At 41.9% G+C, this 72,089-nt stretch overlaps 1 protein-coding gene across 2 annotated transcripts; it reads left to right on the forward strand.

Moving 5' to 3' along the window:
* The first annotated feature begins 31,753 nt into the window (after window positions 1-31,753).
* Window positions 31,754-36,175, forward strand: sox9a (SRY-box transcription factor 9a). Of its 2 annotated transcripts, XM_044014649.1 has the most exons (4): window positions 31,754-32,556; window positions 32,768-33,018; window positions 33,214-34,098; window positions 36,156-36,175. In XM_044014649.1, exons 1-3 carry the CDS (start codon window positions 32,120-32,122, stop codon window positions 34,062-34,064), a joined length of 1,539 nt encoding a protein of 512 aa, XP_043870584.1. In that variant the 5' UTR covers window positions 31,754-32,119; the 3' UTR covers window positions 34,065-34,098; window positions 36,156-36,175. The 2 variants fall into 2 exon arrangements, with proteins under 2 accessions (XP_043870584.1, XP_043870583.1); XM_044014648.1 differs by lacking the exon at window positions 36,156-36,175 and having other exon boundaries at window positions 33,214-35,312.
* Window positions 36,176-72,089: the final 35,914 nt, after the last annotated feature.

Raw genomic sequence — 72,089 nt, forward strand, 5'->3', positions numbered from 1 at the left:
CAGAAAAGAGGAAACACTTGTACTTGTAACACATTGTACTATAAAATATGCCTAGTTGTTTCAGTGTATTATAAGTAGTTAGCGGTCGGGTGTTATTTTTGTTGTTTGTGCTAACGATACATACAATGAAAACTTCCTGTGTATGTGGGTGTGATGCAGCTTTAAGTGGCGTGCGTGCTTTAATCTGTGCGTATTCATTTATACAACAGTAAATGACACAGTTTTTGTGTGTGTACTTAGCTGGAGGTGACTACACAGCCATTCAACTGCCCCGTTTCCTGCTGTAACTATAGCTCGGGCAACATGAACCTCCACCACCACCCCCCCCCCTTCCCCTCACCCTCCCATTACCATAAAGCAACACAGCGAGCACAATTAAAGATAATTTAAGACTTAAGCAATTAAGGTCACATCTCCTCTGGAAACACGCACCCACGGAGGTCCTGGTAACTGTCGAGCGCAGGATGGATTTGGACAGGTTCGGTCGTACGTGATTGCGATTGTGTGCGTGTGTGCGTCGTACGGCTTCGTAATTGCAGACCGAGACGTGGGGTCAAGCAGGGTCTACACGGGGCGGCTGTTTTTTGACTGAATTGCCCGGGAGGAGATTAGGACAAAATGACACACACACACACACACACACACACACACACACTCTGTGCCTACCTGTGCTCCAATTACGACTGAATAAACACACACGCATTGCCGTGTCTGCACAGAGAGGAGTTTTCTTTAAAAGATACATATCAGAAAATGTGGTTTGAATGCACGCCCATGTGACTTTTGACAGTGCTGGTAAACAACTACATGCAAAAGCAGCGCAATATGATTTCAAACACTGTATTATTCGTCATCTTTAACGTGACATGATTCATAATTAGCATGATTGATCATAAAGCGCTAGTTTTTACTGCTATTTTAAATCAAAAAATCTAATATTGATGATGTTTTTGTCACTTTGTTTAGCATGGAGCTAGCTGATAGCAAATCTAGCGCCATTCCAAGTCTTCCTATCTGAATTTCTCCGTTGCCTAACGCTAACCCCCGAGTCGCCTTGTCTGGTTTGAAAATTTAGCACCATTTTAAAGTCCGTTGTTTTGGTCCTACTAACACAATAATATGTTTTTATAACATATGTCATGTCAACCAAACATTGATGACTACATCGATACATGTGTGACTGTATTGATCTGAACATTTTGGTTATTTTCTGATTCCTTTTGCAGCATTTGGAGAGTTAGATCTTCCAGGAGTGGAAAACCAGAGTTGGCTTTGCTCACATGAATTATATCAACCACAATTTATTGAGTGGAAATCACGTGGGATTTTGTGAAAGGATGAGACAGCTCATTGTCCAATAATGTTCTATGTGCTGTTAGAGGTTTAAAAGTCCCACCGAGCGCCGTCTGCTGATGTTAGAGCCATCACTGTAAACCTACACACACACACACACACACACTTAATTATACTCTCCCTGAACCACACACACTGCTGACTCGACATATCCAGCAGCCATGAGGACAGAGTCATCACCACTCTGGTGTTTCCCCCTCTTCTCCTTATCGTACCGGGTTCCATGTGTGGTCCACTCCGCCTGACAGCCACCGTCATGCCAGTGGGTGGGAAGTGTGTGTGTGTGTGTGTGGTTTGTGTGAGTGACAGAAAGTCTGTCATTCACGTGGACACCTGGAGAAAATGGATGAGGTGTCATGTAGCCGCCGTGGGGAATCATGTTTTTTAAGCACATACTTCCTGGGTGTTTTTTTTTTTAATTTTATTTTAAGGTATTTATATCGTATTGCCATGAGGATTTACATAACGTGTAAATAATGTGTGAATTGATGAATGAAGTGGTTTTACAAACAGCTCAGTGGAAGAGCTCCCCTGGTGGATGAGGGGGAAAAAAACTGTTCTCAGGGAAAGATGGACATGTTGTGGATATCTTTAACAATGTGATGCTTTATTGAAGATGCTTAAAGGGTTGGTCACTATAGGAGTCGATAAGCGAGAGCAACACTCTTGACTTTGACCAATCACAGAGCAGCTCAGGGAGATAGAGGGAGCGCCCCCATTGGTTATTCAACTAAAACTACTCTGGCTACAAGTCTCATTGGTGCTCGCCAACAATAATCAGCAATCAACTCTAGGTTCCACATTTCAATTATATCCTTATTTTGTGCAGAGAAAAGTACAAAAGGAGTACAATGTTGCACCTCAGTATTACTCTTTTGAAAGATGTAGCTTTTTTATGAATATATCATCACTGAGCTGAACTGTTACCTGGAAACAAAGCATTTCACGGTTACACAGTTTCCAGTTTCTGAGCAGAGTGTAGTTTCTGGACGAGGAGGGCGACGAGCAGCAGGTCCTGAGCAGCAGGGCAAAGAATTTGAAACACAACACGGCGCAAAAACAACCGGATAAAACCTGTTATCCTGCAGGAATGTGCATTGTCAGAGACAAAGAAATAATTCACAGCCAAAAACAGCAGTGAGACTATTTTGCCTTTTTTCAGGGTCTGGGTGATTTTTGAGATCACTGAACACACACACACACGCACACGCACGCACGTCCATGTCTTCAAACCTCCGGTCAAGACGATTCAAATGTTGATTTTCTCTAAATTGGGACGTGCAGTCAAGACAAACTCAACAGAATCAACCTACACGAACTAAAAAAAACACACATCACCTGTATTTCATATCGCAGCTCCGTGTGTGGAACGTCCGGGAGCCGCGGTGATTTTAAAAACCACAAACGCCACAGCCACCGGCTAAGTATAGCTAGCGGTTAAAAAAAAAAAAATAATAATCTGCCATCCAGCAACACCTCCTCAGTCTGTTTAACTCAAAATATAGTTTTGCTACTGAAAACAAAAGTAGTTTCACCATCTCAGCTGACATGTGAGGCCTCACTGAAGTCCATATGGTGACCCCACAGTGGGTGGCACACCATAATGATGTTGTCAACCTCCGAGATGTGACACGCGGGTCTTCTGTAGGTGTTGCAGAGTCTGTTAAAAAATATCTGCAACGAGACGAGCTGGTGGGCTCGGAGGAAAGCAACGACTGAGCTTTGTACCTGGAGTATATTCACTCACTCAAAACAAGACGTACGTGAACGCAGGTTCGTGTAAATCACACATATCCTCAGATATTCACCTCAAACGTGGGAGAGAACTTCAAGGAGGTGCGTTACAGGGAACAGCTGCATTTCTAAATCTGTTCAAAAATAAGTCAAACAAATGTAAAACTAACAGTATTGTTGACATAAGAAACTAACAAGGTCCAGTCACATTTATAAAAACCCCGAGAAATGCTAATAACCTATAAGTATCGCAATAAAAAATCTCTTAAATATCGCAAAAACTATTCTGCGCTCTTATTGTGTGGTTTTTCAGACGTGTCGATATAAAACTTTATCGCTAAAGTGTAAGGGAAACATTTTTCTCGCACTTACACGTCACCGGACACGACGTAGGTGTGGTCACATGACCAGTTTTGGACTGTGCCGCGTCCGAAACCACGGAAACGCAAAATGCTTTTGGCCGTCTTCCTCAAAGTGGAGACTTTCCCGGCTAACACGCCGAAACACCGTTCAATGGAAACGCCTGCAAGTCGAAATTTTAGAAATATCGCTTTTATTTTGCCAAAAAAACTAATTGAAACACAAGTTTCAACAGGCAGATTTAAAAAAAATTATAAAATAAAATAAATAAGTAAGTCTCAAGTCAAAAATGCTAAAAAAAAATGGTCCAAAGCACTTTTAAGATAAAATCATGAGCAGAAAATAAGACAAGTTATGTAAAAAACAATAAATAAGATAAAATTGAGTGCCATTTATTATCCTACATGGTTATTACTGCATTTACAGACCATCATTTCCATGTTCTACACTCAAAACTAAATCAGTGTTCTGTGACAGAAAAGCTCATGTGCTGTATTAACATGTTACCAACACATTCCTCCTCATGTTCTTTTTCTTACAGTTTTTCTCCCCAAGTGTGAGCCTGCTCGCTGACCCTGAAGGCCCCACAGAATGAAACATCTGACAGGCATGTTGTTCAGCTGAGTGAGACTGGAAACAGCAGGGGGCTCCGCGTAAGCGTAATTTAATATCATCTGTTTTCTAACTTTAGGAATAAACAGCTTTTTCTTATAATCCGAACCTGCACCCATTTCATTCTCAAGAGAGCAGAGGCTGAAAAAAACAAGAGCTGTTGGTTTTGTACAAAGTTCTCTTCTTGTTGAAGCACTTTTAAACACTTCAATGGATGTATATATATCTTATATTTATGTGACAAATACAATTAAATGTGCAGCTGCTAACCTTAGCTTAGCGCAAAAACTGGGAGAAACAATAGTAAGAAACAATGAATTAAATGTGTAAACAAATAGTGTGTCTGACCACATGATGAAGGTTAATCTCCTGGTCTCCACCACCTCCAAAGATAACCATCTGGCAATGCTGCACCACATCAACCATAGTGATTTATTTTCACTGTGTTTGTTTTTATGGTTTGAATGGATTTTTCAATGACAAAAACTTGGTATCTTTTACTAATTAATTAACTGTGATGTGTACTAACCACGAGATAAATGTAAATTCAATATACATCTGTTTGGTCTCCACCACCTTTAAAGAAAACTACATGGCAATTTATGCGCCTAGTTCCAATGATATAGCCTTATTTCATTTATGAATGTTTCAAAACTAATGACAGTATTATACACTATTGTTAAGGTCTGACAAACAAACATGAAACCTGGCTAGTACTAATTAATCAACAACATTTGTAAACAATGGTATTTTTGACCAAATGGTGAATGTAAATCCAATATTCACTGTTGTTTTTGCTCTATGTTTGGTCTCCACCACACTGTTGACATCATTCTTCAATGAATGAATGTTTTTAAGTGAAACTTAAGGGAACAAACAACAGTTGTTTTTTTTTTTGCTGTATGTTTGGTCTCCACCACCTCCTAAGAAAAGTCACAGTCATTCATTTTGTTTGTTTGGTGTCCTGACGGCGGCGTAAAAAGAACACACCGGAGTCAGTTTATACATCATTAATTTCAAATTACTGATTGCAGCTTTAAAATGACAGCGTGTTATGTTAAGGTGATTGCCAGTATATTTAATTCTTAGCAGTAGTCATTACAGGTCAGAAACACTATACTCTGCACATCCTCGGTCCACTGCAATTATTTCCACACAGTCTTTGACACACGCAGACAGAACATCTGTCAGACTCCTGACGGAGTTTTCCAACACCTTCACTCCTCGAGCCTCTTCATCACTTTCCTTACTCTTTCTCTCCACTTAGCTGCTGACTCACGCCGTTCTCCCCCACACCATCCTATCCATCATCCGCGCAGCTCGGGGGTTCTTGCTGAATCATGTCCACATCATTTTTCTTGTACTATTTTTTTCTCCCCTCGCCCGCGGCCCTCTCAAGGTTCCTCACGCAGAACTGCTGACGGGACCTTATCTGGGGGTCTTAAATGTTCAGGAGAGCAAAAACATCCAGGCAGAACCTCAACTCCAGACACAACCGCGAACTTCAGGATCTCATCCAGAGATCAACCCGGGGAGAGAAGCGACATGTCTGAAAGACCTGAAAAAGCTGTGAAACCAGAGCCCAGACACCTGCTTTGGCGCGAGAATCCCACAGAGCAAAAAAGGGAGGAGGTGTAGTAACTTCACTCTTCATTCTCCCATCACGTGGTTTTGCGGAACACACTCCAGATGACGACCCACAGACCAAGTCGAGCCATAACCGAGCACTTTTTGGACCGAAACGCCTCTGGATTTTTCTTCCATCACCTGTTTTTTTTTTTTAAGATGCAGACATCTGGTACTGGAGCCGAAAAAACCCGCTCTGGTTTGTGCTTCCCCTTTCATTTATTGGACGGACACGGAACATGTGCTCGTCACCGCAGGAGAGGAAAAACAAACACTAGGGAACAACGAAATCTAATGTCAGAACACTCTGAATATGAATTTTCCCCAATCAGTAAATTCCTACTGAATCCTGCGGCCTAACGAATGTTAAAAGTTCTTAGGTGGAGTGGCTCAGTGGTTAAGACCGGTACCCTGTTTGCGAAAGACATCATGTCGCAATGGTCCCAAGTTCGACTCCACCCCTTGCTGATTGTATTCAATTCCATTGTAAGTCGCTTTGGATATGTAATGTTTGTGTATAGATATTAATAAACCTACACGTCAATGCGGCGGAGACGATAACGAGAGAAAGAAAAGCAGCCAGTGACAGCAATGACAGTGTCATTTATTGCCCAGTGTGGAAACGATTGGCTCTTGGCATTGTGAAGCAGATCTGCTGAGTCCAGAGTCCAGGATCTCAACTCATACTCATTACCACCAATATTTAAATGAGGAAAAATATGATGGGGGGGAAAAGGAAGAATTCTGTTCTACTATTGGCCTGAACGCCTGCAACGACATTTGCCGCCAACAGTAAATTCATTGTTTTCAACGGAAATATTGATCATTTTTAAGAGTCACCGCGTGATGATTTAGGAATCTTTGGCCATTGTTCAGTGACAGTCAGATTCCTGCCAACAGATCAAGCACAACTACACAACCACCGCTATTTCCTCTCAGGGAATGATTTAGGACTCTTGATTGGCTCAGGTCTCAGTCTGGCCCGGGATGAGAGGAATCTGACTGGCAGGGAAAAGCAAAGGGCCACCACACAGATGGTGGAGACAACTTTTTCTCGTAATATTGCGACTTTTTCTCGTAATATTGCGACTTTTTCTCGTAATATTGCGACTTGCTCTCGTAATATTGCAACTTTTTCTCGTAATATTGCGACTTTTTCTCATAATATTGCAACTTACTCTCGTAATATCTTTTTCTCACTTTTCTCATAATATCGACTTTTCTCATAATATTGCGACTTTTTCTCATAATATTGCAACTTTTTCTCATAATATTGCGACTTTTTCTCATGTTATGACATTTTTCTCCTTATATTACAACATTTTCTCATAGCATTGTGACTTTTTCTCATAATATTACTTAAAACTTCTCAAAAGACAATTTATTTACTTTTCAGTTTAGCCCTAAAACTCCATCGTAGCTATGACTGGATATAGGTCTGATTATAATTTTTTATATGCAAATGCCTTAGTTCTGAATACTGCAAGTATTTTACAACTACATCACAACCACTGCTATTTCCTCTCAGGGAATGATTTAGGACTCTTGATTGGCTCAAGTCTCAGTCTGGCCCGGGATGAGAGGAATCCGATTGGAAGGGAAAAGCAAAGGGCCTCGGTGAGTGCGACTGCTCAGCAGGGGGCAGTGCTGCGCGCACCGACCCCGGAGACGCCCCCCCTCTGCACGTAAACAGACGCACACATTCATTCCCCAATCAGTGCGGCAGGCACACACTGTCCCTTCCAGATTTTGATAAAGTCTCCTGGGTCGGTCGCTTGGGGAGGCACGGCGGCGTTTATTTTGATTTTATTTCACGTTTTCAAAGGGAAAGACTTGGCTCATTTGGATACACAAACACGCAGGGAGAGGCCGTGGCGTGACTCGCACGCAGTTCCTCCCTCCTCTGAAAGGGGAACATCATCCTCCAAAGTAGAATCATCGAAGTGTGCGTTTGCTTAAAGTCGCTGTTATTATTTTTTGATAACAGCTTACTAAGGGGGGGCGGCATCAAGTTTTTGTGAGGGGGCAACAGCTTGGAGTCTTTCAGAACCACTTGACAGTCGGTAACAGTTAACATGTGGATGTATTTTTGGAGACAATAAAATTGGGAGTAATGCAAACCAGTGACAAAAATCACACAGCGGAGCAGAGGAGAGAGAATGCAGGAGTGAGAGGAAAATATAGACCAAATGTTGTGTGTCCTGTAGCTGGTGACAGTGAAAATGGAAAAATGTGTGCGTCTCATGTCTACACGTGATTACACGACGTCTGCGTGTCTTAATATCCCGGCGGTTTTCAGACGTGTGAATTTCTGAAGGGTTTGAGTATCAGTCAGTCCCGGCCGTGTACCTTTGCTTATTTCAATAATGAGAATGTCACATCATCAACGGCACACAACTGATTAGATAAGTGTGCGTCTGTCAGGAGCAAAACGTTGAGATAAGTCGACTGATTATTGACGTGAAAGCACCAAACCAAAGACTTTTTAATTCCTTTTTAAGTCCTAATTATTATTCGAGCAAAATCTCACATGATCTGCTGGCAGAGCATCATTTTGTGGAGTTCTAGTTTTGGTTTGGGCTTCACAAATAAGGAAATACTTAATATTTTGGCTCATCAGCTCCACATTATCATTAACATCAGGACTTGTGCAACTCTGATTCTGTTTGGAAGACAGAATCTCGCAGAGTTGGAGGAAATCTTCTCTTTTGTGGAGGAGGAGACAGCTGCTAGTGATCGACTGTGAGGATAGCACTGGTTTAATAAAAAAATGATTAAAATAATCTCATAATATTGTGACTTTTATCTCACAATATTCTGACTTTTTTACATAATATTCCAACTTTTATTGTAATATGACATCTTTCATAATATTACGATATTAAGACTATTTCTAGTAATATTATGACTTTTTCACATAATGTGACCTTTTCCACTTAATATTCAGACTTTTTATTGTAATATTCCAACTTTTTCTTGTAATATTACAAATATTTTTCTCGGTTATTGCAACATTTCTCATCATATGACTTTGTTCTCGTAATATTGCAACTTTTTCAATAATATGACTTTTTCGCATAATATTGCAACTTTTTCTCATGACTTTTTTCTCATAATATTCCGACTTTTTTCTCATAATATTGCAACTTTTTCTCGTAATAATATGACTTTTTTCTTGTAATATTCCGACAAAGTTCAGTTTGATTATTAAATTTAACTTCATTACCATCATAATCAACAAATAATCATAATTTGATAAAACAGTCAATTTAATTGCAGCGCAACGTATCAATCTCCACCGTTGTTTGGCTGAGGTTATGGGGTTTTTTTTAGAAAAAAAGAAAGTGCAAAAACCGCCTTGAAAAGCAATTAAGTTTCAGCAAAACAAATGTTTTCATGTTCCAAAGAGTCTTACTGTAAGTGGGTGTTATGTTAATGTGACTAAACTTGCAGCCTGCATTCTTGTACGTGTTTATAGGATATTAGGGATTAACTCTAGATGCCAGCTGCATCTAAAACTGTTTTCCAGTAATGTTAGCTGACATTCTAGCTGCTTGTCTAACGCTGAACCCAGACAGTGAACAGTATTTCATTAGACAAGTGAGAGATCCCAGCTCCAGAACCATCGCGCCGCTCTGCAGGGAGAGCGCGGGCAGCGGCGTGAGCAAGAGCGACGGTGACTGCTGATACAGTTTAGACCCTAAATTAATATGCATTCTCGTCAAAAGCAAGTCTGACACAAAATCAAGAGCCAAAACATATACAGGCTCTGAGCAGACGTATGTATGTTGACAACGGTTGTTCCAACTTTGCCCCACAGCAGCTCCAAAATATGCTTCTCTTACTAAAACACATGCAGACTGCTGACTCCTCCAGGTCAGAGGTGTAGCGTTACACGCTGGCTGCCGGACAAAACTGCTCAGACTGAAACAATAACGGCACGACACAGCGTGGGGACGGATGGAGGGACAGACAGACAAAAAGACAGACAGACAGAGCTGAAGGGATTTAAACATGCAGAATGAGAGGAGGACTGACACTGGAGGTGGTCAGAGTCGGGGGAACGTCAGAGTGGGATTGAAGCGAGACAGGTGGACACACACGATGCGAGATAACATTCAGTGCATTTACATACAAGGCTTCCTACCATCTCTGTACTTTAGTGCAAGTGGCAGAGGATAAGCTCTGTCTTCTTGTCAGTTTTCACCATGATTTTGAACCTGTGGTGGTTTTTGGTTGTTGTTTTTTTAATTTCCAGGTCATAGCCCTTCAGAGCATAATGCAAAGCCCCCAGGTCAGCCTACATGCACAAAAAACGTCATTTCAAATGTTTACTAAACTATAAACTGGCTCCTTTATTTCCAGTCAGTTATCATTAGTAGGATCTGTGCCACAGGTGCACCCTTGGTAAATTCCCGTGGGAATAATACACAACTCTGTATATGTCTATATATATCTTCAGGTTTTACAAAATGCGTGTTTATACAGTTGGTGAAAATGTTAAAAATATATCATTTCATGAGATTGCCTAAAGGTTGTGTTGAAAAAAGGGATATAAGACACTCTCTATTGCACATTCTTTTAGACTTGCAGCATAAATATAACAGAAAAAAAGCAACTTAATGCTCTGTGTTCTAAGGGTTAAGGTAATGTTAGTGATTAAAATATTATATATATATACATTATATACAGTAGAACAGTATTTCTAATTTGTCTCCATCTACCAACAGAGAAAACTTGCGTACCAGGGTTTGAGAAGCGTGGATCTAAAACATTTACATTGTCTTCTTTTAATAGTTCCTTTTGTAGTTAGCCTTGAGGGATTCATGATGAATTGGAAAAAGGCGTTCAAATTCAAGCATCGTGAGGGGACAAAGGTGGAGCACTGCCGTGAGCGGCCTCCGCTAAAAACGCTCGGTAACTTCAGCGGACACGGACTGTAGAAACATCTCAGTGTCATTGGCTGACAGTTTACCCGAAATAGTAGTAATTTGACTCCCGAATAACACTGGGTGTTGTAGCTTTGGGAAATTCGATTAGGTACAGTTTTTAGTCAGACTAACATGTTTATATATATATATATATATATATACATATATATATATACATACATACATATATACATATATATACATACATATATACATATATGTATATATATACATACATACATATATATATAAAGATATATATATACATATGTACATATATACATATATATATATTTTTTTAAAAGTCCAAACTTTTTAATGGGATTATTTGTTTTTTCTCATGTCATGTAAACACACCGTCTGTCCTCCCTGCAGTGATTTATGTGCAGAGGAATACACCATAGAGTAGCTCTCACAAGCACTGCAGCTGAATTTGGAAGTCATGTTTTACACCATCGTCCCCGTCTCCCACTTGTTTTCCCACATATGGATGTGATTTCTTCATCATCTTTAAGGATTTGTGAGATGACAGCCAGACAGAGAGAGAGAGTCTGAGGAATTAGGTTCTGCTGCCAAAACATGACACTCGGGGTACGAGACGCTGTGGCTGGCGAATTATGCACTGACAAACAAAGTGACAGCTCAAGCTTCCATGTTGCATGTTGTAAGCCCAGCTTAGGTTCTGTGAAATGTTGCCCTGGGTCAACATTCTGCCCCGCCTTTGTCTGCTTATTATTATTACTCTGTAAAGACCCAATGTCAATCAAGAGACAATAACCTTCAGAGGAGAGCTGGAACTGCCATTTGGGGAAATTTTACGGATTGACGTCGGCTTCGCCAACATGCCATCCAGCCCTGGTGAAGTAGCCCAAAGACAAGAGTGTGAACCTGGGACTAGGATGGAGGACATGCAGGCTGGAAAGGCCCCGTGTACTGATGGTTTAAGGAAAAGAAAGAAGTAAATGTTCCGAAAATAAACCACAGAAATTATTGCAACCCCTGGGAAACATGTTAAAAGCTCATAAAAACTAAAGTCTGCTGTAATACATGAAGCTATAATGGGGATTCATTTCACAGATTTCTCTTTTATTATTATTATTTTTCACTTGCAGAACATTTTTTCTTCACTTTTCAACAGGACCTGGCAAGTTAATGAGAGACTGGCAACCTCAAGTGTTACAATGTAGGAATCCTAAAAAAGACAGATTGTACATTTACAGTCTCAGGTTTGACCCTTTAGTAAAGATCACACTGGCTGCACAGATAGCCTAACTCACAGTCATGCCAGAAATCTCACATACTACAACAACTCCCAGTACATTCAAAGTCAAAAAGTAGAGTATTTTATAAAATACAACTGCCACAGAGTGAAACTGCTACTTAATTGTTGGGAAAGAGCCAGTGTGCAGCAGATGTTGTTGTATATCACAAGAAGTAAGTTCTCAAAATTCTCAGCAATAAACCAAGATTTAGCAAATAGGACTTGGGAATATACATTGTCCAAGTCCTATATTACATGATGGCATTAGTTTCTCTTAAGCTGAGCGTAAGTTCTGACTCATATTGTGCCTTTGTTTAACTTTAGAACATCAATGTGTCAATAAAAGTAGGCAATTTATAGGACAATGAGTTAGCATTAGCAAAAACCTTGTTCTTCATATTCCTGAATTTATTACTCATGTTCTTCAATCTTGTTTTCTACCACAAACATATAGCTTTACTGATTGAGTAAAACTATGTGACTATTGCTTATTATGGTCTGTAATATTACACAGTTAGCATTAGCTTAAATGCTACCAGTTGGCTACAGCAACCACAGTAACTTGACCATATGTTCTTGAGATTCTGTAATATTATAGCTAGCTAGCTAGCTAGTTCGTTAGTGTTTAAATTACACATATTTTGAGATTCTGTAATATTTTATGGTTAGTGTTAGTTATAGTTTGTGTTAGTTTGTGTTTACATAATAGCAATAGGCTACAGTGGCCCAGTAGCTTGACCCTATTTTCATGAAATAATGTAATATTTTATAGTTATAACTAACAGTTATAGTTAGTTAGTGCTAGCAACTGTTTCATAGTTAGAGTTAGCTCAAATACTACCAGTCATCTAATTGGCCCTATTTTCTTGAAATGCTTTAATAATTTATAGTTAGTGTTTGTTATAGTCATAGTTATAGTTATAGTTGGTTAGTGCTTAAATTATACCAGTAGGCAACAGTAGCCTGGTAACTTTAGCCTATTTTCTTGAAATTCTGTTATGTTTTATAGTTAGCATTAGCTAAAATACTAACAATAATCTATGGCAGCCTGGTAGCTTGACTCTATTTTCTTGAGATTCTGTAATATTTTATAGTTGGTGTTTTATAGCAGTTATGGTTAGTTAGTGCTTAAATAATACCAATAGGCTACAGCAGCCATAGTAGCTTAACCCTATTTTCTTGAGTATTTTTAGCGGAAAAACGAGTGGAAAAACATAGCTAACATAGTCGACATCAAAAGCCTTGTAGTGTCCTGTGGCAAGTTGCACATTCTGCTCATTTTAATGTAAAAATACAAAGACTCCCAATTTCTTCTTGACATCCACTGTGTTGACAATCCAGCATAAAAAAAGAATGTACCACAAAAGTGCCTCTGCTGCACTTCTACTTCTACATCTACACAAAAGTAACATATCAGAAAACACCCACACACATGCAACGCTGGGCCATGTCTGGTCAAATTGGAGCTGAGAACGCTCTGAGTCAGAGAGAGAGAGGCAGGGGCACGTTGGCTACCGAGGTCTGCTCTGCGTTCAGCCTAAACGCTTGTGATGGACTTCGCTTGAAAAACGACATGGTGTTGAAGCAGTAGAAATCAAGACCCGCTGGCACGATGTGTTGTTTTAACTGCCGGGCAGGGGGAAGGAGCTCTATAAGAGCAAGAACATTCCTCCTCCACAATGATAGATGGACGGTAACTCTCGCAATTCATCTAGCTCTTGTAAAACACTCGCAGAGACAAATTGGGGAGCGAGCGCTCTCATTTTAGAGCCAACAACAAATCTCTTCCAGTCCTGTCGTCTTCCTCTTTTCCTTCCTTTGGCTTTCATCTTCAATGCTACTCCACACACTTGACCCAAGGAAGGGAATACACGGATGTAGTTTCCTATTTAATTGATTATTAGTAGTTTTAATGCACGACAATGGCAAGTTTTGCACAAAGTGTACATTATATCACTTTAAAAACATATCAAATTCATAACAATAACATGTCAGTGTCACCTTTCACTCTCCGTGCTGGAACCCTTCCCCTCATACATTTTCTATTTCTCTCTGACTCAAAGGTGATGAGAGCCGTGATTGATCAGCTTTTCCAGCAGGAAATGAGAGGGCATCTCTCAGAGGCCTGTTTAAACAGTGGGTTATACGGTTACAGCGTTGTTCCAGGACAGACTTTCACGTGACGGGCCCGGCCCGCGTCGCTCACCCGGCCGACGTGAGTCATACTTCCCTACCAGGTCCTCGTCTCTGAGGTGTTCCTCGCATGCAAAGCGTGTGCAGAGAAACATGAAGGTCTGCTTGCACTGCCGTGTTTGCATGGATGTCCATTTTTAATGGTGCATTATATAGATATAGATATATATAGATAGATAGATATATATGGAAAGTATTCCTCTGCATTTTGACCCATCCTAGAATTAGGATGAGTAGCACCCGGGGAGCATTGGGGGTTGGGATTGGGGGTACCTTGCTCAGGGGTACCCCAGCCCTTTTCTGGCCCGGTGGGGATTTGAACCAGTGACCCTCTGGTTACAAGTCAAGTTCCCTTTCCACTTGCTACACAAGGTATGAACATATACAGCATTTCATACCACATTTTAAGTCGCATGTAAGTTTTGAGGCGCATATTTCAAGCAAATACAAAACTGTCTTGTCACCGTATGAATGCCCATCCAATGTTCAGACCCTTTTTAGCTCTGGTTTGGTCTCCACCAATGATATAATGTGGTATTACTACCATAGATCAACACTTGGTAATATGTTTAAAGCTGCCTGCATAGACCTGTAACCTGCAAACTTTCACATTATTCTCACTAGTTTGGTTATTTCATTGTTTTTTATTTGCTCTTCCTACATAAAATCCGAATGCTGACAGGCTTTCACAACATTGCCCTACACAAAATCTTCCCTAGAGTCCAAAAGTCTGAGAAAAGATGATTTCATCTTTGCTTTTGACTCTACACGGAATATCGTCGCTCAAAGAATGACATAAACAAACCAACAGTGAAACCGCAGCGAGTAGCAACTTTAAACCACGACACAAGACCAAGCTGCTCATTTTAAATCAAGGCCTCTGCATCTTTTACATAATCCACATTGCCTCAATTTCATCCCAAGTGTGAAACAGCATAATCAGCAATTGGATTACTGGACATTAAAACTCTCCACTAAGGGTCATTTTTTATCGACCCCGACTCATTTTACGTTGACGACAGAGGGCGACCAATATCGGTTTTACAATAAAGCAAATGCGGAACAATAACATTAGCGATAATAAGGTATATTTGACTTACTGGAGCAGCTGGTTTTGCTCTACATGATACACGAGTTTGAAATGACACCCGATATTTGCAGCCAGTTGGCTTCTCCGAATAATAAATGATGTGAAATATCCTGGAAAGAAAGCTTTTAAAAATGGTCATTTAACTGTCCAAGTTTGCTAATCTGCCGATTTACTGAAACTTTTCAAGACCAGAAGAGTTTTTCCTTCGTACAAATCTTCATGTAATATGTGGGGAAAATATGCTCTTCCATAGGCTAAGAATGTGGTTTGGTGCTGAGGCAGCATTGTTACTGTCGGCTTTAACTTCCTCATGCGCCCCCGATGACACATGTGCACCACTAATTAAAAGGAATCCACGTACTGTGCAGTCACAGACGCGCATCCAAAAATTTCACCAGAGCAATTAGGGTCTGGATGTTCCCGGCATCCACATTAACGTTAGCCCCCCCCAAAATACACCTCATCTTAACAATTACAAGCCCTGACAAAAAAAAAAAAAAACACTGACAGAAGACAGGAAAAGAGCTGCGGCAGAAAAAAAAAAGAAGCAGTTTCTCTCTTTTAATTCAAACCAGACGTCCGTATCTGCGACTGGCTTCTGCGGCCGCTTCGTCCACCGAGGCAGAACCGGCGCAGCACAGGATAGCGGGGGAAACGAAAGCCACAGTATTAGTCTCCCCAACACTGCATATTAATCAGCATTTAATAAAAGGAAAATAAATGCCCTCCACTCCAAATATTATGAGTGTGACGCTACCTTTATTTTTATTTCGCTGCAGGTTTTTCCTCGAAAAAAAAAAAAGAGAAAAAATTTTAAATAAACAGCCGTGGTGAAAGAAGGAGGGAAGGAGGGATGACTGTGGATTTATGTGTGTAAAAAAAAAAAGAGAGAGAGAGAGAGAGAGAAAAAGAAATTCTGAAATTAAATAAACAGGAGTTGATGAGGAGCGGGGGCTTTGGACACGCTGTGCTTCGCCTCGTTCAGGTTCGGGAGAACGGCGGCGGTTTACGACTCCAGATCCGTGTCGCAGGACACAAAGTTTCCATGTTGGGGCAAGTGGGCAGCGGTCCAAGCCACTCTCCTTTTTTTTTTTTTTCCACATATGTGATTAAAGCAAACATGGAAATCACCCCCGAAAATGGTTACACTGGCTTTTATAACATATGGGAGTGAGAAAAAACCTCAGCGGTTGTTAAGACGTATGGATTGATAAAGTAAAAGCTTTGATTGAGACGTCTGTACAGCTTAATGCACTTGGCGACATCTATTTATTACATATGAGTGGGCACATTAGCATTATTTTGAATAATAAAAGAATATTGACAACATGTACTTGCTTGTCCTGGCAGAGCACGGCTCTGGAGACTAATGTCTTTCTTTCACCTTTACATACTTGACATAGAAATACAGTCGAGGAGCGAAAAACAGGAATTTGCACAGTCTGAAATGATGGATTTCCAATTGAAATGCCAGTCTGTAAATTGAGTAGGTTTAAATCAATAAAGAAAGAGCCGTGTCAGGGAAAAGCGGCCATTTTATCACAGAGTGCCCAGAGTAAAGTGGTCCAAAAGTAATTGGACAGATACTGCGAGGCATTTTTCCTTCAGCACACAAATAACGTTCTGGCCAACGATCGGGCTTGTGCTCCTCGCTCTGCTGGGTTGTTTCCCAATGTTTTTAAGTTTCCCAGGACATTCTGTGATAGATTTCTTGAGCTTTTGTTATTATCTTATCCACTTCTTTTCTCCTCAAAAACTCTTTTTTTTTTTAATGCACAAAGCAGCCAACTGAAAACTAACTTCGCAGTCAAGCACCATTTGAGCCTGAGAGTCATTTCACCGAGTTCTTTAAAAGTGATTATTTTGGTTATTAATCATCGGGAGAAAAATCATCATCGCGAGTGTGTGTGTGTGTGTGTGTGTGTGAGAGAGTGAGAGCCTGAAGATGAGTCCAAACTCATTTTCGCTCCTGGATAGTGAGGACAGAAAGGAAAGAAAAGAAAATTAAGTAATAACGTCCCGTTCTCCAGTTACTGTCAGAAAGATGTTTTGCATGCGAGTGCTGAGACGATCCAGACGGCAGAATCTCTGCACAAGCGTGAATGTGACCACTGGAGCCGGTTTCAATCGCGTCCTGTTGTCACAACATGGATCAATAAAGGTTAAATTAAAACTTTATCTACTGTGTGACAGGTGAGAGCCACCAGCTCTGCTTTTCTGACGAGAAACTGTATAAGCAGTCTTGAAAACGAAGCATAATGCACTGTGCAGATCATTAAAAAAAAGTGTGAGTGCGAACAAGTCCAACACACACACTCGCTCGGATGCCACACTGCTGCACACACGCTGACACACTGCAGCCCTTTTCTACCTGCAGGCTCAGCTCGCCGCTCTCATGTTACGCGCTTTTCCTTCGTGTGAGTGTAAAGTGTGTTCATATGCTCCGGAGAGGGTTGAGATTGGAAGGAGACTGTTTTCACAGTGATAAAAATCACTTGGCACCTCGCGAAGGAGCAGGCCATCGCGGCACGGCACGGCACGGGACAGGACGGGACGGGACAGCGCGGCACAGAATTGGAGGGCGTCGGGGGTTGGAGTGCGCTGGCGTGGCTCTGGCACCGCCTCAGTGAGGTGGACGTCAGACGCTGCTACCGGACCACCACATTAATAAGTTCCATACTTTATTTTCAGAGGGTGGGGGGGGGAGAGAAAGAGTAAACACTGAAAATAAATAGGAAAATACCTTTATTTAATGAAATCTTTACAGTAGCGGCCACTGTAAATGTCGATTTTGTCCTTTATTTGTGCAACTCTATACTTTTTTGTGAGAAAATATGTACATATGAACAGGAAATCTTAGATCAATCAGCGCTTTCTATTCTATGCCACTTATTTAACTAACATTTTAGTTATATAAGGTATTTTAGATACAGAATATAACTTATAATATACGAGTGCATAAATGATCCAACAACATCTATAAAATCTTAAAAGCAAGCCTGTTTTCAACCCACTTTAAAAGGTTACAGGTTTTTAATGCTAATAATGAGTGGTATTACAATCATATAACAACTACAAATGGCCATCAATTATTAATATTTGTCTAATATGGTGACACTAGATTCATAGTGAGCTACACAAATGAGAATTTATTTGCATTTGTAATGTGTAATTTCGTCTTTGTAAAATTTAAAGGTGATATTGAGCATCGCATCTGTGTGAAACTGATCAAAATCACTGGATGAGAGATCAGAAAAAACAATATGATGTGTTTTGAGCAGCTTGATAGTTTAAAATATATAAAATAACTGTATTGGAAGCCACTGTAAAACAAACATAAAGATTTGTAAAAAATAATTTTCTTTTCATATCAAAAATTGGCAAATTTCTTACACCAATATTACATCGACCAGTCGCCCATTTTGGGATTATTTTCTTTCCTCGAGGACTTCAAGAGAGCCCACTCTGTGTGTCGCCCACAAAGGACACTTGTGCTCCAAAAACCCCTGCGCGGACTCCACGTCGTCTTATGGGAAGTGGGCCTAAGCTTCCTATAAGCCCGTATTACCCAGACAGACGTCAAAAGGTCTTAGCTCGTGTTTGTCCTGTGCGTTAACACTATGTACAGAACCAAACGAGTTTATTAAAAAGTGCTAATTCCAAGCAAACACCGGGGATTGCCAAAATAAAGGTCTTTGATATGAAACACTGCTGATATATGTTTGGCCCACGCTTGAGAATACCTAATACGTTGGTGTGCATGTGTAGCGGTGCAGCGGTGCTCCTCCGGTCAGCTGATAGTGGGTGATTTTCTGCACTGTTTGCAGAGGCTTAGACCCAGATTATTAGTCTCTTAAAGTGGACTTGCATTAAAAAATAGAGGAAACAAGGAGCCACACAATGCTAAGGGCTGGCTAAAGGGTGAGGGATTAGCTGCACTCCACAAACACACACATACAGAGACTGTGATGTGTGCTATATATACTAGTTAAGTTGAATACTTAAGCTTGGCACAGGCCGGTCTCCGTATCTTCACTCGCAGCCACCTACATCGTCGCTCGGCCCTGCCAAAACCGCACGACTGAATGAGCTTATGAGATGGACAGAGTGTGTACTGTATGTATGGCCCTCTGCTACTCCACCACTCACTCACCACAGTGGGCTGCTACTCGAGGACAGTGACAGGGGCCCAGTGTTACCTTTAGCCCGGGGGTCATTAATCGTTAAGAAAAAAAAGGTTTTTCACTCACAGTTTAAAAGTTAGGGCTGCTGCAATTAGTCGACATAATCAGAGGTGTCGATTATCAAGGATATCGACGGGGGAATTTCGACGTCAACGCGTGCAGTGCACTACAGGAAGTGCTGGGGGCAGTATCACAGCTGTTGTCTTTCATGACAGAGAAGAAGAAGATGGGAAACTTTAGAAAGTATGGAAGCATTTGACTGGAAATAAACCAATGAAACAAGATGAATGTGCCAAACATTGTTGTTAGCTTAGCCAAAATAAGTCATTCAATAAGTCAAATCTTAATAATTTGGGACAGCCTTAGCTTAATATGAATCTTTTAGTCTTCTTTGTCGCAATGTTTTATTTTCATTCTTCACAAAGTCGATGCCTCTGTCTTTAAGCCTTCGCTCCAAGGGGCAATATTTGAATCCTCGGGTGGCTCTTCAGTATCAATTCCTTCCTGAAACAAACTGACACTTTCTCCACCCCGTCTTGTTCTCTCTCTGTATCTGATGAATAAGACGTCAGCGGACATTCCTGCATTCCTGGGTGTTAGATGCCAGCCCCAGAGAAGGAAACACAATCGCTTGCAGCGAGTTCCTGTCTCTGTTTGACTCAGTCTTCCTCTCTCACTCTTCAGTCTTCGTGTTTTCATGCATCTTCAGTCCCAGTCAAAGCTCCAGTGTTATCTCCTGAGACCAAAAGTCATATGGTCGGCAAGACGGCCTACACACTGGCATCAAAAGGAAAGTCAATCTGGCATCACGTGTGCTCAGTGTTTACCTGGCACGCTCTTCTTCAGCGGTCGCTTACGCCCACCCTCGTCACCCTTGAGTCAACATCCCTATTACTTCCCAACGCCGTCCGGTCTCCATCCAGTGTCTGAGGCCAGGTTCCTCCTGCGGTTCCCCAGAGGCGGCTCACTGGCCTTGGGTACAGTTGAGCCACGAGGCCAGGGTCAGAAGAGGTAAGGAGGAAGTAACTGGAGATTTTTTAATTACGAGCCTCAGTGGTGCGATGAGCAGCGCAGCTCTGAAGAGTGAACAAACCAGGGCTTAATACGGGTTCCTGAGTTTTTTGGTTTTTTTTACACACTGGGCTTTAAAGCAGCACTTGGCAAAAGGTTTGATGTAAAAATACATTAATCTTTTCCAACTAAATCTCAAACTGAGGCAGCACAAGAAAATACTGTGCCATCCTCTGTAATTAGGACCCTGTGGATCGACCCTATTTGCCTAAATTATGGGTATGGCCTCTGGCTTGGAATCTGATTGGCACGCGGAGAAATGTTGAATAAAGAAAATTAAATGTCAAAGTGTTTCACCCAACATAAAGCCATGGGATCGCTCACTGTGTGTAATAAATATTTTTAAATGTAATATTTAATGTTACAGTAGGCAGGATGTTTTGGTATTACTGACAATGATCTCATCAAGTGAGCTGACAAACACTTCCGCACTTAGGTCTGTTGTGTCACTTTAAGCATTGGCCAATCAGAGAGCAGTTTAGAAATAGGGTGTTCCCATTTGATTCTTGCCTTTACAGAAAGAAAACCCAGGTCTGCAACCCAGTCAGAACAAGGGCCTTTCTACATGGAGTTTGTTCTCCCTGTGTGTGGATAGGTTTCCTCCGGGTTCTCTGGTTCTTCCCGCAGTCCAAAAACATGCAGATTTGGGGATTAGGCAAATTGGACTCTCAAAACTGACTGTAGGTTTCAGTGTGAGTGAATGCTTGTTTGTTTTTATGTGGCCCTGTGATGGACTGGTGGCCTGTCCAGGGTGTACCCTGCCTTTCGCCCTACGTCAGCTGGGATTGACACCAGCACTCTCTCGCGACCCTCGTGTGGAGGATAAAGTGGTAGAAGATGGAGGGATGGATGGATTGCGTTCCCATTGGCTGTCGCACCACACCTACTCAGCACAGGTCCTTTTTGTGGAATGACTCATGCGACTGAAACTACTGCATATGCTAGAAAGAAAGATAGAAAAAAAAAATGCATCGGCAGAGATTCCAAGATGGAAAGATTGCTACGGGTCATCCAACATTTGTATGACTCACTCTGAGCTCCGGATGGGGAGCCATGCTCCCAAAATGGGACTATTCTAATAACCTTCAGATGAAAATAATAATAATTAACTATTTTTCTAGTAATTCTGCCAACTACAAGTGTAAAAATGTGTTAAACTGCTCCGACTGACCAGACTTTTTTATTCAGCTCTTCTGAACAATTGTTAAAAACTCAAAACCGAGTTTTTCTTCTCAGAGATTGAACCAGGGGGAAAAATGTGGGATAAACTTTGGGTTTCCTTCATCATCATGGCGTTAAGTTAATGCCAACGCTACTCTGCATTAGCAGAATGTTGCTAATGCTAAACATTTAGCTCCATCAAGTTGATAGTTACATTAAACCAAGTCAAAGTTGAAGCACTTTGAGTCAGTTAAATAAACCTAAATAGGCTTTAATATGTTTTTTTTTTCTTAATGCAAAAATATCAGTAGCCCTGACATTAGTGCTCCAGTCATTACTTTACGTGGAGTGAATTCACAGCAGATAATTTGGTTAGAGTTAATTAGATTACGTGAGAATGAATGGAGAGTTCGCTGTGCTTCCCAATTGCAGCCACATTAAGCACATTTAGCTTCTGGCTTTAGCTCAAAGTTCCCTGAGATAAAATCATCAAAGTGATTAAAGGATGACCGCTCGTTGAACACACTCATTTCCCACGTTCTCTTTGTCGTCTCGTGCTCCGTGAAGGCAAAACGAGACATTTTGAGGGCAGGAAAACTCAGACGAGGCAATTTTCTATCACCACATTGGCAAGAGCGGGCCAGGCGGGAGTGAGTGGCAGTTATACAACGTGCAGAAAGATGTATGACCTAGCAATAAGCAAACAGTGTCATTATTTAGCTTGAACGAACTGGGCTAAACTGGGTAATCATTTCTAAAAAGGACATTTTAAAGTCCGCATTGCATGGACCAGTCTCATTTCCTGTGCGTACCGATGCAAAATAGCACGTTAATGCACTGCGTAACATAAACCAGCCATTGCATTTATTTAAAGATAATTCAAGTGCATACATTTATAGAACAAAAGGGGGGTTATTAAGCTAAATAAGGGAGCAGTTATTGAATTGGCAACATTTCTTCTATAAAACCATCTCAAACGCTGATGTTTTAAGGGTAACATCAAGGTTTCACTGCTGGTTCCAATGAACGGAACAGATGTAGGGTTTTGCAATTTCTGATGCCGACGGTCACGTCATCTTCTACGTAATAACCCTTTAAATCCCCATCAGCCATGACCTCACAAACAATTTGGGAAATTCCAATCAAACCTCTCCAGTCCTTTGTTGGTTGCAGAGGTGAAGCAGAGGTAACGAGCGGTCCCTGACAATGGATTTGTCGGCTCGCATCTGAGGCTGATTTGGGCCGGGCTCGTGCCTCATGGAGACAATCACACAGGGCTTTGTGAGATAAACTCTGCTCAGAGAAGCTTAGTGCGGAGTTAAATGATCAGGAAACTGGAGGAAGACTTTGTGAGAGCTTATGAGGCGATGAGTCCAGATGTGGCGAATCAGGACTGAACATCGTAGCACAGCTGGCTTGTTTTACATCGGTGCTCAAACACGACTAAACATGCTGTTTAAGTGGACCCGGTACTGCTGAACACACAATGAAGAAAAATAAAAGATGAATCTGATTCTGCTCTGTGCTTGTTCACACACACACACACACACACACTAACATGAGGTAATGCTGTATTCACATTGTTTTAGTGTGTGCTCGCCAGCACACCACATGTTTATTGGTTTAAATGGGAAAAGTATGTTAAAAGGGCCTGGAAAAATGATTCTTAGAAACATTTCCAAACTTTTGTCTTGAAGACAAATTCAATATCGGCAAAGCAGAATCATTTTCCCATTGTTGATATATTGCCTCAATTACTTCTGTGGAACTCCTGCATTGAATTTGTACATTACTCACTTACTGCATAAAGTGTACTGACAAACCAATGGTCTCAGGTTTTGTTCAACAAGATAATAAGAACAGAATTGATTTGTGGGGATTGTTTTCTTGAGCACATGGAATTACTAAAAGATGAAAAGTGACATTATTCTTTCTTATCATCACCACCACGAGTGTGTTTCATAAAAGCCTGCTATGCTGTTACACTGTTGTAGTTGCAGTGTTTCTTGGTCAAAGGGCAAACGTACCACAAACTATCCACAAAGTTTATTTTCCTGCAAAAAGCAAAAACACTTTCAAAGAATCTAACATTTTAATTCAACAGTAAAACCTAGTGTTGCACTAACATCTGTAGGATTCTGTAACCTAGGTGAACCCAATATTGATCTACTAATAAAATATAGTAAGATAAAAGTGATTAAGTGCTGTGCCAAGTTGTAAAATATAAGGTGGGCTAAAAACATCCATGGCTAACAGCTATGCTAACATCACTCCCATTTCGCATTATACCCAAACTCCTTAAGAAACAGCGAGTAAACGATTTTAAGTCGCTAATAAAATATGGTAGGATAAAATTAAAAAATGCTAACCACTCTTCCTAAGTTGCAAAAAGTATGGTTGGCTAAAAACATCCATGGCTAACAGCTATGCTAACATCACTCCCATTTGTCATTATAGCCAATCAGTTGAAGAAATAGTAAGAGAACATTTTAAAGTTGCTAGCAAAATACAGTAAGATAAAATAAAAAATACTAATTGCTGACCCAAGTTTTAAAACGTAAGGCTGGCTGAAAAATATCTATGGTTAACAGCTATGCTAACATTACGCCCATTTCACATTATAGCTAAACACCTGAGGAAACAGTAAAATACAGTCACATAAAAGTTGTAAAATATGAGTTTGGCGAAAAACATCCACGGCTTATGGGTATGCTAACATTAGCCGTGTGTTGCTATATGACAAAATATGAAGCAGACCAAGGAGAAATTAGCATGGTCACACGGGTCTTGTGTTCTCACTCGGAGCCAAAGCCGATATAAAAACATGCAGTCGAGTCATTTCACCTGGCAATTAAACACATTCCCAAAGGTCAAAAACATGTTTAAACACAGGATTAAATGTCTTTTTTTTTTTTACACCAGTGAGAATGGAGTATAACTGATAAAATGTACTGAAGAATCAGCACTGATAATGTGCCTGTGTGTGACTTCTACCATGTTATTCCCACCACACGTTGCCAATTGGCATTTCTCTTGAGCAACTGACTTTTTATGCCACTAAATCCTGTACAAGAATCATCCGTGCTTTCAAAAGTGGTCCTTCAATCCGGATGGTTGTGGTTAAAGCAGGATGGAGGTTTGAGTGAAGGGAAGCAGCCAAGGCGCTGAGATATCATCACCATTTCATTAAGTCAGTCTCTTTGTTTCTACACTGGACAAATGGTAGCTAGTGAGGGAAGCAGCAGCGGCTCATGTTCAAGTGGTTATTAAATTATTACATGTTCACGTCATCATCTCAATATTTTGTGCAGTATAGGTTTTATTCATTTACATAAACTGCATGTGTGTTTTTTTAAGGAATCTCCTTCCTTTGTCATTTATTTGAATACGAATAACCACAAATATGTGTTTTACAAACTGCAGAAATAAAAAGATATATCCACTAAAAGATGGATTCATCTATTCAAAATCCACAATGACGAGATTACATTATATATGGTAGTCTTAAAGAAGCACTTTCATGCACTCTGAAGTAGAAAAACAAATGTATAAAACTTGGTTAAGTTAACTTAGTTTAAAAAAAAACCAACTAAATATAGCACTCTTTCGATCCACCATTTTGTTTACTTGAAACAACAGGTCACTTTGCGCGACATCTCCACGTCAAAGCCGTGATAACCAGACCATATACCGTAGCATACACCACTTTATTATCATTCGACTCCAAATGGGGCCATAATTAACGACACTGTTTTTAAGAAAACCTGAAATTAGTGATTGAGACAATAAAGTCTCAATCGCTGCTGCTGCTGCTGCTGCTCTGTAAGTCTATGATTCTATCCGAGACGACTTTAATGAGAATTTTTTTGTTGCTGCATTTGGCTCCGATTCTCACACTAAAATAAATATCCTTCACCCGACACATTGGAAAATGACGGATTTTTATATGCCCCCTTTTTTTGTAAAAAAAATGAATTTATTACATGAATTTCCACCACACTTCATGTGGATGATGCATCTTTTCTGGTTTGAAATAAATGCCCGGGGGCGTTTGCTTTTCGAGGTTGCCATGCACACACACTCTCTCACACACACACACACACACACACACACACACACATGCTAAGATTAGATCTGCTTCCACCTGATACCAAATGGCAGTCAAAAACATCAGATCATTACACACCGTCAGGAACCAATTTCCATGAACCGCAACTGCAACGACACAGAGAGAGAGACAGAGAGAGAGAGACAGAGAGAGAGAGAGAGAGAGAGAGAGACCCAGAAAGGAAATTGAGCTTCTGCTCAGGACACAAGCTGTTACTGTTACAAACTGGAGCAACCAAAATGCACTGAGGAATCATTTCAGACGTATGCGCTCGCCCCCCCCCCATCTCTCCTCACTCACCACCCCATCCTGCCTCCTGCACAATTCAATAAGCGGCAAAAATGTGCTGCGTTACAGTCGGTCGCCGAGCGCTGCTCAGAGTAGCGTTTCGCCGCGTCAGAGCTTTTCTCTCCCCCTCAATCTCCACCCGGATCTTAGGTGCTGCTCTCTGTCCGGGGAGGGAGGGAGGGAGGGGAGTTTTCCAGTGGCACGAGCCACCCGCTGACAACTGCCATTCTTTAACCTTCCCACACACACACACACACATCCTCCCTCGCCTAAACCCAAACAACTGCTGAGCATTAAGGTGTGGATCTGTCATTAGTTAGCTTGGCCCGGCTGGGTGAGACCATTGTTTTTGTTAAAGCGAGGCCTGTTTGCACAAGCCATATCGTCGGAGGGAAACGGTACTCCTCTGCGGCTTTCTCCGGCTCTGCCCGAGCAGATTGGGTTTCCTCTCGCTCCTCCAGCCCTCGCGTACGGCGCGGTTACGATCGGCTAATGCACATATTTTAATCAGTCACAACTCAAACTTTGCTGCGGGGGAAATGTGTCCGGGGGCATAAAGTGCTCAGATGTGCGTTTTTACTGGATTTAGTCAGACGGGAGAGTGTTGACTAAGGGATGATGGGTTTTTTAGCTTTTGAAAGCAAAAATAAAAAAAGCGTGAGGCACTCAGAGTGAAGGCAGCAGGGAGTGGGTCAGTGATGGATGGCAGATTTGAGCCATCCTCCTTTGGAGTTCCCAGGTCTTTCCTAAGTGTTGTTTAAACAGCACGAGGAGCAGAATGACGTTGGGTCAACAGACACCCGGTGCACAGACGCTCAGATCAGAGGGGGAGCGGAATCGCACAGGCTCAGGGTGACTATTAATCACCGCGAATCCTCAACGAATGGCACATCACACCCATGTGAAGGCTGCAGGCACCGGGAGATGAGATGTTTCCCTTTAAAATTCTCTCTCCATCCTGCTCCGGGTATTTGGAAACCTCTGCTCTTTCTCGTGACATTACGCACACGCTGCAGAAACTAAACGATGACCGTATTTGCAGCATGTTTACGACGGACACTAAACTGTTACTGTTTCACAACAACCAACAAAAAGATCTGTTTTGAGGTTTTCGACTAATTTGACTATTTCTTGGTACAGTATTTTTGCAGTTGCAGCCATTTTTTCTCCAAATTTGGTGCAGAAAAATAGAATCTTTCCACTTAAGACCTTTTGAAATGCTCAGTTTGGCTCGGCTGTTGGAGCAGTTTCCCAAAGCCTTGAGTATTTGTCAGTTTCTTGACCACTTACAGAGCAACAAGTGATATAATACAGATTCCTAGGCTGAGGCAGAAAATAAAGTACATTGGGTTAAAGGTTAGTGTTTTGTGTTGTTGTGTTACCATATTACAAACATAGTTATACAGCAATGATGGCCATGTTGGACATTGGGTCTCCGGTCTCCCATCACCCAACTTCTCTTCTCCTGTCTTAATTATTTCAGGGCTTTAGTTTTTCAGCCTCAACATTTGAGGGATTTTTTTAAGAACAAGCTCAGATAACCCGAGAACAAGAACTCACTTGTCTACAAAAGCAAAATGTGCTCTTTGCACGTAGACTCGAAGCGTTCCAAACTAAAACAACATATCGGCAACGCGTCGCGCGACGAAATCCTCTTTTCTCGGGCGGGCTGAGTCGCGTGGTCGCCGCGGTCGGCGCACACTTCACGATTATGCAATTAAGATACGCATTAATGAAAACACTGACGGTCGAACTGTAAAAGATGAATAAACAAATGGTCTCAGTGCCAGTCGTGACGCAGCAGCGGTTTGGGAAGTAACGATACACAAATACTCAGTGTATGGTTTCCATGTCATTCTTCTTTTTACCCCCCAAGAGAAAAAGGAAAAAAATACAGATTTGTGTCCTAAGAAGGTTGATAGAACTCTGATTGGGTTACCAGGGGTAGAGTAGATACCGATGCATAGAATGTTGCACCTTCAGAGTCGTGTGTAAAGTACATATCTGGACAAACACAGGTGACAGAGTAGGAATGAAGCTAAGAGATGTAAAGCACGGCTGATGAGATCCCCCTCAAGGAAAGCAGACAAGAGTTTAGCAGTTGACTCAGATTTTTTACGCTGTAGCACCAAGTCAAGATGAGAAGTTTCCCAAGACCTCGCCCTGCCTGCCTTTGCTTTTCACTTTGTGTCGGACTATAAACCCAGTAAGTATGTTTGTGTATTCCAGTAAAATAAATCCTTTTAGGCAAGGGCCCTTCTTTACCCAGACAACTTTAGTAATGAGGCAATGAAGCAACCAAAACATGGGAGTCGCTGCAGCTTCAGTGATTTAATAAATGCAACAGAAGTTCTATCAACACAAAAAAATGCCTTTTCTTTGGTCGCTAAAGCTAAAGTGAGACGTCAGTGAGCAAGAGCTGGGTCATAATAAGCATCGATATGTGGAAAAACACAATAGATATTGTCTTTGTACCATCTCTTTCCTAAACTACTACTCCTAACTACCTGCTGTGTCCCAGTTTTCTTTTGTGCTAAAGGAATAATATAGTGAAAGCTAGCTTTAACCCTTTAACACCTACGCCTTAAAATGTCCCTTTCCAGAATACATGGAATTTGTCCTGACAGCACAAACCGTCGCATAATTATCGTATCGCAGTGTGTGCTTGTTTGATAAAAGGTTAAAAGGGATCAATAGAAACTATTAAATATGAAAAAAATGGCTGCAAAATAGGTCGGAATATTTTTCTGTAGTCAGGTCTGATAGTTTTGCATGACAGAGCCAATTAGCAATCAGTATCGGTTTTTCTCAACAACAAAAAGTTACGTGCTGCAGCTTTAAGCCATAAAAGCATCTCGTCCATCTTTAAAATATGCACTCGAGGCGTCGAGTGAATTCATTATCGCACAGATGTAACAAGAAACAACGTCTTGAGGAACTGGAACTCGTGAGATGTGGAGGAGGAAGCAGAGCGTTCAACCATATGTTGGGGATTTTTTGACAAGATGCCATGTAGGCGTGAAGGTCATATCAGTGTGTGTGTGTGTGTGAGTGTGTGTGTGTGTGTGTGTGAGCACGTCTTCAGGTAAACAGACAAGGTTCCCTCACTCTCCTTTTTTTTTGTCTTTTCTCACTAACTATGTTGTTTTGCTCATTATTACCATTATCCCTCTTCCTCTCGCTCCTCCCCGTCGATGTTTCCCTCTTCTTTCTCGCTCACCTCCATTAGCCGTATTTACTCTGTCAATAGCAGCAGTGTGTGTGTGTGTGTGCGTGTGCGTGTGTTTCCACCCAAGTTAAACCGACTGTGAGTCAGTGCGTTCACGTCTGTGTTGCTCTCACCCGGCGTAGCAGGATAGCATTTTGGTGACGACCCCGCGCGCCATCTATGAACACTGAGCCAGAGTGCAAATCTTCTATTTGTGTTCAAAGCCAGTGTCTTAAATAAGCATGTCTCGTGTAAATAAACTTGCATTGTGGGGGGGTGGAGTTTGAAGGAGACGGCCATGTTTGGCTCTTGTGTTTGGGAACCGCAGGCCTAATTGCCCGGGGAGTGAAAAGAATTACCGAGTGACTTTGGAGCAAAACACACAAACAGCAACATTACAGCACCTAGAGACAGTTGTTGTATTCTGTTTTTCAACACAGGGAAACAGAGGGGAGAGAGGGGAGGAAAGAGAGAAAGCGAGAAGAGATTTCCATCTGTGGCTTTTGGTGTCTGCGTGTGCGACTGCACCGGGACTGACTGAGCGAGCAGCAGCAGCAGCAGCAGCAGCAGCAGCAGCAGCAGCAGCAGCAGAAATGAGCTCTACCTGACATCTGTGAGCTATTAAGAGCGACTTCAGGTAGCACATGTTGTCCACATTAGCCTGAACTGAGATTTACATTTCCACATCTCCACAAAGCATAATAAACAATCAAAGGGGGCGTGTGCAGGCAGGTTACCGTCGGCAGCAGCAGCAGCAGCAGCAGCACTTCATGTTACCTCCACGGCAGAGTGCGCGACGAGTTTCGGCCGACGTGAAAGGACAAAAGGTGGCTCTGTGTGTGTGCTTGTATTTGTTGCCTCTTTAGAACCTTCTCTGGCATAAACACTGACCAGGAGTCCTCATGGAGACCAAAACCTGGTCCTACAGAGGCTGAAGCACATTTGTGAGGAGGGATAACACTTTGCTTAGGATGTTCCTAGTGAATGGTTGTCAGTGCAGTGTCCTCAGAAGAATACCTGCACAAAACTGTGTGTGTGTGTGGAAACAATACAGTTGGCAGCCGTGGAAAGTCACTAAGTAGATTTACTCAAGTGCTTAACATGAGTTTTTTTTTTCCATTTTCTGCAACTATAAACTTCTACTCCACCGTGTTTGAGGGAAATACAGCAACACTGGCGGACACTTGATTTTCAAAGGCTGTAAACAATTAATAAAAAGTGGCTTTCTGTGGCAGTTTGCACAGTAACTCACTGCCATCGACCAACAACAGCATTTAAGGGATGTTTGCACGTAGTATTACATTTCTGAGTGGGGTGATTTCGGTTGTAAAATTGATTTTGCCTATACTGCAACTGTTTAAGACTGAGTTTTAAATTGTTTTCACTGGAATGGGGCTCAGTGGATCAGGTCTCCTGCTGTTTTAGTGGGTTTGTGGTTCGATTCCTTAGCTGCCGCGAACCCAGGCTGCACTAGAAAAGGTCAGTCATGTCAAATCATGTGCGAGGATCCATTTTAACAGCTTTATACTTGCATTTACTGACAATTTTGACCTAAGTGGAGGATGAATACTTCATCCACGAGCGATAAAAGCAAATGAAAATGTAAAATAAATCACGAGCACAAAGAAAATGTTCTTCTAGACACTTGAATATATATATATATATATATATATATATATATATATATATATATATATAAATCATTTTACAATGAATATGAAGTTCTTAAAAAGAGTTGCTTAGAAACTATTTGGTGAAAGAGTGAGGCCAGAAATTCAACATTCAGCAAAATTGAACAGAATCTCCCATTGACTGGATCACTGCTGCTGCTGCTGCTGTTGTTTGAAATGAGATGAGCGATAAAATTCAGGAGCTGGGGACTGACTGCAACTGTTGCATTACTTCAGTCCACAGGAGCTCCTTTCTCCTCCTCCTCCTCCTCCTCCTCCTGCTGCTGCTGCTGCTGCTGCTGTTGCTGCTCTCAGCAACAGGAGCAAGACAGGGATGTTTCCAGACTGCTGTCTCCCCCTATTGACCAGAATATGCAACTGTAAGTATAGGAGCAGTGTGGAGAGAGAGAGTTGAGTGAAGACTTTACAGAGCAGTTTAAAGATTATGAAATGTGGTGTTTAAATGACATTGTGTGGCCTTCTTTTCATTTACTTGCTATTTTTGATATGGTTTCGAGATGAATGTCAGTGTTTTGGTTTTTTTTTTCATCAAAACAAATCAACTTTCAGTCAGTTATGCTTTTAAAATACCTGTACATAAAGGTTTAGTTAGGACCACATGTTTAAAATCACGTTTCCTTCATGAAAAGGTAGTTAATATCCAACAGAATCAAACAGCACGCTGTATTTACTGGCTGGTACGGAGAAAGTGTCTGTTTTCTGTGTGTGTGTGTGTGTGTGTGTGTGCGTGCGGTGGAGGGGAGGGGGGGATCAAATTCCATCAGACCCACTCGCGTTCGCGTCACACGTTCCCAGCCAATCAGCTGCGGGCTTTCCTGTGCGGCATGGTAACGCTCTTATAAGCTCCGCATCCACGAGCCTCGCAGTTCAAAGCACTCGCGCGCTCTGGGGGAATGTACTTGGAGAAGAAGCAGACAGGAGCATTTCACCGTTTCATGCTGCAGAGTTGAGAGCAGACTCTGTCACCTGCGAGGCTTTTTTTGGTTTTTGTGCGGATCCATTTTGCAGAAAGCGCCCAGGAAGGCTGAGAGAAGCTCGTGCGTAAAGACACTCGCTCTCCAAATCGGTTTTACGCACCGGAGCCGAGAGAGAGAGAGAGAACCAGCTGCCGTTTTCAAGCGACTTTACTCAAACTCATCCTGGTGAGTTAAACTCACATCCAGGGGCTGATTTATTTCCCCTCTCGCGACAGCGCGTCATTGACTTCCCCCGATTTCACGCGTAATTTGGCACGAGAAAGTTGTTCGTATGAATCTCCTCGACCCCTACCTGAAGATGACGGAGGAACAAGACAAGTGTCTCTCTGACGCCCCGAGCCCGAGCATGTCCGAGGACTCCGCGGGCTCCCCGTGCCCGTCCGGCTCGGGCTCCGACACCGAGAACACCCGGCCGTCGGAGAACGGGCTCCTGAGAGCGGACGGGACCCTGATCGACTTCAAGAAGGACGAGGACGATAAGTTTCCCGCGTGCATCCGCGAGGCCGTGTCCCAGGTGCTCAAGGGCTACGACTGGACGCTGGTGCCGATGCCGGTGCGCGTTAACGGATCTACTAAGAACAAGCCTCACGTGAAGAGACCGATGAACGCCTTCATGGTTTGGGCTCAGGCTGCGCGGAGGAAGCTGGCGGATCAGTATCCGCACCTGCATAACGCAGAGCTCAGCAAGACTCTGGGGAAACTCTGGAGGTAAGTGTGGAAAAAAGTTCTGCTTTTACGCATGTATTTGTGCCGTGTTTGTCAATTAATCAATAAATAAATCAAGAAATCGATCAGCAAATTACTTTTTTTTATTATTAATGATGTCTTGGCTTTATAATTAAGCATTTTAATCCGATTCCAGTTAGGGTCATAATATATTTAAGTGAACAAGTCCATTAATTTTCCTCTTTACGCACAGACTCCTCAATGAAGTGGAGAAGCGGCCGTTTGTGGAGGAGGCTGAGCGGCTCCGGGTGCAGCACAAGAAGGATCACCCAGACTACAAGTACCAGCCGCGGCGGAGGAAGTCCGTGAAGAACGGACAGAGCGAGTCTGAGGACGGCAGCGAGCAGACGCACATCTCTCCCAATGCCATCTTCAAGGCTCTCCAGCAGGCGGACTCTCCGGCTTCCAGCATGGGAGAGGTGCACTCTCCTGGTGAGCACTCAGGTAAGAAAACCAACCTTTTATTTGTCAGTTCACATAGTAGTTTATAGACTCAGTCTTGAGTCTATAGTCTTAACACTTGCTCAGCTTTATTTTAAGGGGAGGTCAAAAAGAGAATGTTAAAAAGGTTAAAAAAAAAAACCTTCTTTGATATAAAAGCAAACTCTCATGTGTGTTATTCTGTTTTGTAACTTCCAGGCTCCCAGGGGCCCCCAACCCCTCCCACCACCCCAAAGACTGATGTTAGCTCAGGCAAGATGGACCTAAAGCGTGAAGGCAGCCTCCGCTCCCTGCCTGACGGCCCCACCGGTCGCCAGCTCAACATCGACTTCCGCGACGTGGACATCGGCGAGCTCAGCAGCGACGTTATCTCCCACATCGAGACGTTCGACGTCAACGAGTTCGACCAGTACCTCCCGCCCAACGGCCACCCGGGCGTCCCCGGCAACGCCGCGCCGGTCACCTACACGGGCAGCTACAGCATCACCAGCGGGGCCCCGGTCAGCCCACAGGCGGGAGGCGGCGCCGCCTGGATGGCGAAAAGCCAGAATCAGCAGGGACAACCGCAGCAGCACACTCTCACCACGCTGGGCAGCAGCAGCAGCAACAGCTCGGAGAGCCAGCAACACAGGACGCAGATCAAGACGGAGCAGCTGAGTCCGAGCCACTACAGCGAGCAGCAGGGCTCCCCGCAGCACATCGCCTACAGCCCCTTCAACCTGCAGCACTACAGCCCGCCCTCCTCCGCCTACCCAGCTGCCATCTCCAGGGCACAACAACAGCAGCAGCAGCAGCAACAGCAGCAGCAACAGCAGCAGCAGTATGACTTCTCTGACCACCAGGGGGGCGGCAGCACCACCACAGCAGCGGCGGCCTCGTACTACAGCCAAGGCTCGGGGCTGTACTCGACTTTCAGCTACATGAGCAGCCCGAGCCAGAGGCCCATGTACACGCCCATCGCCGACAACGCGGGGGTTCCCTCCATCCCCCAGAGCAGCCCGCAGCACTGGGAGCAGGCTCCGGTTTACACCCAGCTCACCAGACCCTGAATCATGAATCAGACACACACACACACACACACACGTGTACAGCCACACTTTTACACACACTTAAACACACACACACACTTTACCGCAGGGAGAGTTCTTCCCTTGAATCAGACACTTGAATTCACAGCAGAGGAGAAGAGCTGGACTTGTGATTGGCTCACATCGTGCCTTGCTATGATAGAAACTATATATATATATATATACATAAATATATATATTTAGAGAGATGAAAAGACTTAAATCCTCTGTGAGGACTTGAATAATTGATTGTTGATAATTTTCAGTAGGTACTGTGTATGTTTCATGTTTGGTTTTATTTTCTTCTTTCATACGCTGGCAGTTTGTAACTCGTGGGGGTTCGGGGGGGCGGGGCAGGAGGAGGAGGGGCTAATTATTACTTTTTTGTTATGTTAACACTTTATACTACAGTACAGGAAACAATATGGTCATAGTCATGGCAATAATTTTGTAATGGGTGAGGTCATTTCTACTGTAACACGGACCAGCGTGGTAATGACAGTGTAATAACGCAGTATTAATGCGTTCATAACGGCGTTTTAATGCTATCACCATGTTGTTACTGTACTGTATTCGTGTGTGTAGATATAAAACTTTAAAAGCTTTATATTTTAACCCGTTCAGCAGCTGCACAGCAACAACACGATCGTCTGTAGTGTCATTTTTACAGTTTGCTTTGCTCTTCTTTTTTTTTTTCTCTGCTGCCTTTTGAGCAAATATGGTTTGTATTTAAGCGGTTTTATGCTGTCACATTTTTTTTTTTTCTTCTTCTGAAGTTATGTGTCATAATCGTTGGAAAAGCTATGAGGCAACACGAGAGAGAGAGAGTTTCACAATGTTGTGTTGTCTTAACGGGGGGGCGGGTTAGCGGGAGACTGAAGCTCCATTTTCAAACCTTCTGTGCCTTGGATTTTCACATTTTTCTGAAAAGTTTTTCTATTTGTGTGCGTGTGTTAATGCTTGTGTGTGTGTGTGTGTTTGTGTGTGAGAGCGACGGCCACAGCTGAGATTACACTTAACCGTCTCACAGCATGTGTTTGACAGCTACAGGAAGTCACCTTGACCCCATCCACCCACCATGCTGGTGTCCCCCACCACCGTTCCCGTCCCAGGTCAAAAGTCCCATTGTTTTTTTAGAAAAATCTATTTATTTATTAGCATTAATTTTATTTCAAAGTAATTATTTTGCATACTCTTCTCGTTATAAAGTCATGAATTGTCATATAATTCCCCGCTTTTAAATTTGTGCAGAGAGGCGGAGAGTAAAAAAAAAAAAAAAAAAATAGGTACACGCTGTAATCATCTTTTCTTTATGTGTGTGTTTGTTTGTTTATTTATCTCATTGAAATGTCTATTTTAAGTTTTCCTGAGGGTTGGGCGGGGGAGGAGGGGCCTATCTAACGAAACGTGTACGATTTTGACTTTTGTTGTCTGTGAATTTCCTTTGTGAGTCCGAACTGGAAAACGATATCTCAGTTGCAGCTTCTCTTGTTTTTGCTATGATCGACAGAGGGACCGTTCCTCTCTTTCTCTCCATATCATTCTTCTCGTTTTATTTTCATCACGCCATGTATTTGTATTTGTCTGCAAAGAATCTTTTGTATATGTATTTGCAATAAAAACGAAAATGATATTTTAAAAAAGGACGGGGTTTTTTTTCCACCTATCTTTCCACATGCCAGGTGTCAGTGAAAGGGTTAACAGCCGAGTGCTTGTTTTCCCAGAAGCCTTGTTGGTTTTCTTTTTTTCTCTCCACCATCAGCTGGTTCCTGTAGCAGCAGGGGGGCTGTGAGGCTCTGGGGGACCTGGATGGAGTCAAAACTACGGAAAATAACCTGAATTTATTCAGATAGTGGAGGAAATGAACAAAAAAAATATACATATAATTGGGCTGAGATTCACACAAACAAGTCCAAACTAGATTATAACACAGAATGTTGCTCTTCAGCTTTGAATGAGGACAACGCAAACTCAAAAAGGTCAAACTAAAACCTCAGGTCACGCTGTGTTTTTATTAGTTTGTGAACGCTGACATTTGGAATATACACACAGCGTGAGTGGATGCAATTACAGACACACACACACACACACACGATCTAATGCAATCCAGTGCAATAGGCGATCAATAAATAAATAAACATCAGCTGTGCGATGCAGTCGACGTCTTCATTTATTTCTTTATCTAATAAGAGTCCAAGAAAATAACGTGAGTTTCTGAGAAGGCTGATTGAGTTAATGTGAAACGCTGCTCGGTTTAAAAGTCGGTCAACCGGACGAAATCAAGTTAATCAATCAAATCAGTCGGTTTTCAAAGAGAAATGCTGCTTTCCATGTGTTTAGGTCGTGAACTGTTTGAGTTTCATGAAAATAAGACATCAACATCGTGGTGCCTGCTTGTGTATAAAGTTAAGAAAATGTAAGCTAAGTTAAGTAAATGTCCCCAACGCGGGACTAATGAAATCTTATCTTATCTTAAGAAGTAATTCAATGATAAAAGCAGTTATGTTAAGTTAAAATACTCACTTTTGTCTATAAGGAGCCATTTTGGTGCTTTTGTCTCAGTATCTTGAGACATATTAATATATCTGGAGCCCTTCTTGTAAAACCTCACAACAGAAACGCGTATATGTGCGCAACACGTCATCCAAAAATCTAAAACAAATAAAGAAAACTACAATTAAAAGAGCGCAGCACGTTACGGACGTTTTAATAAACCCAAAATGACTTCGCATGACTACTGCAGAGCAACAGGCACCGCTTTTCCGGAACCCGTGAGTGAAAACCCTGAAATCGTAACCGACTGAACCAAATGCTTGTTTAAGCGTTACGGAGCGCGAACCTTCCACACAGATCCGCAGCAGACCTTGGATTTGCCCGCGACACCACAGACAGACAGACAGACAGACAGACAGACACAGACAGTTTAAACTGAGGAAACAATGGTTTCCGCGTTACGGCACTGTGGATTTGTTCTTGGTGTCCCTTTAAGCGGGGACGACAGTTACACAAGCCACGGCGATCACAACTAATCAATGACTGAATCCAGAGCCGCGCGCAGATTTCTGTTTACTTCCCTGAAATATTCGATTATCGGCACAGGCTGCAGCAACACGTACAAAACTCCCTCCCTCGTCTTCACATCGTCCTCGGAGCTTAGGTCAAGGGACGGAAAAAGTGAACAAACACCATTTTCCTACTATGTGGATTATGTGCAAGACAACAAAATGTTTTCATATTCCTCACAAGCAGCTCCCTGAGTTTGTGCTGATGGCACGTGGCCTCACAGCTTCATCCTCATGACCACTTTTTTTTACTTTCTTCCTCCGTGTCTGTTATGGATATTGAAAAGCGTTTTAGTGACGAGTCACCCGAGAGCTATAGACGTTTTATGTTACTGATAATAATAATAATAATGATAAAAAAAGAAAAAGAAAAGAGAACTGGAGCTGCACGCGCCAACAACGGTTGGATCCGCCTGCGAGGCTCCAGACACGCAGACAAAAATGCAGCAACGAGATACACCCGGAAAAGATATCAATCACACGGTCGACGGCAACGGCGTGCACAAGTGTGAGAGACAGGTGACAGCGGTCACGTGACACGGTCGCGTGCAAGGCTACGTGCCGAACGCTGCGAACGCAAAGAGCTGTCGGAATGTCTCTTTACAAATATGACAGTTGACAGTTGACGTGCAGCGGCTGATGATGGTGCGTGACACAACAGGCAGATCAAATACTGACATGTCAGAGGCACATGAGACAATAGACGGCCGATAAACAGCATATATATCAACATAAAAAGGAGGAATAGTAGTTCAATATACAGCTGATATATGCATTACAAAAATGACTTTGAATGTTCTGCCTTAAATGTGTGAAATATCACAATTGAGTGGGTTTTTTTTAAAGGTCCAGTGAAGCGTCATTGGCAGGAAATAGAAGTATGCTTGTAAAAGTGTATAATAGCTTTAAAAAAACTTTAAAAAAACGTTTTGGTTTTTGTAGCCTCAGATTTTTAGTTTAGGAGGAGGAGTCTTCCATTTGTGGAAATCTGTAGTTTCACCACAAGATGTCACTAATTCTTAGACACTGGACTTAATGAATAAACTCTTAATTAAGTGATGTCTGTAGTGGTAATCTGAAAGTGAAGAATGTATATCGCTCTATCCTATCCATGGGCTGCCCATCTAATATAGATGATGAAATATCATCGTCGTATTTGGACGTTTCAATCAGCACAGACATTAAACAGCTGCTATAAATCTGAGATACAATCACATGGTGTATGACAATGGTATAGTTGGTTATGGGCGGAAAAAATCGAAAGGAAGAGGAATGAAAAGAAGAACAATTGCATACTTTCCTTCAAAAATACAGGTCTAGAATGTGAGACAGATCATTATGAATGTAACGCAAGTGAGTCTTTGATTTTGAACAGAAATGACGGTTCACGACTCGTGTTTAAATGGACACCGTCAACACAAAGATCTAATGTCAGGTCAAGTGAGGTGAAAGTAGACGGCTCATTTATATCAGAGAGAGGAGAAAGTCACAGATATAAAGTCTAAATAAAGTCAAACAAATCTCACCACATGCATTCCAAGTGAGTTTTTTTCTCAGATATGAAGGAAATGAGAGAATGAAGTACGAATGAGGAGAAACAGAGCAGACGGTAAACAAGAGGAACAGACAGATGGAAGCACATCAAAAGGTGGAGAGTGGGCGGACTGGACTGGACTGGACTGCGGTCGAGAGCGAGTAGCACATCCCAGTCCCATCTGAGAAAGACATCAGTGTGTGTGTGTGTGTGTGTGTGTGTGTGTGTGCGGCGCTCGTACGGCAGGAGGAGGGGAATGGTAGTAACAAGCTCACAGCAGCGGCGGCGGCGGCGGCTGACATGTTTCATACGGATGTTTTTCCACAGTGGACGAGCCAAGCAGACGAATCACGTAACATCACAGGCATGAGGCGACGCGTCGGCCAAAATAACCTGATGACGGAGAGTTCTGCATCTCTGAGGCTCCGCGTGATCGAGAGAGACACAGTGGTCAAAGTGCTTCATGTGCGTTTATTCACTATAGACTCATCTCTCATCACTCTTTAGGGATTAGAAACAAACCAAACGAGTAAAAAAAGCTCATTATGACACAAAAAGTCTACGTTTCCTGCAACAGATTAGGCAAATTGTAATCAAAGCAGTGGGCGTGTTTGCACGTAAACTGGAAAGTGGAATCTGGATTTTTTATTACACCGATAATTATTTATTTTTCAGATTTAGTAATAGAAAATTCTATTCCCCTCATTAATAGTGGCAATGGAATCAAACTCAATAACATAAAAAAAAACATTTTAATTAAGGGCTGCACAATTAATCATTTCATTTTTAACACAATTAGCAAATTGAACCATTTGTTATATCGATTTCAATGAATGTCCTGTATTTTTCCCGATTAGAATTGTTGTTTTTTGAATCATTTTATTTATTCAACCACTATCAAAGCGAAGTTATTTTATTCTACGCCGAGTAAGCTTGTGCCAGAAGCTTGATTTATAAAGATTACGTCACAAATGACAAGTGTAATATGAGTCAGCAAAGTCGAAAAGAGATATTTTTCCTCAAGTCACAGCCATTATCTATTGCGTACAAGTATCAATTTAGTTTTTATGAGTTGTGAACTGAAAAAAGTAAATGTACAAACTGTAAAAAAAGCAGGTTACTAGTTATGTTCTTCACTAATAAAGAAATATACAGTATACTGTATAGATAAACTTCACTGAAAAAAAAGAAATGGTTGAAAAACTTAACATAAATCAGGTTCAAGTTCATAGGTTAAATTAACATTGTTGTTTTTTTTCTGTTTATCTATCTGGATATATAATCCTGTGATACATAATCCTGGTTAGAAAACCTGGAATTCCAGGCTCCAGACAACATGGCAGCTGAATCCCCGGGAATCACGCCGCGCTGCGTCGCGTCACAACCCATAGTCCCACTTTACAACACCGCAAACTCCCTAATGAACAGTGTTTGTCCCATTGTGGACGTTCTTTTTGGGGGACACTGATCACAGGTGACAATGCAGGTCAGCTGGATCTGAACCAGGACTAATCATGCAGGCATGTCGCGTGACGTCAGAGTGACAGCGCTAACTGTAGCCCGCCGCGCTGATTACCACCCGATACCCCTACAGACGGGTCGTCCGGTTAGCGGCTTGATACGGCTGACAATTAGGGAGCGCGCCATTGTTGGGAGCAGAGGGAGGTTTGAAAGACGGAGCATGACAGCCGCTGGGGTTTGGTACGAGCGAGGGGCAGGGAGGGTCCAGGGGCAGAAATGTTTATCTCATCAGTCTCTGAGGTCACTGTAGATGCAGTAATGTGATGTGGTGTGCAGGGCGGAGTGACAGCCACGGATAAAACTGCGATTTTGATTTAAGAGGGTTCATTCCCAAAATGTGATCAATTCAGGGAGATGGCACCAGGGGTTTACTGGTCCATATTCTTAATTACAAGTGGAGCCAGAAGTTATTGTAAGTTTGTTCATTCGTTCAGATGCAATATTATTATTAGCCTCCCCTCTGTCGTGGTAGCTGGTATAGGAATATAGGAATATTTATTTTAATGATATTTTTTCCTTTAAGAGACAGGTTACAAAACATGTAAGGTGGCCCATAGAGAGATTTTCCATTAGTGATCGTTTCTGGTAACTGGTGTTTTTTTCAGTACCTGCTCACAAGAATAAAACCCATCATTATTTAAAAATAGCAGGAGCGTTACAGTGCGCATACAGGACATCACGGATAACGCAATGTGACGGCATTAATTGCGGGCAGAGTGGTTCTAAAGATGGTTGTTTTTTTTTTTTTTAGTATTTATAATGTTATTCATACAAGCAGTAGCATGAAATACCAATTTCAATTTTAACAGAGCAATAATGACAACAATACTGTCATTATTAAGTGCTTTGTTGCCGGATCTGGATCCTGCAGCTCTGGAGTCACACGTACCTGCAATAATAGTAATAATAGTAATAGCAATAGTAAAAATAGCCAATCTGAGACTGTTACAGGTGAAATATCAGGGGATTATATGACAGTATGAAAGAAAAGGAGTAAGGAGTAGGAGAAATTATGGATATGAGAGAAATAGTTCAAATTAGGCAGAATCTCTTTGGGAACCTTTTTGTATTTGAGTTTTTTTTATTCAAATGAAAACAAGATAATTGTTTTCTGGATTTGATCGTTACATTTAATTATCTATTACATTTGTTGTAAATGATGTCAGAGCTTAAAGCTGCCTACAACTAAATGAAATGTCAAAATAAAAGCTGGTAAATAAAACAATTCCAAAAACAATAATAAAAAAAACAAACAAAAAACAACAAACATAAACTAATAAAGACATCCTGGATTGAGTGTGTCTCTGCAGAAGAGTGTGGCAAGCAGAGGAAATGTGGGCAGTTTTCCCATGAGGGGGAGGAGGAGGAGGAGGGAAGGGGAGGAGGAGGGAGTAAGAAAGAGGGGGGAAGAAAGAAAAAAAGAAAAAGAAAACAATTAATATTCTACACCAATTCCTCTCAGAGAGTCTGCCCCCTCATGATCCCATGGTCGGTCCTTTCAAATGCAAAATTACTGCACAAAGACTAAGAGACGGGATCAAGACCAAGAGCCGATGATAGAGACGCACCGAGAGAAACAGACAGATGGAGAGAGAGAGAGAGAGAACAAGAGAATGTGCCAATGAAAAACAAACGAAAACAAAAACATTCAACGGGTGAAAACATGTTTGTGGGGAAGATTGTTGACAAGCATGAAGGAAAATTTGATTAGGTTCTATAATTGCAGAGGGATTTAACTTTGAATTATGTGTGTGTACTTATCAGGACAAGGAGTCCTCATGGAGACCACAACCTGGTCCTAATGAGGCAGAACCTCATTTCTAAAGGCGGTAAGTCTTTGTTTTAGGCGCTCAAATGGACTGGAATTCAATGTAGAGTCCTTAAAAGGACAGCTGTGCCAACCTGTGTGTGTTTGAGTGTGTGCGCACACTCGACAAGGTAGCGTCGCCGCGTTGTGATGGTTCTAATTCCAACGCAGCGACAAGAGGAAAAATGCAAAACACACACACAGACGCGAGCGGCCGGGGGAGGGGTGGTCGTGAGAAATGATCTCGCCCAAAAAAATAAAAATAAAAAAACATGCCGCGCTGCACTGTTTTAGTTCATTTAGAGACGTAGGTAAACAAATAATGCCGACATACAATCAAAACATGTGCTAGAACACGACTACACTGGTAAATATGGACAGATGAGACGTAAATAAGCATAAACACCTTTTTACACCCGCGTGCCCCGTGTGTGCCCTCCTCATTTCCTCCCTCTGTGTGTGTGTGTGTGTGTGGCCACCGACCCCCTCTTTGCAAACCCAAACAGCTACTTCTGATCACAACGGAAACTGTACATCAATGTGGAAAAGCCAGCCTGGAAGTTTTTGCTACACTTTTTCTTTTCACAGTCGGGAGGCCACAGCAGCGGCTCCCCGGTTGCCCGTGGAAACCGGCATCTGTGAATCATGGACGGCCGCCGAGTGGAAAAGGCTGCCGTTCGTCCAGCAGGGGAAATCAGATTAGATTATTTTCATTATTCTCAATTATGAGCGAAACGTATCTGTTCGCCGAACCATGTTTGGCAGCCTGCGTTTTGACCTCGCCACCTGGTTGGACGCGGCGGTGGAAGAAACCAGTAACGACGCAATAATGGTATCATTTAAAAATCAATACTCTTGCGTAAAATAAAGTGCTGAAATCATTATAAAGCGCTTTGTTAAGCACCAACACCAGGGTTCAGTGACACTCTGCATCATTTTATTAACCCTTCATGGGTTTTGGACTCTTTAAAATGTAACTACTGAACATTTATTACAGTAAATATGGAAGCTTGTGGAACGGCTCAGTTTGGTTCAGTTTGATGTGTATTTATCTGCATTACCATTAGGAGTAGTACCAAAATAACTAGCCCAAACAGTTCCATTTTTTGGCAGCCTTTCCGATGGGATACCAGAGTAAAATGGTATGGTACGGTTAGACCAGTCTGACCCAGGGATATCCTATTCCAAACCGTGATGGAAATGTCTTCAGATTCCATTGATCAGTTCACATTTTGAGGTGGTCTCACTTATATAAAATAATATTACACTGACAACAATGCAGTAAAAGTACCTCAAAAACTCAGTGACATTGCTTTACAGCAGTAAAAGACCAGGACAGCAGATACAAGAGGGAACAGATTTTTCATTTTACCAACCAAGTTTAAGTCTACAAAAGTCGTCTCCAATCGTGAATAACACGCACAGGTGGACCTGACAAAAGGAAAATATCTCGTGAGGTCACGATTAATGAGGTCATCCTTGAGTTCAGGTCAACGTTTGTGCCAAATCTGAAAAGACGTTCTTGAAATACACACAAGTTGGACATCAATAAACCGAACGCACGAGGTGATCCGAACAGACAGCTATGCATGAGCCGATACAATATTCCGTGGCGTATTGTCCAGTATTGGTCACAATCCCTGGATCGCACATCAGGAAAAGAAAAAAGTCAAATCCAAAAACCCTAAATAAACCCAATAAACACAGACTGTGAAGAAAGACGTGCACAAGCAACATCTTGTGTTGAAACATGCAATTTGTTAAATGAAATCATCCTCTCTACAAATAACACAGATCCACTCAAGACGGAGACGAGATTGTACCTGACTGGAGTACAAAGTGGACCTGGCCCGACCTGGATCCAACACTGGGACGCAATCAGAAGAAACCAGAAGACAAAGAGATCTTTAAAAAAAGGCAGTAAAGCGTCAGACGACGGCGATGACAGCAGATAGATGGACGAGTCAAATCTGATGGAAAAGTCATGTTGAACTGGACGAACACCAGTTGGCTTTAAAAGACGCTGGTGTTTTTTAAAGGCTGTTGACAGCTCAGGTGAGAGCATCGGTGGGACATCATCATCATATTTATTTTATCTTGAATTCCTACAGGTAACCTTCTCTTAACCAAAAATAAATAAATAAATAAAATAAAACCTCTATGTTCCAAAAGGTCAGCAGATTTTATGGAGGTCTTGAATGTTCCACTGAGGTTTTAATAGTGAGTTCCAGCTCTGGGCGGAAGTTGGAAATTCTGAGCTTAGAGTCGGAAATTTCAACTGGAAAGACGTCCCTTCAGGTCTGATTTCCAATTTGGAAAAATGAGAGGAACCTAATAAACACCAGCACGGGATTCTAAAATAACTGCCTTTCACGTCACTAGTAAAAAATACAAACTCTGCTGTTTTGTTATTTTTACTGTTCATTACACTTCCGTCTTAAATCAGTTGTACACATGGTCCGGTTTCATTTTTATCCGTCAACATGCGTGTAAAATAACATGTGGAACGTTGTTAGCGACTGGCTAACAATGGCTAACAAGGCTAACTAGCATGAGATACATTTACGTCCATGTTTTTTTTCCAATCTTTTTACTGGACAACAGTCAACTTCTGATTTAAATGGAACCTGGATTCATGTGTCCAGCTGGTGAACTGATGACAAAGACTTTACGAATATATCAAAGCTAATTAGCAAAGACACAAACCTCAACACGAGGCTACAGGCGCTGCTAAATCTCACAGACTTACTTCACAACAGTAGAATTTGTCACACAATGATAAATGAAATCTTAGTTTCCTCTACTGGTACTTTTACTTTTACAAATCTCTGTTTTATTGGATATAGTTTTATCCAATTTTTAAAGTTATTATTATTGGATTTGACTCTTTTTTACACTATTTTGATAAGAGATATATGAATAAAGAACATTAGTAAGCTGAATGAAACTTAAAGCAAAACGAGGTTAAAAACTCAAGTTGATGATGTGAGATCACCTTAGTTTTTATATCTTTGAATCTCAAAAATAGGTCATTATCAATTATTAATAATTAAAGATAACTTAATTTAAAAACATTTGAAAGTTTAAGAAATTATACATAATATATATATAAGTTTCTCTATGTATAAACATACTTATATACTTATAAACAAACTGTATTGTGATGATTAAAACATTCATTATTGTGTTTTTTACCTTTTTTTTTTACAGTATTAATTTCAGAAAATAATCAACAATAATCACAGATGAAGGTCAAGCTGTTCTTATGAGAACAGTAACCAAAGATCATTTTCATAATCGATTAATTAGTTTGGTCCAGAAAATGTCGAATCGAAAAACTTTTGCCTGTATGTCTCTAAACTTTCATTTATAGGTGTTTGCTGACATACCGGCAAATTTAAAGATGCAGTTATGTGACAAAATTGATTTTATTCTACAGGTGAATGAATGAACGAATGACGCGCTTGTTATGAAGTCGTCTCTAAAATTGTAGAAAATAACTCGCAGTCAGGGCGGTTGTTACTGTAAAAAAAAAAAAAATTGATCTCGGGTGTGTGCGTCTCCGTCCATCTGTCTGTCTCTCTCTCTATCTCTGCTCCTCCCTTTTTCTACTCCCACTGATCATTTCCCTTTCCAGTCACAGCTCCTCAAAAACACCCACTCACCTCACACACACACACACACACCCACCCACGGCCCAATGTGTGAGCCATCCTCCCCTGCCAAGAAACAAACACACACACACACACACACACACACACACACACACACACACACACACACACACACACACACACACACACACAAACACATACAGAACCACCACATGAAACGGCCGCTGTGCTGTAACAGATATGCAAGGCTTTGGATGGTGACACCACGTATCCATCACTGGGGCTTATCTGCTGGCCGAGGTGGGAGGTTCAACATGACGCTGCCAGATGTAGGGGCTGTGAACTCCCCCATGGGAGGGAGGGAGAGAGAGAGAGAGAGAGAGAGAGAGAGTACCAGCTGCTCTGAAGAAACAAATAAACACATTTGTGGCAGAAACTGAATGTTGCAATTGAACAGATTTGTTTTAATCAGTGACATTTCATGTGCTTTATAAGCATCTGGCCACATTTAAACACATCTCAGGATAAATGGTCCCGGCGTGTGTTTGTGTGTGTTGAACTAAAGTGGATGAAAGTTTAAAGCAACAATTACCAAAGTTAACTTCAAAAATTAACTGCCACATTTTCCTTCATTTTTGACCTGAAAACGGCAGAACCAAAATGGCCGCCATCAATTTTAACTCCCCACCAGTTTCAATAAATGGACATGTTACACTAATTCCACAGAAGGTCCGATTAAAAAGTGAAGTATCTTTATTGTAGTGTTTCTGAAGGTACTGTAGACCACCTGCAGTACTTGTACAGCCCAGCAGGGGAGCACAGCTCACACTAACCCTAAATTGATGGTTTAGCAGATATACAGATATGCATTTAAAGTAAAAATAACTTATTCATAACTGAAATAATATGTAACAAATATGTACGTTTTTATATTTATTTACAAATGCTATTTATTATGTAAAGTATTTTTGTTAGTTTTTTTTCTCTTGCATTGTCCTCTATTTTCTTATTCAACACAAGTAATCAGGTAGTCACATGGAGAAAGGAGAATTCCATTGCAGCGATAACGTGTTTTTTTGAATCCTCAAGATTTTAAAACACTCAAGAAAATAAAAGTAAGGTAAAAGGTGATCAAAATATAATAAAATACGAGCAAATTATTACAGAAAATTGTGCTTAAAGCAACAAATATGATCTCAACTATGAATAATGAATACAATGGGTACATTTATTGTATTGTATGTACAGAAAAAATGTTTTAACTGATGTTACAAATAAAAATGGGTCTTTTTGTGGATTAGCATGAAAAAAAAGGACGTTTCAGTTCACAAAGTGATTATATATGCGAGCATATCGCGAGATACGATTTTGCAAATACTCAGTATTTTCTAATATCATGAGAGTATCGTATCATGGCGTCCCTGGCGATTCCTACTGACTTTAAGTTTCACAGTTTAAGTACCTTGTTTTTAGTAAATTTGGATAATTTGTTCAGTGAAAAATAAAAATGGGTGATACACATAAAAGGAATTAATGTGGTAGCATCCAAAAAGTACAGTATTTTAAGTTTTCCTCCTATACATATATGTATATATATACACACACACATATACATATATATATACACATACATATACACATATATAAACACATATATATACACATATATATATACACATATATATATATATATATACATATATATATATATACATATATATATATATATATATATATATATATATATATATATATATATATATATATATATATATATATATATATATATATACATATATATATACATATATATGTGTATATATACACGTATATAAAAAACTTTAGCTCAAATCCAGGAACTAAAAGCGACTAACACGACTGTTCTCCCTCATGTGGCAGATAATCAGATACACAGTAAATCTGAGCTCTGCTCAGTGACTGCAGTGACACAAATGAGTTTTGAAAACTGGAATTGACAATCGTTTCTGTGTCCACACAGTCCTGAAAAAGAAAATCAGATCTGAGTCACATCAGTGGAAAAAATCCGATATGAATCACTTCAGCCTGGTAATCTGAGCGTGGCCAAAGCGTCTCGATTCTCACCAGCACAAGTCAGAGACCAATCACAATTATTTTGAAGCTAATATTTTAAGATTTGATAAAAGTTGCGGCTTTGTTTTTTTACAGTAAAAATGTATCCATTTGCTCAATAACTTTGAGCAGCAGCTCTCGTAAAAAAAGAAATACAGCAAACGTTGCCAGGTGGAAGTCGAAGCACATTTGGTCATGATCGGACCAAACCTGGCAACCTCGCCTGTGACAAAAAAGACTTCAGGGAAACTGCACAGCAGTGTCAGTGTGTACCTGTTTCCTAAGAAACAGTTTGGCACAAACTGTGCAGTCAAAGCCACAAATTTCAGGTTTTCTGTTTAAGCATATAATTCAATAAACGAGATCGAACAGTCATTTGTGCACGAGCTTCCAACTCCCCCCCCCCGACACTACAGTCTTTATGCTGAGCCATGAACTGCCTCCAACTCTGCACTTAAACGCACAAACGCGAGTTTGTGAAGAGCAAATAAAAAAAGCAAAAGGACGCTCATTTCCCAAAGTGATGAAGCATTTCTTTAAAGCAGCCGTACGTAAACACAACACCAGCATGAAGCTGATAGTACAAAGAGTAAAGCAGACCAATATTCATTCATTCGACGTCAATTTTGTGCTCAAAAACTAAATCAAAAATGAAAAGGATGGGTAAATAAGTCGGCGTATTACAACAAAATGTAGAAGAAAGAAAATATTATACATTTCCTTGTATCATGAATCCAATGTGCAATTATTCACCAGACCTCTAAAAGGATTAGCTTGTTAAAAAGTTTCCTAATCAAAATAACCACTTAAGAGTGGAATTATTCTAGAATAGAATCATTTTATTTTTCTGATTTATGAATTTTGTTCTTGTTCTTCAGTCAAATAAGTGTTTTTTAAAGAGGAAAAACAAGAATCTTCAATGAGATCATTATTAATCAATATGAAAGATGCAGCTTTCCCTTGTGGCTCTTTATAATACATCACAAGGGCTGGAAAGCATGAAATCTAAATCGTTGTCATCATGTGCGATGACACCGATAGAGAAAAAAACATCCCAAACGACTCACTGCAAGCCATTTTAAGAATGAATCCTGGCTGATGTGGCATTTACTGTCCGACCCCTGAGGCAAAATGTGCGTTGCAGAAGTTCTGGTGTGCGCCACCATGTGCAGGTTTGTTGGGTAGCCATTAGCTGTGTCTGGCAGCGCTCAGTCAAAGCCCACATCTTTATCCCACCCCTGCCCTTCAAAAAAAAAAAAAAAGCAGCTTATTACTAATCACAGAGCCATGATATACAGCGCCGAGCTCGCACACAGGTTTCCTGAGCGACTGAACACATGTCAGAGAGGCTTGTCATACTGGGACCTCGGCCAGATCATCTGCACAAAACATTCTTGGACGCAGATAATATAAATAAAACCTGTTGCCAAGCTGACATCAAGGCTGACTATTGCAGACAAGTGATTCTGAAGATAGCTTGGCCTCAGCTGGATCGATTTGGAAGGGAGACGGGGACAGTGAGAAAAAGCAATCATTTCAGCGCCATTCACGTTCAATGGCCTATACTCTTTAATAAATCTCTGGATCATCTTCAGCTGTTGTTTCAGTTTAAGGGCCCGACGGCACAGATGGTTTCGTTTAATGGCTCCGCGATGTTTGTTTCAAACGGTACGAGAGACAGAGAGAGAGAGAGGACAGGAAAAGTGGAGGGAACCGAGCAAAGGTGTCCTCCAGTAAAAAGTCAATGTTATGTTTCAACCCTGCAGTTAAGGTCAAGAGTGCTGGAGGACAGATTCAGAGACTTTAACGCCGAGTACGATGCTGCAAAAATAGGGTTAAAAAAACACATTATCTGCAGGATTTACCTGTAGGGTGGTAAATCATGCAGCTCCCACTCTCAAGAACAAATGTTTAAATTATTATCTTGTAAGAATTAGGGCAAAAACCGGTCGTATTTCAGGGTTTCACAGCCTCCCTACCAAATGTATCACTGGTGCCCTTTGACCTCATGTAAATCACCACACCTTTCCAGCCATATGAGGGGAAACACTTGAGTGGCTGAAGCCTTTAAGTGTCTTAAATGTATATAAATGACTGGATATTACATAAATGTACCTGTAAACTATAGTTAAGACAGATGGAGGTAATGTGGTGTCAAGTAGAAAGACTTAAATCCAGTGTTGTAACAACGTACAAATGGTTTGTTCCTGTATTTAAGGGCAAAATTCACATGTCCGTACATTTCGAGCAACTTCTACTTTTACTCCACTACATTTCCTCTAACTCGCTTTGTTACTCGTTACAACCAATACAATCAGAAGAAGAGTTGGTATTATAAACCAAGCCGTTCCAAACTGTTCCACTTGTTCCTCCACGAAGCAGGTAAAGACAAAGAAAGGTAGACTCAAACCAAACCAAGAGCTTTTACTGAGGAGATTTGACAACTTTTACAACTGTGCATATGTCATCACTTCTCCCGTTATATAATTCAAAAATGAATAATCCAACCCACCTGCTCTGCCTCGAGTATAATCTCTTGATCTTCAGTGTTTTACTGTTTCATACTTAACTTTGTTTGTTTATTCACTCATTTCATTTAGTTTCTCTGTCCCGTTAATTGTCTTTGTCAAACTGTGACTGTGTGTATTGTATATTTTTGGACCCCGCGAAAAAAAATGAGATGGTACATCCCCGGGGCTTTATTTCCTAATTAGTTAAGTTTATTATTAAGATGCAGTTGGGGAACGATGAGCACTCTTTGATCTGCTCTCTCCTACAATTTGGGAAGTGGGGAAAACTTGCCAAAAAAAAAGAAAAGCTAAATATGTCAGAAAGTATAAATATCAGGAAAAGAATGTGAACGTGTCGTGGATGATTTTGTTGAGATCCACATTTGCTGACTCAGCATTCCCAACTAAAAATATAAAAAAATAACAACAGTGGGGGGCAATAAATGTTTAGAAGCCGTGGTTTGAGGAACCTGTTACTAATAATCCCTCATATATTAGTATATTGCTCATGAATTCATCACTATGGTCTAAGGAGGCGATTCACATAAGTTTGACACACACGGACAAAAGAAAGAGTGCAGAGACACAGTCTGTTTTTAACGAATTACATCTACTCAAATTACTGTTGTTACATTTTTGACGTTTGATGTTATGAGAACTCTGTGGAACCACGTCCAACGAGTTTGGGTTCAGAGAGGTGAAGGTGCGACACAAGCGTAACGGAGACCGGAAATCAACAAAAGCGACACCGAGAAGGTTAAAGGAAGAGAACCCTGAGCGACAACTGGACAAATTATTTATTTACCAAGGGACAAACGGAGTACCAGAAACTTGAAGGAAACCTCAAACCAGCTGATAGACCTTTTCCCCCACATCCGAGATCTTTCTCCTCATCAGCTTGTGTTTGCGATGCTTTCTATGATTTTATTCGCAAGCCAGGGCCACTGATCACGCTTTATTTTATCCGCAGCAGAGATTCTACAGACGCAGTAAAACGTATCATCATAACCTTCCATCATGGTAATTGATAGGCAGTCTGGGGGGAGAGGAGCATTCCTGGAGCCTGACTCCCATGTCTCATTTTCGCTAATAGGACATCGCGTTAGGGGGGAGATTTTTGGCACCGCAACGGAAACGCGGCGCATGTAAACGGAGACCGGGGCCAGGGAATGCAGCGCGGCGGCAGACACAACAAGTAAAGAGGGATGAGGAAGAGGGAGGAAGAGTGGGAACTGAGAGAGGGATGGAAAAGGAAGAGGAGAGGAAAATGGACGCCAAGCCAAAGCAGTAGTGTCTGTTATTTTGGTTTACACACACAGACGAGGCCTCAAAGCTGTAAATCTGAGGTAATAGAGAAGGAGAAGTGGGACCAAAACACACTCACTCCCACTCAGATGTTTGTGCTAGCAGATGCTACACACATATACCTGATTGAAAGACCATTCCTCTGTGGTCTTTCATCATGTTGCATCATCTCATAACGCTGCAGAGCCCTGGTTACACGAGGCCCCGCTATGAAAATAATAGTAATCGCAGCGCGGCCTGTGGGAGTTGCGTTTGCCGTGGAAGTAAAATACGACCAGCAGGGGATGTTCATCATGATATTACTCGCTCAAACTTCTCAAACATGTCGTAATCTTCCCACAAAGAAGATGCGGCGTCAGCTAAAAGCTGCTGCTGCTCGCATTTAAGCAAAACCCTCTGTCACAAACATGACCTTCGAAGACGTATGTGCTGGTCAAAACGATTATTTTCAAGACACAAGTATAACTCTTACCCGATTGGTTGATATTCAGCGGTGTGGAGTTCCTGTAATAATCCAAAGAGTGAAAGACTCCGTGAGGACGAGCACATTTTGGCACCACTTCAAAACTAGGCCTCAGGCCTGCACATCCTGACTTCCTGAAATCAGGTGTAAAGCTCCTCCTCTTCCTGTTTCACCTTCTTCTTCTTCTACCTCTTCTAAATGGTGGTTGGCAGGTGACATATTAGGTGCATTACTGTCCCCTGCTGCTCCGGAGTGTGCATCGGAGTTTAAATCCGGTCCAATTATCACATTTGCTCGATAAAATCTAAGAACATGTGTCTTTGTTTACAGGATAAATTCATGCTTGTGACGATGTTTAAAACCTGAAACTCAAACTTCATCAGCTCTTCATTCATCTGTGTTCGTTGTCAGTCATTTTTATGACAACAACTCATTTATTAAGTGGCAATTCTCACACTTCTTCTTGTTGTTGTTGTTCTTGCTCTTATTGTTGTTGTTGTTCTTCTTCTTCAATCATCAATCACACTACTACTCTATATGTTGTTTTTTTGGAGCGGCTAGAAGGTTCTAGTCTTTGTAAGCTGCTGTGATGTCACTAATCAGGAGGGGGAGCTGGGCAGCTTACCTGGTAGACCTGATGGCCGTGATGCTAAGGCCTTCTAACCAGGTCAGGAGGCATCTGCATTTGGTTAGCATTGAAGTAGCATTTGGCTGTTTTCAACCTTGTCCTGAAGCTGCGTGTCATCCTTTGCACTAATTCTATATCAAATGCAGACAAAAAACCTTACGTTTAGAGCTAGTTTCCGATCAAGTGTCAACATCTAACCTCCTACAAGTATCTAAACATGCTAGGACCTTCAGAAACCCCAAGAGTTATAATAAAACATGTCACTTCCTGTCACCAAATACAGAAAGTCAACAATTTTACACCAAACCTCACACGAGTTGTTGATCCACTGCTGCCTCCATCAGTAGGTTCAAACGTCTTATTTTGTGACTTCGGGGTTTAAACTCTTTTGTTCCCACTCGCTTAAATGACACAAACCTTCTTACGGAGGCTGCGTCAGAACAACAGCCATCACATCTCCAAGGAGCTAAAAGAACACTGATTTCCTCTGTGGAGTTTGGTGAGCGGTTTGCAAAACGTCCTGCTCGCCCTGCCAGAAATATAAACTCTGTAGCGATTTTCCATTGATTACTAATTATTATTAGTTTAAACAACAAGATCCAGACGATGATTGCTGGAAGGGTCTGATTTAACGCTCAAATTATGTTTACGCTGTTGTTAATATCGCCGTGTTGGGCTCGTTCTGGTACCACCAACGCAGCTGACCACTGTGGCCTTACACGAGTGATTAACTGGTACTGACAATCACGGCAGCGATGCAGCTGGAAAAGAAACACCACAAAAAGCACATATGCAGAAAGGGTAAAAGGTTATCACTCAATCGTGACTTGGAAATGACTTAGCGGTAAACTCTCCCCCCCCCGCTCTACTTTCCAACTTCATTATCCAGCGTTGTACGTAAGGCAATCACGGGAGCCTTCCTTTAGGAAATTAATTTTTCCACTGTAGCATAACCGACGGCACGTGACGGCAAGGGAAACATCCTGTACAAAGAACAACACAATCTCTCCGCCCGATGCGCCCACTCCTCTGCTCAATCATCCGTCTTTCCACCCTTGATTTCAGTTTGTCTTACATCGCCCTGCACTTTGTTGGGAGTTGCTGTGTATTGTGTTTTGACTCCGCTGCCAGAATGCAAATTGCTCAGGAGGGTTGATGAAGCACCGAAGTCTCGGCTAAAGCCTCTAAAGACGATGTTCTTAACTGTGATTATGGGCACAAATGGAATAAGACACAAAGTGGATGGGCCAAAAAAGAGATTGTGGCCAAATGTGTTTGGAGAAAACAATACCTATTATTATTTCGACATGAAAATAAAGGCATTTTCTTAAGATAATGAGGCTTAACGAGCAGCGCAGCTCGTTAAGGGCAAACCTGAGCCAAGCCTTTGTCCCTGGACAATTTTCCCAGAAGCTACAGCCACATTTTACTCATGGTTTTCATTAACGCTGCTTTACACATAAAAAATAAAAATGTGGACGTGCTGTTCTGGGTGACACAGGAGCTATATGATCCAGGACGCATTGTTGAGATCTCTGTTAATAAAAACCTTATATATTATTCTATCTATGCCAAATTTATGCCAGATTAGGTCTATGTTACTGTATTTTAAGGACATTGTAATCATTTTATCTCACCCTTTCTGGCTTTTCTTCTCCCTGCACCAAAGCCCATAGAGAAAATCAGCAATTTTACATCTCAGCACACAGAAGTTGCTGAGTCACCGCTGCCTCTGTAAGTAAGTTCAAATATGTTATGTTGTTACTTCACTGGTTAAAAATCTTTGTTCAGACTTAAGTAAGTGACACAAAATGAGTGAAGAAGGCAGCAGTAGACTAGAAGCTTCTGTATCCCCGACAGCTAAAAACGCTGATTTTTTTCAATGGACTTTGGTGTGGAAGAGCAAGCAGTTGAGAAACGTGCGTTTCCAGCCACAAAATGGTCGTCTAATGGTGATAGATAGATAAAGCAGGAAAAACAATATATATTTTACATCAAATTAAAACAAAACTTTCCCAACAACTACGTTTAAATCCTAATACGTGGGTTCAACAAAGGTGGAGCGGCCCAGTTCACTCTCGGTCTCAGAATCAGAATCCTGTGGCTGATGCCCCGAGGTGTAAATGCGTGAATCTGTGTGTGTGTGTGTGTAAGTGAAGCAGGACATTTGGTGGAAAAGAACACACCCGCTGAGTGAATCTTTGCTGGATAAATAACATTTAATCAAGACAAATAAAGCTCAGTGGGGAGAGCGGTGTGGCCTAACAGATCACTTCACTGGAGCTCAGTGTTACACAAGGAAATTCAGCAAGGCAGTGTGCTGAAAGTTAACTGTCTCTTTACCTTTTCACCAAGGTCACTTTCTACCCATTATACAGTGATATAATATTATGGGATTAACGTCAAGGTCATCCCTTCTACGTCTGTCTAGCATATAGTATATTATATAGACATTCAATTAAGGAAGTGTTATTTAATAAATAAAAGTGTGTTTAAAAGACATACTGAGATGATTATTGAAACAACAATCATGTTTTCACGCCCGACTGGTGCCCCTCTGGCGATAACACGCAACATGACAACAAAATGCTGATAAATGTGAATTAAATTGAATTAAATATACATAAATAACAGAGGGAGGGGTAGAAAAGAGATGTTTTCTGTACGTTTTTGTTCAATTCACATTGTAGGATATCTAAACATGGTGAATAACTCTCCCGTTCACTCAAAATCTCAGACTGTCGCACTGTTGCCGTGATCCAGTCATGACCTCAGTCCCAGCTGCGACTACTATCATCCTCATCACCACCATGTGACTTCAGATGTCTCGCCAACAAAGCGAGAAGCTGTTGTCATTACATTCTGAGGTCGGCGAAACACATGACTTCATTCCCCCGAATATGGAGGCCGACGATGATGTCACGTCCAGTAACTCGGTCGCTTTATCGCGGAGCGCGTTCAACTGTCCTCAGCGACGAGTATCAACCACCAACTCCTGAGGTTTGTCAGGACGAGAGGGCGCGACTGAGGAGGAGGAGATGATGCTGCGGCCCTTGAGGAGAGCCGAGCCCTCTCGTGTGGGAGTCGAGTGGAGGAGGAGGAGGAGGAGGAGGCAGCAGCAGCGCTGAGGCTCGTTTCTCATACAGTGCAGAGGAAATCTTATCACGCTGTCATTAATAGCATCCTGCTGTTGGCAGCGCGCAGCTCTGTGTCTCCTTATTTAAAATTTCAATTTAACAGGCAAATAAAAAGTCTGTTCATGTCAATCCACTGTTTGAACATGCAGTAAATTGTGAATAACTGACAGATATTGAAAGTTATTCTGGAAAAATTGTGTTAAAGGTGTTAAAGCTGGGGTAGGTGACGTCATTTTTTTATGCCATTATGATTTTTTAAAAACAGTGTGTGACTTTTACTATATACTACACTTTAGAGAGCGTGTGTATAATTGCTTTCAGAAAACAATCGGCAGTCTCACCACTAGATGTCACTAATTCTAACTGACGGGACCTTTAAATCAAAGCGAAGGTGTACACAGAGTTTTCATAATCCGTCTTATTTTCACAAATAATCAAGTACAACTACTTCAGAGTCAGAAAATGTTGATCAGTGTCAAACAAAACCTGCAAATTATAATGTTACCAAATAGCTTGTTTTGTTCTTTTGTTATATGGAGCAAAGAAACCAGGAAATAATCACATTTAAGAGGCTGAAAAATCAGAAAACACAAAAACTAATTTATCAATCATCAAAATAGTTGATTAATTGATTAATAATTGATTCACAGAATAAACTAACGCTTTAATTTAAAGTACAGTACAAGATTTTTGGCGTTATTAATACAAATCCTGCCATTAAGGTTTGTACAATGTAAATCAAGTGATTCTTATTCACTTCAGATTTACCACCACTGACTTAAAGACCTGCAGAGTCCACCTAAAGAACTCTACAACTATGACCTGGATAAACGAGGATCTACACCGACGGTGAAGGGAATAACTGGCACTATGACTGACACACGGTTCATATTCATCTTGATTTTTTTAACTGCATCAACTCTGGGTCTGAAGATAAGGTGGTGGAGGTGTGTAAAGGAACTCTGGGATGCACAGACCTTCCCCTCTTTCCCCCTCCTAGCTCTTCCTCAGTCAGGAAACCCCCGGCGGTTTTGAAAGGAAACCAGATCTCTCGTCTCTCGTCTGCGTGTTGTGCTGGGATGTCCCTGAGATGCCTCATTATCCCGCTCATTATACTCCCCACGTTTATTTCCAGACATAAAATACTGTCTCCCCATCTTTCTCTGTGTCTTCCCTCTTCCATCTTCTTCTCTCACTCACTCACTCACACAGTCTCAGTTCTCTCTAACTGGGGCCTGGTCCTCTCAAACATCTCCAGATCTTCAGTCGACCATGAGACAGTTAGTGATGTCATGAACTGTCACTGCATGATTGACAGCAGTGTGTGGAAGATTGTCTTGTGTGGTTGTGTAGCAGACTCCAGCGCCTCAGCTGAGCAGCAATGATTCATATATGTATGTATATATATATATATATATATATATATATCTATTATAGTAGATGGCTCGAGCACAAGTTCAAAGTTCGACGTTTCATGTAGCAAATCACGATACAAAGTGCACTCGGCTAAAAGTCTCCCATAAATTCAAATAAAAACAAACGTAACTTGGCAGCGGTTGTTGAGATATCTCATCTGGAAATCACGGAGAAAAATCTCCAACACGTCGAGGTCTGGAAGAGTCCGTCACAGCGTCCAACTCCCGACACATGCTCTTTGACACGTGTTGTCATATCAGCGTTTAAAATCTTCCCGAGGTTTCCAAAGCATGTAGGGGCTGGACAGATGTGTGTTTATTCTTTATTGACAAAGTAATACATTTCAATTGCTCCATAAGGGAGGGAAATAAATGTTCGGCTATGTACAGTATGTCATTCTTTAGTTGAAGTGAAACCTGAAATTCCATGGTCAAACGGGGGTTTAACCCAGAGACAGAAAAAAGACATGGACGTAGTCTTTCAGTATGAAAGGTAAAGGCTCGGAAGTATAATGGGAATGGGAGTTTCTATGTGATTTCTGGTTTAAATTGCTGCTAAATTCTTCGGGGGACCAAAAACAAATCTCCCGCAACCTATGTGTGGGTCCCGACCCAGACTTTTTAAATACAATTTAAAAAACTGACATGTTAGGAGTCAAATCAGGATTATCAAGGTTTCACAAAACCCACAAAACTATGCTGATTATTATATACAGTCTTTAGATGAACCACAATAATTAAAGACGTTTCTAGTGATTTGGCTATTAAAGAAACAAGGTTTCTCAGCAGTGCAGCTTAAATAAAAGGAGAGATATTGATTTAATTTACTGGTGACATAAGTTATGGTCCAAGACTGACATGATGGAAATTAAAAATGGTGCTACTGAAATGGAAACAGATTCAGAATTTTAGGTTTTAAATTGCTTAACTAATTTTGTATTGCACCCAGTGTTGTACTGTAATTTAATAAAGTTACAAATACTTTGTTACTCTACTAAAGTGCAAAGTTCACGTATCTGTACTTTACTTTATCATTTATAATTCTCTTCCTCCACTACATTTCCACTAACTATCTTTGTTACTCGTTACTCCCAAATAAAATCAGAAGAAGAAGGAGAGTTGGTATTATGGTCTGTATTTATATAGTTTTTCTTGATGATCTGTGTTACACAACAGTTTTCACCCATTCACACACTTCAACATTAAGTGTCTGCTCAAGGACACACAACCTTCCAGTTTAAAGACACCACGGCTCAATCCTAACTCCTCACCTTTTTATTACTTTTACTTCTAAAACTTAAGTAGATTTTAAATCACAAAATGTTGATACTTAAGTACAGCAAATGTCATATACTTTAAGTACTTTTTGTAACAGAACCATGACATGTTACATTTGCTGCTACTTAAATGTAGTGTACATGAAGTTAACAACACTGATGATCTTTATTCCTCAGCAGAGACAGCTGGAGAGGGAGGTGACCTCCGTTTAGGAGCCTGTCAGACACGACGTCGTCCCGTCTCGCTCCACATTTTCTCCTGAATGCAGATACAGCAGCGGCAAACAGCGAGCGCCGTCACGACACGTCAGCTGGGACGGGAGTCATTAATCAAAACTGCCTCCCTCACGTCTCCTTCTCGCAGAGACGGGCCCCTCGCGCGGTCTCGTTGCACTGGTGGCCCGCTCTTTATCCATGTGTCCTGCACCTGTCTGTTCTCTCTGTTCCTCCCGACAAGATGACAGCGCAGCAGCTGTCTTGCTGTTTCTCCGGCAGAAAAGGATCGGTCTAAACTAGATTTCTCCGATGATGACATTTACATATTTGCACATGACAACAAGTAAGAACCTGCTAAATCAGGTCAAATCAACCCACGCATAAACTCTTTTGAGAATGCTGGAGTACTCAACGTGTGGTGCGTGTACCAACAGTGGTACGCACCCTTCTTCTGGTGGTACTTGGAGGGAAATCAGAAATACTGTTTCTACTGTTTATACCAGGTTATGTGACCGGAGTAGAAAACGAAACTGAAAATGTGCCGGTGCAACAAACGCGCTCAGAGGAGTTTGTCCATTTACGAAGCGTTGCATATCACCAAAATGGACGCCAATGTTCCAAATGGCCGACTTCCTGTTGAGTCGAGGCCATGGTTGCAGTTAACTTTTTTGTTCGTCTTGGGCTATAACATCCAAGTTTCGTGGAACTTAATTTTGGCATGTTTTTTACCATAGGGGCCCTTGGGCAAGGCACAGGTTTGGGCACAGAGGGCCAGATTTGATAATGTGAATTCCCAGGGGCCAACGGTCCCTTCAGACCTGTTTTTAACAGTAAAAGTTACTTACAAAGGCACTGTTTTCTAATATGGTTATTTTCATTGTCAGAGTTATCATATATAAATGACAAACACTGGAGTCAGACATCATAATAGGAGATGAACGCATGAATCTGTCTGTCACGGCCGGGTTTCAAAGCACATCTCTTTACCAGCTGAGCTAATGGGGAAGACATATGGAGGACGATTTTCTGTCCCTGGAACATAAATAAGACATTATAAAACCGGAGCTGTGGGGCCGTACAAAATCTGACAGAGGGCTGGGACTGGCCCACGAGCCGGACTTTGGACTAAATGAATGCCAAGCACGAAGAAGAAGAAGACAACAGCAAAGAGTAGTGACGGTTAATGTAAGAGGAAACAGAGAGGTGGCGTCGTTTTCCCACATTTGCATATTGGTTGTCTAAAACGTTGGCATTTTGAGACTTTTACAATCAAACAAAAAAAAAGTGGATAAAAAAAGCACGAAACCTTTTGCAGATCCTCCTAAACCTGTTCATGCGGACCCTGAGTGTCTGATCTTCAAACACTTGAGCTCTGACAGACGGCAACAACCGAGGCTGACGGAGAGAGCGTGAAAATAATGGAGAGACTCGTGACAGGGAAAGACGGATGAGGACAGTGAAGGATGGACAGATGAAGGGAGGAGGAGGAGGAGAGGGAGGTGTGACGCTGATTAACGACTCTCTTGTGCGTCTGAGTGAGTGTGACGGACACGGACGTGTAGAATCTCTGAGCCACTGTGTGTAATGGAATTGTGAAATGTAGAGTTTTAAATGTTCATTTTTAACTCTCAATTCACATTTAAGGCTTGCGTCTGCTGGTTAAAGCTGTAGTATGTAACTTTGGGCATTCATTTTGTCGTTCAACTATGAGGGAGCATTTGTATGTATACACCAGCAGAGCAGGGACGGGCGGGGAGAAGAAGTGTTTATCCCGGGCAAACAGCTGAAACTTTTTAAGGGCACTTCTTAGTGTTTTCAGTCGAACTCATCCTCACTTCCTGTGTGCAGTGTGGGATTGTTAAGTGGGTCTGTGGAGCTGATTGGCTGACTCATTTGATTGGTAACACACATTAGGATTTAAGATTTAAAAGTTTGTTGAAAAGTTATTTGTGGACCCAAAAAATCCCAAAAGAAACCTAAATGTTGGAGAGATTTCAGATTTTGTCAGTTTTGACATTTAGAAATGCCTTTTATCATGATTTTCTTTCCTGCAGATATCAGCAATCCACAACAAACATCGCCGTAACTTACGCACTACAGCTTTAAGCAGTTACTTGTCCACTCCCTTTTACAAAACTGACTCCTTCTATTATCAAATACGACCAACAGTGAGGGTTTTCAGGCTCAGACAGACTCCTGAAGGCCGCGACCTCTGCCCTGCCAAACTTCCTGTGATTAGCCAACCAGATGATAACATCCTGGTGACATCACCGCTCGTCCATCATGCGCCTGCCGCCGCTGCCGCTGCTGCTGCTGCAGTGATTGCAAAGCCACTGATAGTGATTGGTGATTGTGGTGTAGGATGCTGATTATGGCGAGCGTTCACAATTGTGTACCAATCATATGCGACTGTGTGGGAGTGGTGCATGTGATGGACACATGAAGCTGGACTCAGTCAGCTGCAGGGGAGCGTTTCAAAAAAATGACCCCGACAATGAACCCTGACAACTGCTTCTTCCCCTTCCTCCACGTCGGCTCTTCTCTTCCTTTCCATCTTCTTGTTTTTTTTGCATATTTGATTAGGGTCGGATCAACAGATGTTGAGTGAATAACAAATAAATCAACTTTTCAATGTTATATCAGCGCCGAGAAACACATTATACAGCCCAAGGATCGTCATAACTACCAACCTCCTCGAGATCACAGCACCTCAGATGATGTGGTTGGCCCTTGTGTAATAAAAATCCACCCATGCAAACACACAGTACTCACCATAGTTACACTAAATCACAGTGTTTGTTGTGTTAGGAGGATAAAACAACCCCCACCAGGTTTGTGTTTCCAGAAAATATTAGATTGGGTATCATTTCTTTCCGTTCATTTCAACGGAACAAACTCGCTTTTTCAAACCACACTCGTGGGTTATTCAAGCAGCGGTTGCACCATCTTGGAGCTGCACGGACCACAAAGCCAGAAAAGATACTTTAAACTATCCCTGCGCCCGCAAAACTCACCCAACCTTTCCCCTAAATCTTCCCTCAAGTGAAAAATGAGTGGAAACCAATACAAATCCCCCCGCAATCCTCTTTTGCTGTCACCCCCCACCTGGTCTGGGCTGCTTGTTGCAATCACACACACACACATGTGCATACAAATCTCTTGGCCAAACAACTGGGTTTGACACCTCTCTCCTCCCCTGTGTATCCACCACAATCTGACGCGTTGCACTGAGATACAAACTTCAGCAGAGCAGCAGTTGTGTGTATGTGTGTGTTTGAAACTAATGGTCCTTCACGTTCAGGAGAACACTGCGGAGTAAAAAAAACCTGCAATCACTTTTTCCTTCCCTGTTTCTGATTTTCCTTAACAACAGGTCTAACAACGGTTAACTGTGGCTAATCAGAGAGTGGATGAGATGCAGCAGCAGGAGTTTTTACAAGTACAATTGCAGTAATTACAGCTTCGGTCCTTCACAGTTATGACCAGCGGTGAAAACACCGCATCTGAAAAAACACAGGCGTCGCACGACTCGCAATCACAACGTCGATGGGGATTTCTCTTTTTGACTCGAAATGCACGCAAAGTGTGTTAAACTTGAACTCGGTCGATGACGGACTGTAACACGCGCCACCCTGGACGGTGCCGGGCTGTGGGGTGATGTCAGTGCAGTGGTCGTAGTTGGTACTGCAGGATCGTGGTCACGTCTTTGCTGTAAATCTACACATATGTTTACATAAATACCCTAAAAGGACTCTTTGTGTTCAGACAATGTGGTCCAGCATCCCATGGAAGCAAGGGGAATTAACTGCCATCTTGAAGTCACAAGTCACATAAGCCGTATGTTCAACAAGAACCCAAATGTTTGACACCATTTCTTCGCGAGCAGCTTCCTTGAAAAACCAAAGACATTGGCAAGAAGTTGGGAGCGGCAGAAGCAGCCAATTGTGGCTTTGAAATGACTTTTGTCCATTTTTCCAAACTGAAATCTCACTTTGCGTGGTCGCCATTTTGACAGCAATAAAGAAGTCATCCGTGTTGAAGAGAATCTGGAGGCTTAAGATGTGACATCCTTCCACAAAAGGAAGATTGGTGGAGGAAGTGCCTCGATGCAGTGATGCAGTACACGAGTCTCGAGACCGATTTCTGCTTTCTCGGACTCGTCTCGGACTTGTTCCTTCAAAGACTCGGTCTTGACTCAGACTCGGACCACAGTAGGAAGAGAAGGACTTGTAATTTCAGGCCGAGACCTCGAGACCAACACATGTTATGTCCTAACTATGATTAAAAAAGTCAGGGTGGGCTTAACATGTTGATAACAGAGCAGCACTGTTGAAGCAGTTTATAAAATAGGCAGAAGATGATGCATGTGGTAGGGATTTTTTTAATGATAGTAAAAGCATAGTCCATATTAAGACGTTAAGACTGCTCCTCTAAACAATTCCCAATCCAGCTTAGTCTGTAGGCCTAACTGTTGATTATTAACTAGGGTGATACTAAATCATGAGTATGAAAACTGACATGTTTCTATGGTCTTGGTCTCGACTCGGTCTCGTCTCCTAAAGGACTCCGACTCGACTCGGACTCGCTTCCTCAAAGACTCGGACTCGACTGTATTTGAAAACCAACGGACTCGGTCTCGACTCGGTCTCGACCCTTCAAAGACTCGGTCTTTGAAGAAGAACATATTATCCATCCATCCACCCATCGTCACTTACTCTTACACTTATTGGCTGCTGGTGCCAATCCCAGCTGACATAGGGTGAAAGGGGAGGCCACACCCTGGACAGGTACCCAGTCCATCACAGGGCCAACACACAGAGATGAACCATTCACTGTCACTTTCACAACTACGGTAAGTTTGGAGAGTCCAATTAACCTCTGTGTGTTTTTGGACATGTGGGAAGAAACTGGAGAACCCAGGGAAGAACACAGGGAGAACATGCAAACCCCATGCAGAATGGCCCTTGGTCCAACCGGGTCGCAAAACCTGGGTCTTTTCGCTGCCCGTTGGTACTGCACAGAGAGCAAACACTGGGTTCCCCGCAGCTTTATGCCAAAATGAGTTGCTACTGCTGCTGCTTTGACAAATAAAACAAACCCTGTGAAACCTATTAGTCCTGCTTTAATGATAACAACGTTCAAATTGATTAATGTGCGAGTCTTTAACGCCCAAACATCAGGGCAGCTAATTCTCCAAATGTACCAATCTGAAAAAATAGGCCGCTTGCTTGGGACTGAAAACGTGCTCACACTCAGAACACTTGGCATGCGCTTTGATAATCACCGCCACGTGTAATCAATCCACTCGTGGCTTTTTATAATCCCCAAACGAACCCTTAACTTCTTTCATACCTTGTGCAAGGCACTGGCTGAGAGTGGATTGTCACACTGAGAAGGAAAACATGTCTCCGTTGCTCTCCCCGAGGCGTAAACAAGCAAGGAAAGACATGTCGAGGCAACGTGAGATGATTCAGATCCATTCCCTGCTAAATATGAAGAAAATATAGCCGCACATCAACTCCATTATTGATAAATTGTGTTGTTGGTGTCCTCCCATGTCCACCACTGACTCAGTGCATGTCCAAATGAGTATTACGCGCTTCACTGGCCACCTCTCTCTCTCGGCTAAAATGTTGTCTCACAGTCCAACAGATTATCAAGTTTCTGAGCCCCAGTCTGTGGCGAACAATGCGCTGCCAATAACAGCATTCACATGAGCTTTGATTCGAGGCCCGCTGAGATCCAGTGCCTAATTTTAATTGCGGGAAACCTCTGAGTTCACCAACAGCTTTATCATGTCTAATTGCCCCTGTTTCGTAACCGTAATGTCTCCGCGTTGAGCAACACCGAGGGACTTTGAGGAGTTGCAGCTACAGAAGAGTGGGAGCTTACCCTTCATGTGTCCTGCCTGAGCATTCCCATAATATTCCTACTCATTTCCAGTGATAAATTATTCAGAACAACTTAATTTTCCACAACAACCTTTGGAGAACTGCACAGAAAGAAAAAAAACCGGAGACGTCCACAGAGCACAGAGAAGCACCTTATGATCATTAAACAGATACAGTGAAGGCAGCATGATCTGAGGAGCATTAGAAATAACGAATGACTGATACGGTGGAGAAGATGAGATCCCATGGGAGAGGAGAAAGAAGAGCCTGGGGGACGAGGAGACAGGAAAATAGATTATAATGAGAAATAAGACTCTGAAGGAGGAAATATGGGAAAATACCAGAGGTGGAAAAACAGTAGAGAGAAGCAGAGTTCCTCGAAGGAGGTCAGGAAAAAGGAACGTTGATACGCTTTGCAGAGGGCTCGCCGTGAAATATCATCTTCTCCCGAGTCTAAAGGCGTGGAGGACGAGTCGAGAGAATAAAAAGTGTTTTGGGTTTTTTTTACCTGCAGCTGCTGTGTGTTACACACATGCAGCTATCAGAAGCCTCTTGGTATAACAGGCGGCAAGATGATGAGGTGCCAATGAGGTAGAGGGGGAAAGAAAGAGAGAGCGAGATAGAGGAGCTGGATATCAAAGTCAGATATAAACCAGATACCCAGTGTTTCCAGAGAGTAGAACAATTGGGTTTGGTACAGCACTGTACATATTGTTTTGGTACTATTACGATTAGCCTCGGTTTCATTTTTTGGCACCCTTCCTTTGAGGAATCAGAATAAAATGGTTCAGTACCACAACAATCAGCTGATTGGGCGACAGATCGGTGTGAATATCCCATGGAAGGTACTGTTCTTTGTCGAAACGCAAGCCTGACCCAGTACATGGCCGCATAGCCACACCCCACTGCTACTCTTTCACCATCAAGGCTTTTAATTTGAAAGCACACGTTTCCAATCGAGTGCACACGTGCAACACAACAATTCAACCGTCCTTCCATTTGCTTGCTTTGTGTTACCTCCAAATGAAATCCCTCCTATTTCCCCCAGGTGTGTGATACTATGAGCTGTGTGAGCTCCAAACGCCAGCTCACATGATTGACGACTGACGCTCACTGTTTGCTTATGAACCCTGACATGATAACACACACACACACACACACGTGTAAACACACACATACACACAAACACCCTCAGACCCGCTGGGATCATTGTTGCCTATGTTCCATCAGAGTGAGTTGCCACAAAAATGAACATCAGAGTTTTTGTTTTGGTTATTCACAAACTGTGCATGCTGCTCATAACGAGTTCAAACTTTGGTTTGTTGTTTTTGACCTGGAGACGTTCATCTCTGGAGATGGAAATGTGACGCTCAGCTGGTCCACAGCTTAGTCAAGAACTATTAAATGGATCCCTCACTTATTTTTGTAAAAACTAGTGAACCCTCGTTTTATGGATTCCCTGACATTTTGGGTTTTTTTTTCCCCTTGCACCACATTCATGCTTCGTGGTGTGCACGGGAACGACCTCAGTAGCTTTTGAATGGTCATGGAATGTGGTGGAGACATTAGGATGAATTGATTTATACAATTTAGTAAACTATGGCCAACTGTGTTGTTTTGAAAAATGCTTTAAAGATATTTAAATGTTCGTGATTTGACAAGATGCCTGTAAATTGAATCACATTCCCTTCAATCAATGAAAGCCTTAGGTCAGGTGACCACAATCTGGCAGGCAGGCTCCAATCATAGCCACTTTAAGCCCTTTTAAACTCCTCCCTCATTTATTTCTTGTTTCACAAATGCTGCCTCACAACACACAATTTTCTAGATTTTCCTTCTAGATCTCGCTTGGCCAATTCAGGGACCATCCGCTCATACAGTATTTCCATTTGTTGGAATAAATGGTTTAATCACGACGAGAGCATTCCTGACTAAGTTAAGTGGAAATATGTGAGCAAGTTAACATTCCGATCTAAATGATTAATGTAAAACTGCTTTGTTTAGATCTTTAAATAGTATTTCCTTCGTACAAACGCTGGCATTTTTAAAGATAATTATGTCTCTTGGTTCTTTTGTTATGTTAAATGTAATCCCTGTATTTAATTAAGCATGTGATTTAATGTGACACTTGATTCATGGTAACATATTTGAAGTTGAGTGTAATGGAGATGATATTTCCAGCGTCTTTCAGGCTAAATTGGTTCTACCGGCTGCTCTTGTACGTGCTAAGATCATGGCTAAACTGCTAAAACTGCTGAGGACCTATCTCACAGGCTTTGAGAAAGATACCTTGGTTTTTATCGAGTATATTTTAAATGTGCGGTAGCTATAGCTTAGCATTAGCACTTTGCTTAAAAACAGCCCCGTAGTGCTGTGAAACGGTTTAAAATGACAGGGTTGTTTCAGTTCACACTGTCTTAATACAAATGAACCACCATGTGTAAACAAAAAGAAAAATCTCACGGGCTAATTTGTTGGAGGGAGCTTTGTCATCCGTCATCCCGTAAGATTAAACATTCTGGCGCGCAGAGAAACCAAAACAAACTAATAAGACTCCATAAGACAGTGATCCATACGAGCCATTCTGCTGTTCTGCTACACTGTGGCGTCGTTTGTGTTTAAATTGAGTTGGCATCGGCCGCCACCCAAACAAACTGAAGCAACCCGGTTTTTAATGAAAGACGGTGACTGCGGAGGCACCGCAACACTTCACAACCTCTCTGGAAGTGTGCTCACAGATGAAGCCATCAGACATGGAGTTGGAAGGAGACCCAACATCTGGTGGACATTTTGTCAAAAGTCATGGCCTCACTCACTATCCTCCTATTTGTTTGTTTTTTTTCCTCCTCCTCCTCCTCCTTTGCTCTACCCGCTCCTGTCATACTGTGCTGTGCTGGGCCATGCCTCGCTGTTTGCACAAGGAACCGAAGGGGGGCGGGGGGGGTTGGGCGAGAAGCTGCAGTGCAAATCAAACTGTTGACGTGTGTGTGCCGAGGGCAAATAAACTGTGTCAAAATTGTGTTTGTGCGTCTTTATTGTCCAGGTCCTGCAGAGTTATTGTCATGTCGGACTGTGGCTTCACGTGCCCCCGCAGTCATCGCCGTCAACCCCCCCCTCAGCCCCCTGGAAATCCTTTTTTTTTGACAAACACTGCTGTTGAAGACGGAGCCAAAGTATGGACAGATCAGTGAGGCTGTAATAAAAAAGCGGGTTCCTTAAATGGCTACATGTGTTCCTCTTGTCATATCTTTGGGCTGGACACCACTTAGAGACAGTTAACCCAGTCTACGCTCTTACATGCTGATCTCATTCTACCTCAATGACTCTGGCGGTTTGGATCGCGTGTTCAGCTCGGCCCAGTTTAGCATGGATTCACATGAGAGACTTTGGCCTCTTTATCCAGATCTGAGGACCACATCCACAGAGAGTCACTGGGCCAACAACATAAGAGTGTGTGAATATGTGACCCTGTAGCATGCTGTCACAGATATTGGACTTTAAAGTTTTTTTTATACATATATATAGATCTTTAAATTTCTCATGCGTTGCATCTGTGACCTGCTCCAAGATTCAGACTTCTCATGAACTTGTAAATCCCGTATTACAACTTGATGAATGCCACATGTTCATGAGTCGGTGTGGATTTGTGAGATCCGCTCATCAGAAAGGTATTATTAAAAAGAAAAGTCCCCAGTGGATGAAATCAAGAACTTTCACACCTTCACGTTCTTTTATAAAACATTAGAAGATTCAATTGGTACAAATTCATTGGCGTAGCTCGGTTACATTCGAGTCATTGCTTGTGTGAGTGTTGAAAATGTCTGATTACGGACAGATTCCAACAAAATTAAACAGTAGCCTTTTAGCCGACCACCCATGGCTGACCTTTTCACCTTTGCTGCAGTGTTGTGCTTGACCACTCCAGGACCTCAGGACCTTCAAAACACAGATTACTTAAACCCTATTGGCACAGGATTAGTAAAACCTGGGAGGGTACCAGAGGATATCTGTGATCTTAATCCAGTGTGAATCGTGCATGTCCGTAATTTGTAAAAGTAAATGTCAGTAAAGGTGCTGCCAAAAAAAATCAGATTTTTTTTTTTTTGTAAAACAGCATGATTCCAGAAAAGGCTTCTTTTTGTTGCAGGATGCTGTGTTTGGATGCGAAAGCTTTCCGATGTCTCAGAGCAGCACCCAGTATCCCTGCAATAACACTGGTGACCAATCCCCATGAAAAGCATCTTGTCGTGCGACTGCTGATGGAAAACTCTGTTCTTCTTGTAGTCCTGTAAGAGAACGCAGTGTCCTGGTCACTCTACGCGATGGAAAAGTCCGTGTCAGAGGCTTTGAAGGTGCCACACCACAAGAGCTTCATCAGACACAAGTCGTTTGAGTCATCGCAGGACGCCTCGAAAATCGGTGTCACTCTCAATTAAATCCTCTTTGTGGTCAGAAACACTGATGTGTTCATTAGCTTCCTCTTTGAATATTCTCCCTGAAAGAGCGCACGTCCAGGCCCCGCCCCGACAGGGTTGCCTCTATCTTCCACCATAAACATCTCATTTCATGGGTGGGTGTGGTTGAACGGGGCGAGGGTGGCAAGTGCCGCCTGGCTCTAATGGCCTATTTTCCACTGTGTGCAAAACAAGTCTATTTGTGAAGTCGCCACAGGAGCAGAATGTACCTTTTTCTACAGGAGCGTGTTACATGTGCTGAGACCAAGACTGTGTGTGTGTGTGTGCTGGAGGCAGGCTGGCTGCTCTCAGTGGCATTTGTGCTGTCGTTGGGCAGCTTGGCTGGAAAGCCATGTTATTAGCGAGGCTTGGTTACACACAGACACGACCCGCAGTGTATTAGAATGTACAGCAGCTTTCAGAGCGACTGGTTTTCCGCAGACATTTGAACCACCTCGAATTAAACTTCAAGTGTTGAAAATAATGCAATTAACATAGCACCCCCCTGCCCCCCCGCCCCAAAAAAAGATCCATGTTTGCCCTCACCCTCTAAATTCTCTCATGAAATGAATGTGTGTGTGTGTTTGTGGGGTAAGGATAATGAAGCAGAGAGAGCGAACAAGGCTGTAATTTACTAAACCATGAGATTGCTGGAGTATCAACATGGCAGAACACATCAAATGTCACAGTCACCCTGTCTCTCTCTTTCTCAGCCACTTTTCCATCATGGGTGCAGTTAGCATGGTGGGTATTAGCTCGCGCCCACATCCCATAGCCATGAGTTTGAGGTCAGGCTTGCTTGTTTAAAATCGGACCAAGCGGCACCAGAACAAAACAAAGCCAAACCCTTACTCTACTTTCCACAATAAACTCGAGTAAAATAGGACATGTGCGCTGTTTGCGAAGACAGTTGCAGGAAAATGCTTGATTTTGTTTTCGTTCTACGTCTGAAAGTATTTGCCACACGCACGAAACTGCCAAAAAAATCATCCATGATCTATACCACTTCTCCGTTGAGGGTCCCTGGGGAGCTGAAGCCACAGTCCCAACTGACATTTGGCACAAAAATGCAGCTGACGCACACTGGGCGGGTCACCAGCCTATCACAGCGCCAACACACAGGAAACAGGAAAGGATTTATATTGTCATTATACCAACCAACATTTTGAGGTCAGATGATCACAGCTGCTGCAACTGAGCGTGCCGCCGCAATGACCCAACCTGAATGTGTGTAACAGTCACACGTTTTGATCCAACCCAGCACCTTCTTGCTGTGTGGCAACAGTGCTAATCACTAATCCACTGTGCTGCCCTTAGTGATCCAATCATATGCTCTAGATACAGGTCTGAATCCTAATAATCCACCTAATAATCACTTAGAGCCAGCACTGAAATATTAACACAGATCAAGACATTTTTGTTTTTCATGTTACAGCAGTGTGAGTAGAGCTTTGTTCTCTAAGCTCCTCCAACTGCCAGACTCAATAAAAACGTCATTTTGTTCTAGCAAACAAGTTTAAGTTAGTGTTCACTTCTGCGGAATCTGATCACATGTAGTGTGACGTATTTTTAATACCAGGTGTGAACACTCTTTCTCCGTAAAAACGGATGTTAATACTACATGTACATGGCCTTAGAGTCTCCAGTTAAGCTAATCTCAGTCTGTGGACTGTGAGAAGAAGCCAAAGTACCCTTGAAAAACCACTGTCCACATGGGGAGATCATGCAGTTTCCAAACAGAGAAGGTCCACTCTGTCCATACTCTGAACTGGAGGAAGCTTCTTGCTGAGAAGCTACAAAGCTAACCACAATACATCCATGTGGCCCAAGAGAGAAAATGTTGCTATTAAAAACAAAACAAAAAAATTCCTGAGTGGCTGTAGCGTTGCTGAAATGACAAGCCAGTTTCCCCCCCGTGTCACAGATTTAATCCAGATTTGTAAACCTTTGGAGGTTTTCCTGGGAGATTCCAGAGCGTCTAACGGGCTGATTAACCCACTTTGAAGGTTCTTAACATTCAGCTGACGTTAACTGGAATACGTTGAACCAGGAGGGCGAAGGAAAGCTCGACTTCATCCTTGATTTAACCGAAACAGGAGGACATTTGTTGCAGCAGTCTGCCCGATCAGGTTGCCCGAGCTCGGGGACTTCTAACAGTGGGATCAGCGGAGATGGGTCACGACAGGCAAAAAAGTGACTCAGTAGACTGCGACGTGAGAAAGCTCCAGAACAATCGGGCTGAAATGAGGTCACTGATATGCTGCTATATTGTCATAGGTTGCAACCAGCGTGGGAGGAAAGTAATTGCAGACATTACACCACATCACAAAGCAATCTCATTAGTTTACATCACACAGAAAAGCACTTTACGACTGAGGTCAACCACACGTTCAGTATTGCAGACAGTCCTGTAACTGTAAAACTATGGATATATTCTGAATGTCTTTATTTTTCAGCCTCTTTTCAACCACAATAAAACGACAAAAAAAACAGCCCCTCTCTTGAATTCAAGAATAAACATTGTCATTTCAGACGTTTTTATCTGAAGTTCATTTATCAGACAACCTGTCCATCTGTCATGTTCAAGGCCATGCTGATAACAGTGAAATCGGAGGACAATCAAATATGCATACAGAGTTTAATTTGGAGTAAAAAAAAAAAAAAAATCACTTGAAGTCCAAGATGGAATTATGTCCAGCAAAGATAAAACAAAGGCATCTTTACACTGAATTAGATGTATAATAACATGATATTCTTCATAATTTACATTTAACATGTCAATCTTTTGAGTCTGATCTGTATAACCGGGTTTTTAAGTGTGTTTGTACGAGATATTGACACTTTATCACCACTGACACCACCCATCCACACACTACTCGTTCTTCTTCTTCTTCTTAAGATACTGAGAGTGAATCCGGTACAGCGTTTTAGTAAGTGAGCCTTCTGTTAAAATTGCTAAGAGTTGAGTGTCTAATTTCCAGGCTGGCTCACAGAAATGGCTGTGTGTGTGTGTGTGTGTGTGTGCGCTCGAAGTCATCATCGATACTGTTTCAGAACCTAATATGACGACACTTCAAAAAAC

This window comes from Solea senegalensis, linkage group LG18 (assembly GCF_019176455.1).
Source record: "Solea senegalensis isolate Sse05_10M linkage group LG18, IFAPA_SoseM_1, whole genome shotgun sequence".
NCBI classification, from domain to species: domain Eukaryota; kingdom Metazoa; phylum Chordata; class Actinopteri; order Pleuronectiformes; family Soleidae; genus Solea; species Solea senegalensis.

Coding starts and splice junctions, on each gene's coding strand:
- sox9a (XM_044014649.1), top strand. CDS start 32,120: ATGAATCTCCTCGACCCCTACCTGAAGATGACGGAGGAACAAGACAAG. Junction 32,557..32,767: donor ACTCTGGGGAAACTCTGGAG/GTAAGTGTGGAA, acceptor CTTTACGCACAG/ACTCCTCAATGAAGTGGAGA. Junction 33,019..33,213: donor CTCTCCTGGTGAGCACTCAG/GTAAGAAAACCA, acceptor TGTAACTTCCAG/GCTCCCAGGGGCCCCCAACC.